The sequence below is a fragment of the Rhinopithecus roxellana genome, chromosome 19, assembly GCF_007565055.1.
Source record: "Rhinopithecus roxellana isolate Shanxi Qingling chromosome 19, ASM756505v1, whole genome shotgun sequence".
Lineage (NCBI taxonomy): Eukaryota > Metazoa > Chordata > Mammalia > Primates > Cercopithecidae > Rhinopithecus > Rhinopithecus roxellana.
The window spans coordinates 68,310,432-68,380,906 of NC_044567.1; the positions used below are offsets into that span (position 1 = coordinate 68,310,432).

Below are 70,475 nucleotides of genomic sequence, written 5' to 3' on the forward strand. Positions count from 1 at the left end.
CCCTCTTCTGTATCACCTGCAATAACAATCGCCTCTCCCGCTTCCTCCCTTCCTCCATCTGCTGGCACCATCCCAGTTCGTTTCTACTGTTTCCATCAGAGAACCATGGCTGAGGCTGACCCAGCAACTGGCATCAGGAGGATGTCATAGGCCACGTGCCTCAGGAAATAAGGGCCTTGGAAACAAGTGATCAGCTGAGAAGGGAAAGGGTCCAGCATTGCAGGGACTTGCTTGCATATTCTAGGGGATTGGCAGCCCTGTTCCCAAGAGTGAGCTGCTGATCCGTTTCTTGTGTGCAGTATCTGGGACCACAGAAGGTGCGGGACTGAAGGGTGGCGTGTTGCTCCTGACAGCATTGGAAGCTCTGGAGAGGGCAGAGGCCGAAGTCTCGGAGATCCGCCCTCCCAGCCACAGGATGGCGCACAGGGGCCATCTGCAGCTCCGCTCAAAGTATCTCAGGTTCCAGGGCGGAATCCCGGAAAACCCAACTCTGCAGGGCGGTGCTGCTGAGTCTGCAGTTACCACCACAAAAGGCGGGCCTGAAGGCATTGCCGGGAGACTATGGAGGGCTCATGGAGCTCTGACACTCCACACCTGGAGGAGGTGGCTCCCCCCACCCCACACTCTGCCTGCACCCCCTTTGCCTGGGGCGGCCAACACATGGCAGTGGAGTCAGTAATCGCCCTTGCTCCTCCCCGGGGTCAAACCCACTGGGGCCTGGGGATTGAAATTCCGAGAGGAGGTGGGAGGGGACTGTCTCCCCAAAGAATGTGGGAATGCATTGGCTCCTATCACAACAATCCTGGGAATGTTCCTGAGAAGGGATTTTGGAGATGCTCGGCCTAGGACTGGCCTCAGGAAGATGTCCTGTGCAGCTGAGTGCTGAACGCCAGTCACCTCTGGGTACAGCCTGATGTCGCCAAGCTGATGGCGGGGCGTCTGCACTGAACACCTTCCAGCTTGGTGGGGGCAGCGGAGCCAGCTGTCCTCATTAAAAGTGACCTGGCGTGAGATGGACTCTTCTGCCTACACCTCCATGTATGGGCTCCTGATCACATCCATCACGATGGGCTCCCAGGAAGTATCGTTTCTGGCCGCAGGGCTCGCTGCAATGCTGCCACAGGAGGTGACAGGCCAAGGCCAGCAAGTGACTGCTCTCCCCAGAGGCCCTGTCAGCTGGAAGCAGCTGGTTTCACATAACAGGGACCCCAGGCCCAGGTCCCCTGGATACAGGAGGATTTATGGCCGCCCTTTTGGAAGAGGTAGGCTGACCATGAGAACTGGCCAAAAGTGAGAAGGATGTGGAGAAGGTGTTGGAGGAGGGAAGTCAGACATACTAACTATAGCCTGGCCTGCCGGGCTGTAGCTTTCACCTGTACTTCCTCCCATTTGGTGTCATCATCACAATCACGACGGTGATCAAATGTCTTCTTTCCTCTGGGCAGGTGGTAAAGGTACTATCTGGTGCACAGGTTGGAGAGTGCCGTGATAGGAGCCATCAGAACAAGGGCAGGAACGTGACCTCCGAGGTGATCCTGATGCAGGTGCTTCCAGTGGAGCGTTCCAGAATTCTGTGTCAAAAAAGAAGGGTGCGTGTTGACTGGGGTGGGGCTGTGCCTATGTTCGGGGTGGCCCATGGGTGTAGTGCACCCCTTTTTTTTGTATTTGTCTTGCCTCCTCTCCTTCAGGGTCTGCTCCTTCCTCCTTGTGGCTCTGGGGGCTGCATCTCAGAATCCCACCGGCCACTCCTCCGCTGCAAGGATGGACATGGGAACCAAGTGGGGCCTTTGGGGTATCTTCAGCCCTCCCACAGCCACTGGCCTGCCTGCTGTCTTCCTGCCCCTCTTGCCCCTTCGCTCACTTCTCCTGGGCTGAAGTGATCCAAAAGCCTGATCCAGGACTGGGCTAGGTAACCGGTGCAATCCTTAGAGCCTCTCTTGGTTCCCACTGCCCTGTGGTCTTGGGGCAGGTTGAGGAGGGAGTCACAGGCCATCCCTGCAAGGAAAAGCAGAGAGGGCTGTTTGGGAGGGTGACGGAGGACCCTGGTGGACGCCGAGTCACAGCCTTGCTGGGCACAATGACTGGCGTGCATAGTGAGCTGCTTTCCCAAGCAATGCCACCCCCAGCTCTCAGATATGCTGCTGAAAGGGGTGACGGGCAGTGGGGGTCTTGGGACTCTGCTGAGGTGTCCTAGCTCCCATCCCCATCCCCAGGCACAGGCCCAGGACCCTCCAGCAGGAAAGGCTAGGGACCACACTGGCACGGGGTTTGCCAGGCCCTTGTCTCTTGGGAAGCCGCCCTCTCCCAGGGAAAGGCAGGGCTGGGGGCTGTTCAGGCTCTGCCACTACCTGCTCTGTGACTTCGGGCAGGCCACCAACTCCTCTGAAAAATGGGAGTCATTGTGGGCACCATCACACCTGGGTACAGGACGCCCAGTGGCTCAGCTGCCCCAGCCAGGCTGCCCTGTCCTGGCCTCAGCACACCTCCCACAGCCACTGCAGGCAGCCCTGGACCTTCTCCTGCTGAGGCCTTACTGCCAATCCCTCTGGGAGACCAGACACAACAGGCAGCCGTCTGGGTGACTCCCAGGAACCCAGGCCTCTATCCTGTCCTCCCCAGTGGCTGGGACAGTGGGCTGGGCAGCAGGGCCTCAGTGCCCTGGGAGGCAGGGCTCATCCCACAAGTTGCCATGGTGGCCCCTCCTCCTGCCCCTTACTCATTAGCCAGGCTGTACTGACACAGGTTGCCCAGGCAGGGGACGGCTCGCTGGACAAAGCTGGCCGTACGGGCGCTCAGGCGTGCAGGGTGGCCAGCGCCCCAGCCAGGAATGGACAGCCTCCAGGACACAGTGCTCCCAGACCACGGGGGCTGCTGTCCTGCCCTCAGCAGGCTGGTTCCCAGAGGCTTTGGGGCTGAGATATGGACTCTCTTTGCCCTTTCTGGACCCCTGGTAAGGAGGAGGAGCTGGGGGGCAGGCAGGGAGTGGAGGAAACTGAGAGGCTGAGGGTGTCTGCCTTGCAGGCAGGATCCAGAAATGTGCTCACATTTTCTCCAGAAACTGCTGATGCTGACTGCCAGGTCCAGAGTCTGGGGACAGCAGGACGGCTCCTGGAGGCTGTTCCTGGACAGTCCCCAGTGGCTGTGGGGCCTGGCATTGCTCAGCAGCAGGCAGCCCCCACACAGAAGGGGTGGGTGTGCCTCAGGTGGAAACCCACAAAAGCCTGAGTTGGAATATGGCTCCAGGACAAATGCGGCCCGGAGATGCATGAAGCCTGCAGCACCTTCGCAGGGGGAAGAAGGGGCCGGCTACCCATTCATTTCCAAAGGGGAAATTGTTTTATATACATTTGTTTTTTTCTGACCATGAAGAGTAATGGACTGGGGGCGGTGCCTCACGCCTGTTATCTAAGCACTTTGGGAAGCCGAGGAGGGAGCATCACCTGAGGTCAGGAGTTGGAGACCAGCCTGCCCAACATGGAGAAACCCCTGACTCCACTAAACATACAAAAATTAACCAGGCATGGTGGCGGGCACCTGTAATTCCAGCTACTCGGGAGAGAGAGGCAGGAGAATCGCTTGAACCTGGGACGGGTAGGTTGCAGTGAGCCGAGATCGTGCCACTGCACTCCAGCCTGGGCAACAAGGGTGAAACTCTGTCTCAAAAAAAAAAAAAAAAAAAAGAAAGGAGTAATGGATTTGCACTTCCTGTAAAACTTTCAGAAAAAAATGAAAGTTATAAAGAAGAAAGAAGTTTAACTCAAATCCTAGTGCTTGGAAATAGCCATTACTAAGATTTTGGTGTATTTAATTTAATTCCTCCTTTTTTGGGGGTGTGCAGCCTGACCAAATTATTGTTATAATAGGAACCGCAATATCAGTATCAGACACTTGGGTCAAGCTCAGGGCGCCAGGCACTGCGCTGGGTGTCTCTCGTGCACTGACCCTTCTGGGAAGGGATGTGGAGGCCAGGGGTGACTGCAGCTGCAGAAGACAGAATGGGAGCTGGGCTCAAGCCACCCGACCTCCAGCCCTGGCTTCCCCAGGTGTAGGTGACCTCTCGGGGCACTGGTGCGGGGCCCTCAAAGCTGGAGAGGCCTGTCTTGCAGGGCGGGGCTGTGTGGGCACCTGTGGCCCCAGGTCTGACCCGGCCGCTGTCCTCCAGTTCCTGTTCCAGATGCTGACTTTTATGATATACATCGTGAGCACTGTGTTCTGTGGGCACCTGGGCAAGGTGGAGCTGGCATCGGTGACCCTTGCGGTGGCCGTGAGTACCCAGCTTGGCCCAGAGCAGGGACATTCTCTCCCCAGGCTTTTCCACCGGGTTCCCGGGTGGGCCCGTCTTGGGTGGCTGGTCAGGGATGGGAAGACACAGCCCACATGGCTGGACAGCTGCCTTCACAGGTGAAAACTGAGGGCTGGAGATGGAGGCAGTCTGGCCCTGGGGCACACAGCACGTGAGGCTCCGGAGCAGAGCCACCTCTGCCACTGCTGCCTGATGGACAGCATTTCCCCACCCCGGCCCATCCCAGATGCAGGGGCCTCTCTTCAGGCCTCGCCTGACAAGCTCTTGTTTCCTCCTGTGTGTGGCACCAGTTTGTCAATGTCTGCGGAGTTTCTGTAGGAGTTGGTTTGTCTTCGGCATGTGACACCTTGATGTCTCAGGTGGGTGACCTCCCGGAGCTGGGCAGGAAGCCAGGCAAGGGCAGAGCCAATCCCACAGGTGCCATGGAGATGGCAGGTGGAAGGGATGTATCCAGGTGATCTGGGAGTGATGGGCCCTGGGGTCAGCTGCCCCTGCCCCACCTCCAAGGACCACAGGCTGTCAGGGAAACAGACCCTCCCCTTTGAAAGAGTCTGGGCCGGGAGAAAGGGGTGGAGATGGTGGAGACAGTTCTCTGACCTCTTGTCCCCAGAGGAGGTCACCAAGTAGAGAAAGACAATCAGTTCCCCAGCCTCACTCCTAAGTTCGGCTGCCTACATGCAGGCATGTGTCAAAGGCCAAGGGGACACAGAAGGAACCTCCCTGTTTGCAGGGGCCTGCAGTCCAGCAGGGGCTGCCCAAGTGGCCGTGGGGTCACAAAGCGGCAAGGCCTCACTTCTCCCTGGGGGTTCTAGCCTCACAGTGGACCTGGGCTTGGTCCTGGCTCCACTTACCCGCCTGGCGACATGTGATGAAGCCCCACGTGACTTCATCCTCCTCAGAGCTTTGGAAGAACAGTGGAGACAGTGGGGGTCCCAGGCTCAGGAAGGCCCTTGTGCCCTTCCAGGCTGCGGGCGCCGGGTTGCGGTCACCAGAGGCCGCAGGCTCCGCCACACACCGCTGGCGCTGCTGACAGCCCGCTCCCCGCGCGGGGTTTAGGAATGGCCGGGGCAGTGGAAAGGGCTGACGCGGGGCGGGTTGTTTTGCAGAGCTTCGGCAGCCGCAACAAAAAGCACGTGGGCGTGATCCTGCAGCGGGGCGCGCTGGTCCTGCTCCTCTGCTGCCTCCCTTGCTGGGCGCTCTTCCTCAACACCCAGCACATCCTGCTGCTCTTCAGGCAGGACCCGGACGTGTCCAGGTGCGCTGGGCTCCGGCTGGGGAGATGGGGCTTGCCAGAGACCCAGAGGCTCCTGGAAAACCCGGGCCGCCGAGGGAAACCCTGAAGCAGCCCAGCCCTCAGACCCCATGCTTCTCTAGGCCACCAGTGCTCACAGTGCACTGGGCCTGTGGGTACCTTCCAGGCTTTGGTTTGGGGATTCTCCCCACGGCTGCGGCTCTAGCAGTGACCAGCAGGGGACAGAGGCGGACAAACGCCCAGTTTTAATTGAGGCAAGGTTAGAAACAATTTGGGATTTGCATTTTATTTGCATTTGTGTGCCCGGACACAGTTGGAGCTTTACAGATGCTTTTGAAGAAATGAAGTGTGTGCGTTTTCCCATATTCCAAAAAGGAGAAAGATGACAACCACTTTTTGATGAATTATAGATGATGATGATGATGATGATTTGAGACAGTCTTGCTCTGTCGCCCAGGCTGGAGTGCAGTGGTGCGATCTTGACTCACTGCAACCTCCGCCTCTCGGGTTCAAGTGATTCTCCCGCCTCCGCCTCCTGAGTAGCTGGGACTACAGGCACGTGCCACCACACCCGGCTAATTTTTTTATTTTTAGTAGAAACGGGGTTTCACCATGTTGGCCAGGATGGTTTTGATCTCCTGACCTCGTGATCCATCTGCCTCGGCCTCCCAAAGTGCTGGGATTACAGGCGTGAGCTACCGCACCCGGCCTATAGTTTATTATTAAATTTAGAGATGCCCTCTCGTAGGGATGCCTTGTTCATTTATATAATGTACATTTCATTTGATTATTCCTTTTTAAGATACAACCGTTTTTTCTTACAAACCACGTTATTCTGAATTGAAGTTCCCTAGTCCTGATGCCTGGGTGTCTGGGTGCTTCAGCCGCCCCTCCTGGCACCTGCTTAGTGTCTGGAAGCAGCAGTCCCTGATGCTGAGGTTTCACCGTCCTGGCTGAGACCCTGGGATGGCGGCTGAGCACCCTGTCCTGGAAGACACAGGGGAGAGGGCCCTGTCTCCCCAGGCCACAGCCTGGTCAGCTCCGGAGCTTCTCCCTCTCTTGCAGGTTGACCGAGGACTATGTCATGATTTTCATTCCAGGACTTCCGGTAGGTGCCCCTGTTTGCTGAGCATGGAATCACATTCTCCTAAATTCTGGCTTTTTGCTTTCCCACCCTATCTGCTGCGGAAGATCCCTATCCTGCTGTGACTTCCTGCTGGGCCATGAGGATGATTGACAGAAGAGAAGTGTGGCCTAACTATGGGTACCAGATAACATTTGGAATTGATATTGTGGAAGGTTATTCAGTCCTATAAAGAGACTAATGACATATTTTAAAGGGAGAAAGCATATTATAACCCAATATACACATATTGATCCCATTTCAACCTCCAGGAGGCGGAGGTTGCAGTGAGCCGAGATCATGTCACTGCCCTCTAGCCCGGGTGACAAGAGTGAAACTCTGTCTCAAAAAAAAAAAAAAAGACTTAACCCACTGCAATATTATATACACATTTGCTTATACTTTTTTGAACCCTTCCAGGGTTTCTATTTTTACATTTAAGATATTAATCCAATTAAAAATTTTTTGAACACCATTTATTGCATATTCTCTCCTTTCTGCATTGATTTGTTACATACTAAATTAATCAACAGTGCATCTATCTGGGTCAGTGTCTGTATGTCCAGTGACCCGGGGATCTCTATGTCTCTTCTGCAGCCCAATGCTTCACTGTTTGACTTGCAGGTTAGTGATGCCTGTTACGACTGGCAGTTCTGTGTGCTGGACGTTCCTACCAATCTGAGCTCACTTTCTGACAGTGTAGCCTCCATGGCACCAGGCGGAGAGTTGTGGGCAAGGGAGCTAGGCAGGGAAGAGGTCAGGGTGAAGGTGGGATGCCCGAACAGCATGCAGTCCCAGCAGACCCAGCCACACCCACCTCTCTGCCAGGCCAGTGCCATGACCTTTTTGGGGCCTAGTTGGTTACAGATTTCTTCCGGTTTATGGAAACCCCCTTATAAGACTGCTCTTCTCTGAGTCTTCCATATAATCCATACTTTGGCTTTTCAGACAAAGGTGATGGCATGTTGTCAACCAGGACTACTGGGGCTGGGTCACGGGGAAATGCCCTATAAAGATGTCACTGTGGTGTCTTCTTTGTCAGCAAGCCAAGGTCCTTCCATAAAATGCAGCTGCAAAAGTTAACTGCCAATAATAGTGACTAATAAGACTAACACAGGGCGTGGCTAACACTTGGATGCTTAAAATGTCCCATGTATCATTTTGTAAGCACTCTGCAATATTAACTTTGCAATATTAATGTATGTAAAATATTAAGTGTATATTAAGTACACACACGCACTATTATTATCCCCATTACAGATGAGGAGACAAACTCAGGGAGGTTAAGTAACTTGCCCAAGATCACACATCTCTGAAGAGGCAGAGCCTGGAATCGAACCCGGTCTATTCCAGCTCTGTACTCGTATCAGTACACTATGCTGAAAAGAAGTGGAGAGCTACAGGAAGGAATGGGACAGGGCCCTGGGCTAGGTTTCAGTTGATGCCCATTCTATTCCCCTTAAGAAAGGAGAGAAAGGGTAGATAAAGAGCCCCCAACACACACACTGCCACGCACACTCCCCTGCGGTTCTCCCTGGCCAGGGAAGGGCCTGCCACCCCCGTAGGGTCTCGAACCTGCTTAGCATAGGCTGCTCGCAGCCAGCATGTCTCAGTACCTGCCATTCCCTCGTCCGAGGTCACGCCTTCAAATCCTGTCTCTAAGGCCCGAGCCAAAGTAGGCCCTTCTGTGAACAGGCCCTTGGGTCACTTCTCACCTTCCTAAGCTGATGGAGGCCTGGCTTAGCAGCCAGAAGGCCTACCAGGCGCTGTGCACCATGAGCATGTGTGCAAAGGGTACTCTCTCAGAGCCAAAGCACGCCTGCTCGTCTCCCCAGTAGCAGAAGGGAGCCCTGAGGGGGCCTCTCCCATAGGCCGGGCCCAAGCACGAGTCCAGGTGGCTGGGTAGGCTTTGGCCGCATCTGAGAGGCCCCAGACATACTTTGATGAAGTAATAGCCCCAATCTAGGGTACTATGTCCTGGAAAGGAACGTCTGTTAATGCTCATTTGGGGGGTTTTGGTCATTGTTGTTGATTTGTTTGGGCTTGCTCTTCATACAGGTGATTTTTCTTTACAATCTGCTGGCAAAATATTTGCAAAATCAGGTACAGGTCTTTGGTGTGCGGGGAGGCCCTTCTCCCAGCATACTGCCCTATTCCAGTGGGAGGGGGGCCTGGGGCTTTCCCCTTCTCTCCACCCTCTGTGAACCAGCTTCTGAAAGGGGTTGCTTCCAACCCACCTGCCACGTCCTGACCTCCCGCACAAAGGCAGGTGAGAGGCTGTGCGTCCCAGCCTCTTACAACTCCCGAACAGGGATGGCTGAAGGGGCAGGAGGAGGAGTTCCCATTCCAAACCTGGGTTTGTCCATCCTCCATCCATCCCACTCACACCTTAGCAGGGTCAGTTTTCATTTATTTCAGAAGATCACCTGGCCCCAAGTCCTCAGTGGTGTGGTGGGCAACTGTGTCAATGGTGTGGCCAACTATGTCCTGGTTTCTGTGCTGAACCTGGGGATCAGGTGAGCCCGGGGGTTGGTGGGGCCTAGTCAGGGGACACTGCCCACCGAGTTCCCCACCCCCGGTGGAGACAGGTCAGTCACCATCCTGGCCCTGCCTGTGCCATCCTGAAGTGGAGGGTTATGGGGAGTTGGAGGGGCCTGATGGTCCCTTGGGGATCTCAGTTTGAGGCCTGATTGGGTGAGAGGACAGCCACTCCTCACTCCTGCCCAAGCCCACCAGCAGAGGCGAAGTGGGCACTGGCAGGGTGGCTCCCAGGACACTGTAGTCACGGCTGCCTGGGTAGAGCCACCATGGCCAGGGGTGCCTGTGGGCCCTGGTTGAGTCTGATCCCAGGATGGGGGTAGAGCAGAGCCATGCCTGCCCCACACGGGTTGGCTGCCAGAGCAACCTCTCTCTCAGGCAGGGCAGTGGCAGAGTTGGCATCAGTCCCAGCGCTGTTCTCTCTCCTTTCCCAGGGGCTCTGCCTATGCCAATATCATCTCCCAGTTCGCACAGACCGTCTTCCTCCTTCTCTACATTGTGCTGAAGAAGCTGCACCTGGAGACGTGGGCAGGTGGGAGGCCTGGCCTGCTCTGGGAGGCTGAGCAGGCCAGCGGCAGAGCTGCCCAGGCCTTGGGGCAGGGCGGTCGGCAGGCAGACGGTGCAGTGGAGCCTGTTGGAGGAGGTGCAGGACCCTGCACGGCCCCCTCCTCCCCCTTTGCTTCCCCAGCCCCAAGGGCCCGGAGTCCCTCCATCCAAGGTGTCACGATGCAGAGCCCTGCTGCATCACAGAAGCCTGGCCCAGGGAGCTTTCTTGCCCAGCCCCTGCTCTCAGGATGGCGGTGAGAGCAGTGACACCCATGGAATACCAGGCGTCAGCAGTGCGTGGGGTGCCCGACATTCCTGAATTCATTTAAACCTCACCCCACCTCATCTCCTCTTACAAAGAGGAGATTATGACAGACGGAGGGTAATTTGCTGAAAACCAGGCGTGTAGGGGCCTGCCTGTGCTTTTCTGCCTCTTGAGAGCCAATCCCATACAACGAGGACCTCCTCTTGCCAGGCATTTCGGGAACAGCTCTGCAGGCCCCTGGGGCCTCACGTGGGGCAGGGCCCTGGCTGAGCCCTTTCCAAGCTTGCCCGGCGCACCTGCGGTGTGTTTCCCTTCAGCATCCTTGATCTCATGCCACCTCTGAAAACTCCCCAGGGAGGCAGAGCAGATATAAGGCCTGGGGTTTTCAGATGGAAAGGGAGCCTGCAGAGTGGTGGGTAGTTGCTCAAGATCCCACACTGTTGAGGGTGGAGTGGGGACCAACAGCCATGCCCTGGGCCCTGGGGCCACCCCGTGGACCGGCCAGGTGAGCCTGGTGCCCTGTTCCTGCATCCTCCTCCTCCACAGGCCCCAACGCCAGCTCTAGACGAGCCGCATTCCCTCTGCAAAATGCCCAGTGCCCAGGCCTGCTAAGCCCCAGAGCAGGAAGAGCCAAAGCTGTTTAGGGGCCTCCTGGCTGTGGGGAGCAGGAATGGGGTGGGCAAGCAGGGCAGGATGTCAGCTCACGGGGCCTCTGTTTCCAGGTTGGTCCAGCCAGTGCCTGCAGGACTGGGGGCCCTTCTTCTCCCTGGCTGTCCCCAGCATGCTCATGATCTGCGTTGAGTGGTGGGCCTATGAGATCGGGAGCTTCCTCATGGGTACGTGGGAGAGCATGGGGGTGCGCAATGGCGTGTGGGTGGCTCACCCAGCCCAGAAGCCCCCTCCCCAGGATGGCAGCTCACCAGCCCCCTTCCGACTTCACTGGCCAGGCCCTCAGGCATGGACCCAGAGAGCACCACTGCCCAGCGGGGCTGATCCATCTGTTGTGGTCTGCCTCTCCATTAGGCTGTGAGCATCCAGGAGGCAGGCCTGGGCCTTTCGTGCTTGAATCCCAGCACGGACCAGGTGGAGCAGGTGCCCGTGGGAGGTGTCTGAGGCACAGAGGAGTGAGAGATTGAGCTGGTTTGCGGGTGTGAGCAGAGGCCCGGGCTTGCCAGTGTGAGGCTCCCACCTGCTGCCTTGTGTGTGCTCATTAGAGCACTCAGTGAAGGCAGGACTCCAGGCAGCCTGAATATGAGAACCCCTGCCCTGCCCTGCGTTTGCAAATGAGAAAATGGGGCGGAAGAACAGAGCAACTCCACAAATAGAAAATCAGCGGGAGGGCCAAGAACCGAACTCGAGTTGCCAGACCCTGGTCCCATGCTCTGTCTCCTCCCTCACACTGCCACCTTAAGTTCATCTGAAAAGACAGACCACACAGGGAAGCCTGCAGGGGCCTCCGGGGCACTGGGCAGAATTTTCCTAACAGGCTGAAGGCCAGGCAGGAATGTCTTTTTGTTGTCATTGTTACCAATCTACCCTTCAAAATCAGCCGGGCTCAGTGACTCACGCCGGTAATCCCAGCACTTTGAAAGGCTGAGGTGGGTGGATCACTTGAGGCCAGGAGTTTGAGACCAGCCTAGCCAACATGGTGGAACTCTGTTTCTACAAAAAATACAAAAATTAGCTGGGTGTGATGGCACCACCTGTAGTCTCAGCTACCTGGGGGCCTGAGGTGGGAGGATCACCTAAGCCAGGAGGTGGAGGCTGCAGTGAGCTATAATTGCACCATTGCACTCCAGCTTGGGCTACAGAGTGAGACCCCGTCTCAAGAAAAAAAAATAAAAATTGCACGAGTCGCCAAAGCGGAGCAGCGTCCTGTTGGCGCAGGGTCTGGGTGTCTGGGGCTGTGGGCTGCGCTCACAGCAGGCCTCTCCTCCAGGGCTGCTCAGCGTGGTGGATCTCTCCGCCCAGGCTGTCATCTACGAGGTGGCCACTGTGACCTACATGGTAAGGCTCCTGAAGGGGTGCCTTCCCCAGATCCCCCACCTGACGGCTGGAGGTGTCATAGGAGGGGGGCAGGCTGTCACCTGAGGCTGTCTCTGTCTCCCAAGGGACCGCCCTGGGCCTCTCGTGCCCACCAGGTCCAGGCCCTGCTCAGCATACGCCAGGGCCCACACACTGGTGCCCACAACCTGTCCACCAAGGGTGATGTTTCACCCATAGATGCTGGAATTTTAAAAAGTAATTAGCATTATTTTAAAATTGGGAGATTTCACATCAGAATCTTATTTTTGAATTTTCTTAAAAAAATGCACATTCCAGGCCGGGTGCGGTGGCTCATGCCTGTAATCCCAGTACTTTGGGAGGCTGAGGTGGGCGAATCACAAGGCCAGGAATTCAAGACCAGCCTGGCCAATATGGTGAAACCCCATGTCTACTAAAAATATAAAAAGTTAGCCGGGTGTGATGGCGCAGGCCTGTAGTCCCAGCCACTTGGGAGGCTGAGGCAGGAGATTCGCTTTAACCCAGGAGGTGGAGGTTGCAGTGAGCCGAGATCGTGCCCCTGCACTCAAGCCTGGGCAACAGAGTGAGACCCTCTCAAAAAATAAAAATAAAAAAAGCACATTCCCTTGAGCAGTGGCCCACATTCCTGCACCCTGCAGTCGGCCAGAGGTGGGTGACAGCATCCCCACCAGGGCCATGGGCTCTCCTCCACCACAGCCCCCACCTCCCCTCTACTCCCCACAGAGACACAGCCATCATCTTGCTTACGCAGCCTATGTCACTCTGGTACGCATCTGCATGTTGTCCTTGACCCCAGCTTTAAGCAAAGGAGTCACAAAAATCTACATTACAAAACCAATTTAGAGATTCTTATTTTTACAAATGGTTTCTGCTGAAATCTCTTTTTTCTTACAGGGAGCTTTTCTGGGACTAAGACCACAGTCGCCTCTTTAAAATCTGTTTACTCATTTGCTTTTGACAACACAGTGATTTCAGTTGCAAGGCCCGCCTGCCTGTGCTGCCTCTGATGGCGCAGGTGGTGGTGGGACTGGTTGGCTCCTGCAGGGGTACCCCCACCCTTCTCCCAGCCCCAGCTCTCCCTGCCTCATTGTCAGCAGCAAGAATGTGACTTACCTCTTATGCTGCATGCCTGAGATCTGCCCTGCCTTCCTGCTCCCGTCCCTCTTGGCCCAGGCTGGCTCAGGACTCCAGGGATTAGAGGTTGGGCCCACTGACAGTGCTTTCTTATCTTTGATCCCAGATTCCCTTGGGGCTCAGCATCGGGGTCTGTGTCCGAGTGGGGATGGCTCTGGGGGCTGCGGACACTGTGCAGGCCAAGTGCTCGGCCGTCTCGGGCGTGCTCTGCATAGGTAGGTGGAATCCTCTCCTGGTAGGCCTTTGAACATCGGCCTGAGTCACCAGCCTGGGCCAGAGGAAGGCTGGCATGGTAGAGGCAGGGCTGGCCTTGGGAGCTGCCAGGTTTATCTTCCAAGCCTGCTGGACCTGCCATCTGACCCAGGCCAGCCTCTGCTGCTAAGCTGACAGCTGCCTCCCTCTGAGCAGCAAGCGATCCTCCCACCACCTTCTCCCCATCCCCACTCACTCCTTCCCTGCTGCTGTGATTCTGGGACTCTTCTGGAGACAGCTGGCTTAGAGAAAAGCCTGACTCTTTGAAGGCCCTTCCTGCCCAGCACTCTCCTTCCAGCTGTCCAGAGTCCTTCTGCAAGCCTGGCCCTCCCAGCACCCCCATAAGCCCAGCAGCTGCCAACCCACTCTTGAGAAGGAGCCACTCGTGTCTTCTGACATTGTGGCTGTGCTTTCTGAGACTGGAAGGCTCAGACGGGCTTCCCTGTAATGGTTCTCAGGCTGTAGCCTGTGCCGGAATCCCCGAGAGGGCTGGTCACAGATTGCTGGGCCTCACCAGCAGGCTTTGATTCAGTAGGTCAGAGGCAGGGTCTCAGAATCTTTCTAGCAAGTTCCCAGGTGACGGTGCTGCTGGATCAGTGTGCCGCCCACTCTGAGAACCACTGGAGGCGAAGCATTTTCCACTCTGCCCTTCCTACAAGACTGTCTAGCCCAAATGAACGCCTCGGATGCAGGGGACATCAGGGCCAGTGACAAAAGGCACCTGCTTGCAGAGGGCTGGGCTGACTTGCACTGACGGAGGGGCCAGCCCTTTGCTGATCTGAGCAGGGGTGCTCCCTGGCTCGGGGTCTGTCATTGCTGCACCTTTTGTCTCTTCCAGTTGGCATTTCCGTGGTCCTGGGCACCGTCATAAGCATCCTGAAAAATCAGCTGGGGCGTATTTTTACCAGTGATGAGTAGGTAATCAGTTTTCTATGCTGACTTTTGGAAAATGTCAAAGTGGTTTCCAGCCTGTCCTCAGATTTTTCACAGGACTGGCTCAGTGCTCGGCCCAAAGAAAGCAGGAAGAGCCCAGGCTTGGCTCTCACTGAGAGGAAGCCAACTTCTGTCTGTCCACCCTAGGCCTTTAGTGCCTGTCCATAGATAAGAGGCTAATCGAAGGGCAGTCCAAAATTGTGGGAGCTCTTCTGAAGGTTTGGGTGTGACCCAGAGACACAGAAAACTCTGGGCTGGCAGTGCCAGTTACATTTGTGTGGGGGATCTACCTCTATTTCAAAGCTTTTTCTTGTGGGGGTGGGGTGTGAAATAGAAGGGATATAAACGGGTCTCAAAGGATACATCTGTGTCTTAATGCTTTCCCATTTCTTCTGCAGAGATGTCATTGCCCTGGTGAGCCAGGTCTTGCCGGTTTATAGCGTCTTTCACGTGTTTGAGGCCGTCTGTGTAAGTACCACTTTGATCCAAAGCCTGACTCCCCACCACATGATTTATGTACTTGTGCCCTCCCCAAGACCTTGCAGGGCTGTGAGGATGAACTTGTTAATACACGTGAAGGGCTAACTGTATATAGTACGTGCCCAAAGTATTTGCTGATAATATTTGCATTCTTATTTCAAACAATGACTTCCCTCTTCTTCTGCAATTTACACAGCTCAAAAGTGAATGCAGATTAGCAAAGAACTGAAAAATTGCAGCAGTGTAAAGCCACAAATCTTTTTCTTCCCGATTCCTCATGAGCAGGGACCATGACATTGACCTATGCCCCAGGCTGGCCAGGAGCTGAATGGCAACCATATCCTGTTGCCAGCACAGAGGGACATTTCTACAAGAGAACGAGCCCACCCAGAACACAGACGGACCTGGACTTTCTGCTTCTTCGATCACTAAAGGACAGGTGTCATTTAACACAGATTTGTATTATGTGATTTTTCTTTTTTTTTTTTTTTTTGAGACAAGGTCTCACTTTGTCGCCCAGGCTGGAGTGCAGTGGTGCGATCATGGCTCACTGCAGCCTCAACCACCTGGGCTCAAGTGATCCTCTCGCCTCAGCCTCCTGAGTAGCTGGGACTACAGGTACATGCCACCACATCCAGCTAATTTTTTAATTTTTGTATTTTTTGTAGAGACAGGGTCACACTATGGTAGATGGAGTCCTCTCCTGGTGGGCCTTCCAACGTTGGCCTGAATCACCAGACTGGGCCAGAGGAAGACTGGCACAGTGGAGGCAGGGCTGGCCTCGGGAGCTGCCAGGTTTATCTTCCAAGCCCTGGCTGGTCTCTAACTCCTGGGCTCAAGTCATCCTCCCGTATCAGCCTCCCAAAGTGCTGGGATTATAGGCATGAACTACGGTACCCAGCTATGATTTTTTAAAAACAAGAGAAAACAACAAAACCCAAAACACCAAACTCTTGCTTAATAAGCAGAATTTGAACTCACAGCTCTCCGACTTTGCATCTGGAGTTCTGTGAATTCTTCAGGAACACACCCCTTGCATACATTCCCATAGCTCTGCAGAAGGATATGCCCTTAATTAGCAACACGGAACACTGGCACACTCCAGCTCTTTCCCCACCTGGGGAAAAACACTCGCATAATAATTACCAACTCATTGCAAATCTACTGAAATAAATCATACTTATGGAGGATTTTTCCAAAGGCCTCTGTGCACTCCATCCAGTTCACTAACTATTGTAGGATTTATTTTCGAATATAGCTGCGCATTCAGAAAGCGACAAGCTTGGGTCACATGTACTTAGCCTCAGCAGAAATGCCTTCTCTGGGCTGTGTTCTGGCATCATATTTGTGGCCTTTATCAAGGAACATTAAACGAAACTACTTTATGGAGCCCGTTATTGCTTTTGTCATAGGATACTTTTTTTTTTTTTTTTTTGAGATAGAGTCTCATTCTGTCTCCCAGGCTGGAGTGCAGTGGTGTGATCTTGGTTCACTGCAACCTCCACCTCCTGGGTTCAAGTTATTCTCATGCCTCAGCCTCCCAAGTAGGTGGGATTACAGGCATGCACCCCCACGCCCGGCTAATTTTTGTATTTTAGTAGAGACGGGGTTTCACCATGTTGGTCAGGCTGGTCTCAAACTCCCAACCTCCAGTGATCTGCCCACCTCGGCCTCCCAAAGTGGTGGGATTACAGGCATGTCATCCACTGTGCCCAACTCTCCAGTACAATGTTGAATCGAAGTGTAAAGAGCATACATCTGTGCCTTGATTCCACTATTAAGGGGAAAGTATTCAAAGTATTCAGTCTTTCTGTGTTAAATGTTATCTGTAGGATTTTCCTAAATGCCCTTTTTCAGGTTGAGAAAGATCCCTTCTATTCCTAGCTTGTTGAGACATCTCATGATTGGGTGCTAGATTTTGTGGAATGCTTTTTCTGCTTCTATTGAAATAATCATGCAGTTTTGTTCTTTATTAATATGGTGTTTTGCATTAATTGTTCTTTATTACTATGGTGTTTTGCATTAATTGATTTTCAGGTGTTATACATTGCATTTCTGGGATAAACCTCCCTCTTTTTTTTTTGAGATGGAGTCTCACTCTGTCGCCAGACTGAAGTGCAGTGGCGCAATCTCGGCTCACTGCAATCTCCGCCTCCCGGGTTCAAGCAATTCTCCTGACTCATCCTCCTGAGTAGCTGGGATTACAGGCGCGCACCACCATGCCCGGCTAATTTTTGTATTTTTAGTAGAGGCGGGGTTTCACCATGTTGGCCAGGATGGTCTCAATTTCCTGACCTCGTGATCCGCCTGCCTCAGCCTTCCAAATTGCTGGGATTATTAGAGGCGTGAGCCGCCGCGCCCGGCCCAGATAAACCTCTCTTGATCATGGTGTATATATTTTCTGTATATTACTAAATTTGGTTTGCTAATATTTTGTTAAAAATTCTGAGTCTGTGTTCATGAGGAATACTCGTAATTTTTATTTTTTCCTTGTTATCTTGATCTGGCTTTTGTATAAGGGTAACATTGACTTTACAGAATGAGTTTGGAAGTATTCTCTTCTCTGGTACTTTCTAAAAGAGTTTGTGAAGAATTGGCATTATTTCTTATTTAAATACCAAATACAGTTCATCAGTAAAGTCATGTGGGCTTGGGCTTTTGTCAGAAGAGTTTAAATTATAAATTCAATCTATTTACTTGGTATAGGTCTATTTAGATTTTCCATTTCTTGTTAAGTTAGTTTTAGTAATTTGTGCCTTTCTAGGAATTTATTCACTTGACCTTAATTGTCTAATTCTTTTGCATGAAATTGCTCTTCATATTTCCTTTAATTTTCTTCTTTATGGTCAGCAGTGATGCTCTCATTTTCATTTCTGATTTTGGTAATCTATGTCTAACGCTCTTTATTTTTTGGTTTTATTTTACCAAGCTCAGATCCTTGGTAACCGTGGGATCAATTTTACGGATCTTTTCTTTTTCTTTTTTCTTTTTTTTTTTTTTTTTGAGATGGAGTCTCGCTCTGTTGCCCGGGCTAGAGTGCAGTGGCACAATCTCAGTTCACTGCAACCTCTGCCTCCCGGGTTCAAGTGATTCTCCTGCGTCAGCCCCGAGTAGCTGGGACTACAGGCGCCCGCCACCACGCCCAGCTAATTTTTATATTTGTGGTAGAGACGGTGTTTCACCATGTTGGCCAGGCTGGTCCTGAACTCCTGACCTTATGATCTGCCCGCCTGGGCCTCTCAAAGTGCTGGGATTACAGGCGTAAGCCACCATGCCCGGCCAATTTTATGGATCTTAAGAAAGAACTAACTTTTGTTTTTATTAATTTTCTCTGGTTATTTCTTTATCTTAATAGTACATATTAGATGTATATATTTATGGGATACATGAGATATTTTGATAAGGCATGCAATGCCTAATAATCAGGATAAACGGGGTTTTCATTACCTCAAGCACTAATCATTTCTTTGTGTTACAATCAATCCAATTATACTTTTATTTTAAAATGTATAATAAATTATTGTTGCCTATAATTACCCTGTTGTGCTGTCAAATACTAGATCTTTTTTTTTTTTTTTTTTTTTTTTTTTTTTTTTTTTTTTTTTTGAGGCAGAGTCTCACTCTGTCGCCGGGGCTGGAGTGCAGTGGCCGGATCTCAGCTCACTGCAAGCTCCGCCTCCCGGGTTTACGCCATTCTCCTGCCTCAGCCTCCTGAGTAGCTGGGACTACAGGCGCCCGCCACTTCGCCCGGCTAGTTTTTTTTGTATTTTTAGTAGAGACGGGGTTTCACCGTGTTAGCCAGGATGGTCTCGATCTCCTGACCTCGTGATCCGCCCTTCTCGGCCTCCCAAAGTGCTGGGATTACAGGCTTGAGCCACCGCGCCCGGCCAATACTAGATCTTATTCATTCTATCTAACTATATATTTGTACCCATTAGCCATCCCCATTCCCTCTCCCACTATCCATCCCAGCCTCCAGTAACCATCATTCTATTCACTATCTCCATGAGTTCAATTGTTTTAATTTATGTCTCCTACAAATGAGTGAGAACGTACAAAGTCTGGCTTTCTGTGCCTGGCTTATTTCACCTAACATAATGACCTCCAGGTCCATGGATGTTATTGCAAATGACAGTATCCCATTCCTTTCTATGGCTGAATAGTGCTCCATTGTATATACGTGCCACATTTTCTTCATTCATCTGTTCATGGATACTTAGGTTGCTTCCAAATCTTGGCTATTGTGAATAGCGCAATAAACATAGGGGTGCAGATATCTCTTCGCTACACTAATTTTCTTTCTTTTGAGTATCTACCTAGCAGTAGGATTGCTGGATCACGTGGTAGTTCTTAGTTTTGTGAGCAACTTCCACACTGTTCTCCACAGTGGCTGTACTAATTTACATTCCCACAAACAATGTACAAGGGTTCCCTTTTTTTTTTTGAGATGGAGTTTCGTTCTTGTCACCCAGGCTGGAGTACAATGGCACGATCTCGGCTCACTGCAACCTCCGCCTCCCAGGTTCAAGTGATTCTCCTGCCTCAGCCTTCCCAAGTAGCTGGGATTATAGGCATATGCCACCACGCCCGGCTAATTTTGTATTTTTTTTAGTAGAGATGGGGTTTCTCCATGTTGGTCAGGCTCGTCTCCAACTCCTGACCTCAGGTGATCTGCCCACCTGGGACTCCCAAAGTGCTGGGATCACAGGCGTGAGCCACCGCGCCCGACCAACGGGTTCCCATTTCTTCATGTCCTCCCTAGCATCCATTATTGCCTGCCTTTTGAATAGAAGCCATTTTAACCGGGGTGAGATGATATCTCATTGTAGTTTTGATGTGCATTTCTCTAATGATCAGTGATGTTGGGCACATTTTCATATATCTGTTTGCCATTTGCATGTCTTATACATTTTGGGATTATTTTTTCTATTTCTGTCCATTTTTAAATTGGATTAGATTTTTTTCTATAGAGTTGTTTGAGCTCCTTATATATTCTGGCTATTAATCTCTCATCAGATTGATAGTATGAAAAAATATCTTTCCCATTCTGTGGGTTGTCTCTTCACTTTGTTGTTTCCTTTGCTGTACAGAAGCTTTCTAACTTGATGTGATCTCATTTGTCCATTTTTGCCTTGGCTGCCTGTGCTTTGAGGGTATTATTCAAGAAATCTTTGCCCAGATCAATTTCCTGGAGAGTTTTCCCAAAGTTGTTCTTCTAGTAGTTTCATGGTTTGAGGTCTTCAAGTCTTTAGTCCATTTTGAATTGATTTTTGTATATGGTGAGAGATAGGGGTCTAGCTTCATTCTTCTACATATGAATATCCAGTTTTCCTGGTACTATTTATTGAAGAGACTGTCCTTTCCCCCATGTATGCTCTTGGCACTTTTGTCAAAAATGAGTTCACTGTAGATGCATGGATTTACTTCTGGGTTCTCTATTTCATTCCATTTGTCTGTTTTTATGCTAGTACTATGCTGTTTTGCTTACTACAGCTCTGTAGTATAAATTGAAGTTAGGTAATGTGATTCCTCCAGTTTTTTTTGTTTTTGTTTTTGTTTTTTGTGATATGGAGTCTTGCTCTGTCACCCAGGCTGGAGTGCAGTGGTGTGATCTCGGCTCACTGCAAGCTCTGCCTCCCAGGCTCACACCATTCTCCTGCCTCAGCCTCCTGAGTATCTGGCACTACAGGCGCCTGGCACCACAGGCCGCCAGGCACCTGGCTATTTTTATTTTTTATTTTTTTAGTAGAGACAGGGTTTCACCCTGTTAGCCAGGATGGTCTCGATCTCCTGACTTCGTGATCCGCCCGCCTTGGCCTCCCAAAGTGCTGGGATTACAGGTGTGACAGTTTTGTTCTTTTTGCTCAGGATGGCTTTAACTATTCGGGGTCTTTTGTGGTTCCATGTACATTTTAGGATTATTTTTTCTATTTCTGTGAGGAATGTCACTGGTATCTTTATGGACTACATTGAATCTGTAGAATGCTTTGGGTAGTATGAACATTTTAACAATATTAATTATTCCAATCCATGAACATAGAATATCCATTTTTTGTGTGTTCTCTTCAATTTATTGCATCAATGTTTCATAGTTTTCATTGCAGGGATTATTCATTTTTCTTTCTTTCTTTCTTTTTTTGAGACAAGGTCTCACTCTGTCACTCAGGCTGGAGTGCAGTGCCATGATCATGGCTTACTGCACCCTTGACCTCTGGGCTCAGGTGATCCTCTCACTTCAGCCTCCCAAGTAGCTGGGACTACGGATGCACGCCACCACACCCAGCTAATTTTTGTATATTTTGTAGCGACAGGGTTTTGCCATATTGCCTAGGCTGGTCTTGAACTCCTAACCTCAAAAGATCCACTCACCTTAGACTCCCAAAGTGCTAGGATTACAGGCATAAGCCACCACTGTGCCTGGCCATCTTTCATTTCTTTGGTTAAGTTTGTTCCTCAGTGTTTTACTTGTAGCTATTGTAAATGAGAATACTTTCTTGATTTTTCAGATCGTTCACTGTTGGCATATAGAAATGCCACTTATTTTTGTATGTTGATTTGGTATACTGTAACTATTGGACTTACCAGTTCTAATAGTTGTTTGGTGGAGGTCTTTAGGTTTTTCCAAATATAAGATCCTATCATCTGGGCCAGACATGGTAGCTCACAACTGTAATCCCAGCATTTTGGGAGACTGAGGCAAGAGGACTGCTTGAGGCCAGGAGTTTGAGACCAGCCTGGGCAAAAAAGTGAGACCTTGTCTCTCCATAAAGTTAGCCAGGAATGGTAGTACATCTCTACTAAAATAAAAAAGTAACCGGGTGTGGTGGTACATGCCTGTAGTCCTAACTACTTGAGAGGCTGAGGTGGGAGGATTGCTTGAGCTCAAGAGGTTAAGGCTGCTGCAGTGAGCTGTGAATGCACCACTGCACTCCAGCCTGGATGACACAGCGAGACCCTGTCTCTTAAATAAATAAATAAAAAGATGATATCACCAGCTGGGCACAGTGACTTATGCCTGTAAACCCAACATTTTGGGAGGCCGAGGTGGGCAGATCATTTGAAGTCAGGAGTTCAAGACTATCCTGGCCAACATGGTGAAACCCCGTTTCTACTAAAAAGATACAAAAATTAGCTGGGCTTTGTGGTGCAGGCCTGCGATCCCAGCTACTTGGGAGGCTGAGACAGAGAAGTGCCTGAATCCTCCAGGATGGGCAACAGAGTAAGACTCTGTCTCTTAAAAAAAAAAAAAAAAAAAAAATGGTATCACCTGCAAACAAGGATAATTGGATTTCCTTTTCAATCTGGATGCACTTTATTTCTCTTGTCTGCTCTAGCTAGGACTTTCAGTACTATTTTGAATAATAGTGGTGAAAGTGAGTATCCTTGTTCTGTTCCAGATCTTAGGAGGAAAGGTTTCCAATTTTCCCGTTTGGCATGATACTAGCTGTGGGTCTGTTGTATAAGGCGTTTATTGTGTTAATGTTCCTCCTATACCCAGTTTTTTTGAGGGTTTTTTTTTTTTTATCATGAAGGGATACTGAATTTCATCAAATGCTTTTCAGCATCAATTGAAATGATCATATGGTGTTTGTCCTTCATTGTCTTGTTATGATGTATCATATTGATTGGTTTGCATATGATGAACCATCCTTACATCCAAGAGATAAATCCCAGTTGGTCATGATGAATTTGGTACGCTAGTATTTTTGTTGAGGATTTTTATATCAATGTTTATCAGGGATACTGGTCTGTAGTTTTCTTTTTTTGATGTGTTTTTGTCTAGTTTTGGTATGAATACTGTCCTCATTATAGAATGAGTTTGGAAATAGTCCTCCCTCCTGTATTTGAATAGGACTGGTATTGGTCCTATGTTTAGTAAAATTCGGCAGTGATGTCATTGGGTCCTGGGCTTTTTTTTTTGCTAGGAGACTTACTATTACACTTGATCTTAGCCAAAAGGCCGAGAAACGATAGGAGACTTATTATTGCAGCTTTAATCTCATTATTTGTTACTGGTCTGTTCAGGTTTCAGATTTGTTCATGGTAGCATTTTGGTAGGTTGTATGTGTTTAGGAATTTATCCATTTCTTCCAGGTTTTCCAATTTATTGGTATATAGTTGCTCATAGTAGTCTTTAATGATCCTTTGCATTTCTTGACATTAGTTATGTCTCCTTTTTCCCTTCTATTTATTTTTTATCTTTTCTCTTTTTTTCCTTTGGCTAAAGGTTTGCCTATTTTATTTTTTCAAAAACAACTTTTCATTTCATTGATCTTTTGTATTTTTTTTTATCTGTTTGTTTCAATTTAACTTATTTCTGCTCTGACCTTTATTCTTTCTTTTCTTCTACTAATTTTGGGTTTGCTTTGCTCTTGCTTTTCTAGTTCTTTAAGATGTATCATTAGGTTATTTATTGGATGTTTTTCCACTTTTTGATGTGGGTGCTTATTCCTATGAACTCTCTTAGTACTGCTTTCATCGTATCACATAGATTTTGATATGTTGTTTCCATTATGATTTGTTTCAAGAAATTTAAAAAATTTCCTTAATTTCTTTACTGACCCACTGATCATTCAGGAACATATTAATTTCCATGTGTTTGTATAGTTTCCAAAGTTCCTCGTTACTGATTTCTAGTTTTATTTCACTGTGGTCAGAGAAAATACCTGATATGATTTCAATTTTTTCTGAAATTTTTGACTTGTTTTGTGACTCAAATATGGTCTGTCCTTGAGAATGATCCATATGCTGAGAAGAATGTGTATCTGCAGCAGCTGAATGAAATCTTTTGTAAATATCTATTAGGTCTATTTGGTCTATAGGGCAGATTAGGTCCAATGTTTGTTGACTTTCTGTCTGGATGATTTGTCCAGTGCTGCAAGTGGGATGCTGAAATCTCTAGCTATTATTGTATTGAAATATATATTTCTCTTTAGTTCCAATAACATCTGCTTTATATATCTGGGTGCTCCAGTGTTGGGTACATATATATTTATAAATGCTATATTCTCTTGCTGAATTGACCCCTTCATCATTATACAATGACCTTGTCCCTTTTTATAGTTTTTGTCTTGAAATCTATTTTGTCTAAGTATAAGCTACTCCTGATCACTTCTGGTTTCAATTTGTATGTAATATCTTTTTCCATCTCTTTATTTTCAGTCCATGTGTGTCTTTGGAGGTGAAGTATGCTTCTTGTAGGCAACAGATCATTGGGTTTTGTTTTTTATCCATTGAGCCACTCTATGTCTTTTAACTAGAGAGTTTAGTTCATTTACATTCAGTGTTATTATTGGTAAGTTAGGACTTAGTCCTGCCATTTTATTTATTTTCTGGTTTGGTGGTCTTCTCTTCCTTCCTTCCTGTCTTCCTTTCTGTGAAGGTGATTTTCTCTGGTGGTATACTTTTTATTTTTTGTGTATCTTTTGTAGGTTTTTGAGGTTACCATGAGGCTTGCAATATTGTTTATTTGAGACAGGGTCTCGCTCTTGTAGCCCAGGCTGGAGTGCAATGGTGTGATCTCGGCTCACTGCAACCTCTGCCTCCCGGGTTCAAGTGATTCTCCTGCCTCAGCCTCCCGAGTAGCTGGGATTACAGGTGCTCACCCCCACGCCTGGCTAATTTTTGTATTATTAGTAGAGACGGGGTTTCACCATGTTGGCCAAGCTGGTCTTGAACTCCTGACCTCAGCTGAGCCACCAGCTTTGGCCTCCCAAAGTGCTGTGATTATAGACTTGAGCCACTGTGCCTGGCTAATAATCCATTATTTTTAAACTAATGACAACTAAATACTGATTGCAAAAACAAGCAGATAAAATTAATTAAAACTTTAACTTCATCCCCCGCTGTTTCTTAACTTTGTTTCTATTTATATCTTACACTGTCTTGAAAAGCAGTTTTTTAAATTGATGCATCTTTTAGTCTTCTGCTGCTTATTTCAATGATTTCACACTAACCTTTTATCTATTTATTTTTTAACTTTTAATTTTTTTTTTTTTTTAAAGAGACAGAGTATTGTTATATTTCCCAAGCTGGTCTCTTAACTCCTGGCTTCAAGCAATCCTCCTGCCTTGGCCTCCCAAAGTTCTGGGATTACAGGTGTGAGCCACCATGCCTGGCCCACACTTATCTTTTATATTCTTATCCTTTGACTTTATTTAGGTATAGCTTGTTCTTCTTTACTAGCTTCTTAGGGTAGAATATTAGCTCATTGATTTGAGACCTTTCTCCTTTTCTGATACAGGCATTTGAAGCTGTACACTTCCCTCTAAGCATTGCCTTAGTTGCATCTAATACATTTTGATGTTCATCAAAATTTTCAAGTTCAAAATATTTTTAAATTTCTCTTGTGATTTATTCTTTGACTTATGGTTTAGAAGTGCATTTAATTTCCAAATATTTGGGGTTTTATTTCTGGCCAGCATCTCCAATTTAATTCCGTTGTGGCCAGAGAACATACTTTGTATGAATTCAGTCTTTCAAAATTTGCTAGGCACGACAGCATGTGCCTGTAGTCCCAGGTACTCAGGAGCCTGAGATGAGAGCATTGCTTGAGCCTAGGAGTTCAAGACCAGCCAGGGTAACATAGCCAAGACTACATCTCTTAAAAAAATTTGTTTTAATTTATTGAGACTTGTTTTGTGGCCTACCACAGGTCTATCCTGGAGAATGCTGCATGTGGGATTTAGACCCAAGGAATGTCATTGTGTTGGTTAAGTAACTTGCACAGACTAATTCTGTGACTCCCGTCTCCTCTACAATGTGCAGCTGCTGATCTTTCTTGCTCAGTTTTTTTCCCCTTATTCTTATTTTTAAGTCTAGCTCTCTAGTTTAAAAAGTTCTATCTTTCTAGGCTTAAAAACGTCTGCAGAGGTTAGTGTTCAAGCCAATTACTGGTCAGAGACTGTGCTCAACACCTTTGATAGCTAGCAAGGCTTCCTTTCTCTGCTGACAGATCCATGTGTGGGCTAGAAACACATTCAGAGTTCCAGCTGTTTTCAAGTGAGTCCTGGCTTTTACTGTCTTCTGGGTACTCTTGGTCTCTTCACCCATGTGGACAGGCTCCACTGTCCAGGAACATGTGGGAGGCTTGGTCTCTGCTATGCTGTATGCACAGTCTCTGGTCGGCTTGGGATATGTAGAGACCTTTTCAGTACCTCCCCACTCCCTTGGCTGTTTTATCTCATCAAACTCCCTCTTAAATCCCTGCCTAGTCCACTGGTTGATGGTTTCTCCCAAACAGGCCCACAACCTCAGGCTAGCAAAGCCACTGGCCCTTCCTGCCACTGAAATTGCCACTTTAATTCCCAGTGCTGTAAATCAGAGTTTCTCAACCTCAGCACTACTGGCACTTTAGACCAGATAATTCTTTGTTTGGGGGGGGGTGGGGGACGGTCCCCTGAGCATTGCAGGAGGTTTAGCAGCATCCCTGGTCTCTACCCACTAGATATGGTAACACTTTCCCCCCACCACACCCCCACAGTTGTTATAACAAAAACATCCCAGAAATTGCCATCTCCATTTGAGAAACACTGGTCCAGGGTACATCAGTCATAATTTGGGAGAAGTCTTTTTTTAGCCAAAAAAGATCACGCCATGACATATAATAACCAGAAATATACATACCATATTTCAAAGTTTAAGAGGCATACATATTCTAATGCCAGTGCATTACCTCTTTGTTCAAATATGTATAAACCACAAAATGCTCTGCACCTCTCATGGGAACAAAATAAAAATAACCAAGTATCTATGGGCCAATAATCCTGACTGAGGATGAGCTGTGCCTGTAGTTCAGAAGATCTGGAATCATGTTGGGAAAATGAGACTAATGAAATAAACAGTACCTTTTCCAGAGCAATTCTCATCTTCCAGATAAGACATAATCACCGACTCTAGTTTGTGAGGGCTGCTTGTCTCATATGGAATAAGCTAACAACCACTGTCTGCTATGCGTGGTAGGCAAAATAATGGCCCCCAAGTTTCAAAGTTCACATCACAATCCCCAGAACCTGTGAGTGTTTCATGGCAAATGGGACTTTGCAGGTGTGATTAAGAATCTGGAGATGGGGGATTATCTGGGGTCATCCAAGTGGGCCCAATGTAAATACAAGGGTCCTTAGAAGAGGGAGGCAGGAGGGTCAGAGATGTGAGGCTGGAAGCAGAGGTTGGAGTGATGTGAGGCCACCAGCCAATGAATACAGAAGGAATTCTAGAAGCTAGAAAAAGCAGAGAAACATTCCCAGCTAGGGCCTTCGGAAGGAACCAGCTCGTGATTTTGGCACAGTGAGACCCAATTCAAACTTCTAACCTCCAGAACTGTAAAAGAATAAATTTGCGTGTGTGTGTGTGTGTGTGACCAAGTCTCGCTCTGTCCCCCAGGCTAGAGTGCAGTGGCACATCCTAGGTTCAAGCAATTCTCGTGCCTCAGCCTCCCAAGTAGCTGAGATTACAGCGCCACCTTGCCTGGCTAATTTTTGTATTTTTAGAGATGGGGTTTCACCATGTCGGCGAGGCTGGTCTTGAACTCCTGACCTCAAGTGATCTGCCCTCCTTGGCCTCCTAAAGTGCTGGGATTACAGGCATGAGCCACCGTGCCCGGCCCAAATTTATGTTACTTTAAGCCACTACGTTTGCAGTAATTTGCTACATAGCCACAGGAAACCAACACACCACCCCTATACCATGTATAGTCCAGTCTCCCAGACCAACTGGTTGCTGGCCACCAATTCTACCTTTACTTCCTAGGGAGGCCATATGGTATGGTGGTGAAGCCTGGGTGCTGGGGAGTTGTGTTCAAAACACAGCTACTTCTGTGTAACACGGACAATTGATCTGACCCGTCTTGGATAGCCACCCTCAGCGAAGAAAGGGAGATAAGGGCGCCCATCCAGCGCTGTGAGAACTCAGTGAAGCAATGCCATGCGAATGGCTTAGCAAAGTGCCTGCTGCATGACACCTGCTCTTAGTCTCATCATCACGACCCTCTTGCCCATTTCTGTCTCCCCTCCTAGTGTGTCTATGGCGGAGTCCTAAGAGGAACTGGGAAGCAGGCCTTCGGTGCCACTGTGAATGCCATCACATACTACATCATCGGCCTACCACTGGGCATCCTTCTGACCTTTCTGGTCAGAATGAGAATCATGGGTATGTGGTGTGAGGAAGTCGGGAGGGGCCTGGGTGGTCGGTCGGACATTGTTCCCATCATCACTTGTCTCCTCCAGGCCTCTGGCTAGGCATGCTGGCCTGTGTCTTCCTGGCAACTGCTGCCTTTGTTGCCTATACTGCCCGGCTGGACTGGAAGCTTGCCGCAGAGGAGGTAAGTGGGTCGGGTGCCCCTGGCCACAGGACACATCCTGCGCCTGACCCCAGCAGGTAGAGTGACTACTCAGCCAGAAATGCCCAGAACACATGAGAACTTGGCAGCAGTGTGGTATAAGCTGCAGGTGTTTTGTGGGGGATTACAGAGGGGCCACCTGAGCCTGAACAGTGGCTCCTGTCACTGTAGTTGGCCAGTATAAGAAGCACGCCCTGCGGTTATACACAGAAACAAAACCAAAAACCTTCCTTAGACAGCCCCACCTGTGGAAAACCAAACACACACAAAGAACTCAAACTAGTCTGAACCCAGATGAACCCCCGAGCGTGTGCCTTGACTTTGGAAGGGGTAATAAAATCACCCTGCCCACCATCCTCTTTGATGTCCTTTTTAAACAGGGCAGGGCAGTCTTTGCATCTCAGGCACAGCAAAGGCACAACTCAGTCTGCAAGCAGAGCACAGAAGCAGTGTTCTCTCAAAGACCCTGAATACTATCAGAGTGTGGTTTTGCCTTTGTGCACAGAAAAAGTCATCCTGACACTTAAGATGCGGGATAAACAGATATTTAAAATGATACATGCATTTATTTGAGAGGGAGTATTGCTCTGTTGTCCAGGATGGAGTGCAGTGGCGCGATCTCGGCTCAATGCAACCTCTGCCTCTCAGGGTCGAGATTCTCCTGCCTCAGCCTCCTGAGTAGCTAGGACTACCTACAGACATGCGCCACCACACACAGCTACTTTTTTAGTATCTTCACTATAGATTTCACTATATTGAAAGAGACAGATTTCACTATATTGAAAGAGACAGATTTCACTATATTGCCCAGGCTGGCCTTGAACTCCTGAGCTCAAGCAATCCACCGCCTCGGCCTCCCAAAGTGCTGTGATTACAGGTGTAAGCCACCACGCCCAGCCTTAAAATGATACTTTCTAAAAGCCCCACCAACTATGAATACATGCACATGTGCTGCTTCAGCTTGCAATGCTTTAAAAACAGTGAATGCGAGGCCAGCGGTGAAGGCGTGAACTGCTGAGCTGGCAGGTTGACCCAAGCGAGTTCTCTCTCCTTTAGGCTAAGAAACACTCAGGCCAGCAGCAGCAGCAGAGAGCAGAGAGCACTGCACCCAGACCTGGGCCTGAGAAAGCAGTCCTATCTTCAGGTAATGCTGTCACGGCTGCTTCTACTTTGGTACACATAGAAATGTCAGTGGCATGTTGCTCCTGTCTGCCCTCTGTGCCTCATGCAATTGGAAACTGTATAAGCCAAAGCTGTTTTTCTTCCATTATGAAAATGATGTCCTAAGCACCAGGAAGACAACATTATCATTTATTGTCTAGCAGGCATGCAAAGACTTGACTAGGCCCTACGTCAAGTCTTTGGCCTTGAGAGACAACTAGATATATGCCCATTTTCAGATGAGGAAGTGAGGCTGAAAGAACTCAGGTATTTCTTCCCTCATCCCACAACTTGTAAAGGCCAGACATAAGATCTGAGCATCAACCCGTCGGACTCTAAAGCTCATGATCTCCCCCACTGATGGAAAGCCAACTTTTAACCTCCGGGGAGCCTGGCTGACTCACCGGCTTTGGGGGGCACCTGCTATCTACCTCTCTCCACCCCCTCAGGCAGACAAGCATCTCTCTAGTTTATGTCCAATGTCCATGTCATGAAGTGATGGCCCCAGCTCTGCCCCAGGGCTGGTCCCGAGTGCCAGGTGTGTGTGCAAATGGCCCAAAGCTCAGGAAGATGTCTCCATGACCTCATCCATCCTGGGCTAATCCTTGATCAGGGCAGTAGTGAGGCAGCTAAAACTCTGGGAGTGTCAGGTGTCATGAGAGAATACAGTAAGACACGATTAATTGTGTTTCCCATGTGCTTCTGAAGCCACAGATCATCACAGGGCCAAGCACCGACAAGAACACTCCTCATCAGATCTCAGTAGTAAGCGTTATCTGCATGTGAAATTCAGTTTAAGACGCTTTCCTGCATATCCTCTCCTCTGATCTTGCTTGTAAAGCAGATAAAGCAGGTATTTTTCTATTGTATAGGCATCGTCCCTTGTGAGGTGTAACAAACACAGCCAGGTGGTTAATCTAGGTTTCCCGATTCCAAGGCCAAAGCTCTCCCTCTGACCCCTGACCTGCTGAGTTTGCTCCTGTTTGCTTCCACAGTGGCTACAGGGAGTTCCCCTGGCATTACCTTGACAACGTATTCAAGGTCTGACTGCCAGGTGGACCTCTTCAGGACTCCAGAGGAGGCCCACACCCTTTCAGCTCCTGCCAGCAGACTGTCAGTGAAACAGCTGGTCATCCGCCGTGGGGCTGCCCTGGGGGCGGCGTCAGCCACACTGCTGTTGGGGCTCGCGGTCAGGATTCTAGCCACCAGGCACTAGCAAAGAAGCTTGGAAACAGAAAGCCAGGAGTGGCTGTCCCCGGTACCCAAACACACCACGGTCTGCCCTGCAAAAGCGCCAATGGGGTCCAGTGCAGGAGGACACTTTGAACGACTCCTCAAAAAAACAACTTTGGCTGATTCCTTGTGCTGACACTCAGAGGGGTCTGAACAGAGCAGACTTCACAATTCTGTTCTGGTCAAGCTGGAGTTTTCTTCTCTGGCCTGGATTGCTCTACAGAAGACATCAGCCAACTGCACGAGTCAGAGTCCAGGGACTGCCACTACTATTAATAATGTAAATGGCTTCCAATGGGAGACTGCAGATACAATCACCAAAACCACTGTTACATTAAACATTACACATTTCCTAGGCACAGCCTGCTGCTCAAGTCTGTCATAAAGCCTCTGTGAAGCTGAGAAGGGGGCCAGTGGGTTCTGTCCAGGCAACTCCTGTGTGCCCCCAGCAAATACAGGTGCTGTGAGACCCTGACCAGGGCGGTGGCTGTCTATATACCCTTCTTCCCCTTTTCTCCAGTTCTTTCATTCCATCAGCATTTTCATTTATCACAGACATTAAGAAACACTTGTTCTTACTGTACTTTTTCTTCTAGTAGTGACGTGATATAAATAAGGGCAGAAAACAAGTAGGAACAGAGCACAGCAAAGTCATCACGGAAGCAATTCCAGACTCTAAGGCACTGTTTGCCCACGTGTGGTCCACGGTTAACAGGTATTAAGGTAAACGGCTCCGCGGTCAAGGAAGTCTGGGAACTGCACACACTAGCACTTCAGAGGTTCCGAAGGACCTGTGTCCTTTAGTTTGCTGACATGCTTTACAAGCCAGTGGTATACAGGACCTGCGGCAGGACCATTTTTGTGTGTAAAATCTTGTGGGATTAGTGTTCTATGAATATGCTTACAGAAACACTTGTTCTAGATCAGCAACTGGGGGTAAGAGGATGCCATTGGAAAAACCTATTTACTACAGCTACTAACCACCACCCCCAACACACACAGCAGAACCGTGAAATTTGAGAAAATCTTCTCGGCTAAGAATTTTAAAATGAGAAAGCATGACAAAAAAAAGTTGACAAATACCATCTATGATAAAGACATAAAAGGATTTATAGTTGGGGAGAATTTATAACCAAAGGATTATCTCCAATAGGGAATATCTGAGGTTCCACACCAGGAACGTCATTAAAATTGATGCCAATTTTATGAAAGGTGTTCATTTTGAAGCAGATAGGTATCAGTAGACAAGCCAGTAATTTAAACACACTCAATGAAAATTCTATAATGCAATTTTATCTAAGGTATTTTATGATTACTCTCTTAGGGCCAGTTTTAAGCAGCTTTTTCCTAAACTGGGCTAGTTATTAATTCTCAACACTTCATACTATGATGAAGACATCACATACTTTAGACAGACTTAATAGAACAAATTATTCAACAAGTTGATTATACATTCTATAAAGTAAATTACATTCTCTTATTGAGTGAGCTGAGTCTTTCTGAGTGTGGAGACGGAGTCTCTGCAGTCAGGAGCTCCAAGGCATAGCACTGCCTGCTCTGCCCTGTCCAGCAGGTAACGCTGCGTTCCACAGGCCTCTTCTTCAGCCTTGCCCACTCAGCTGAGTACCTCAGGTTGTGGCCATGGACGACTGATGAGAGTAACTTCTGACTTGCTCAGGGGATCCTTTTGCCATCCATCCCCTTCAGTATGACCAAGTGCAGTGGCTTACTCGCTTCTTGTCCAGACCATCCACCAACTGTCTGCCCCATGAAGCTCTCAAACCCCAAAGTCCTAATATCCAAGGCCTCTTTGTGAGAAGAAGTGGTTCCCTCACTTTCACTTCTGTAGGCTATTCAGAAAGGGATCTCTCTACAGTTTAAAAAAGTGAAATTTTACTTGCACTGTGCTACAGAAATAAGAAACTTACAGATTTGTCCTTGAAGACCTACTAACCTGCAACCTTAGGGTCCTGAGAGAGGATTCATATACGTACTTTTATTACAGTATTTTTTGTTTGTTTGGGTGACAGGGTCTTGCTCTGTTGCCCAAGCTGAAGTGCAGTGGTGCAATCACAGCCCACCGCAGCCTTGGCCTCGCAGGCTCAATCGATCCTCATGCTTCAGCCTCCTGAGCACAGGCTCATGCCACCACATCTAGCTTATTTTTACTTTTTGGTAGAGATGAGGTCTCACTATGTTGTCCAGGCAGGTCTCAAATTCCTGGACTCAAGCAATCCTCCCGCCTCGGCCTCCCAAAGTGCTGGGATTACAGGCATGAGCCACCACGTCCGGCTACAGTATTTTTTAAATGCCAGTTAGGTTTTATAAGATGTAGAATTCTATAACTCCAACACAAGAATGACAGATGATGTTTGCATGACTTTGGCAACTAACTTCCAGGAAGCCCTAGGATTTACAAGATGCTTTGAGTGATATTAGTCACAAGAGATTGTTGCAACTAAACAGAACACAGGATGATGGAGCATGAATAAGGGAGAATGAAGACCACTGGTGAGATGGCACTTCTGACCAGGGGCCTGACTCCTGGAGGTCAAGTCCTCGAGTCCCATTGGAGGAAGAGTAACCCCTTCCTCCCCCACACAGGGTTTTAGTGCCTGAAATCTCACAGGGAACGGAGACCATCTGACCTCACCTCTCTGACTACAGAGGACTGCTGGTAGCCCTGGGAAGCACCAGGCTCTTGAAAGCTTCACACAGTGATGGTGGTAGCAGGGGCAGGAGGTGGGCAGTGCCATTAACTGGAGGGAAGAATTCACTGAGTAGGTTCTGAGACTCCCTTAAAGTTTGTATTTAGTCTAATACATTCTCCTCCCCTAGCTCAAAGCTCCAAGATTTAGATAAGCACAATTTAAGACAGGTTCCCTGAATACCCTATTAGGGAATGCTGGGATTTGGTTGAAATGGCAAGTTTTATTAATGATGAATGGCAATGACTTTTGAGTTTGGTCACAGTGTGTTTGCATATTTTCTTACTATTTTTGGTAGGATTTAAAAATTATTGGTTCATTAACCATTTAAAAGAGGAATAATTCAGTAGAGGCACTGGGAGGTTGAACGGGATCATTCTTCAGTAATATCCAGCCTGGAGAGAGGAAAAAGGGATCCAGTTTACTCAGCTGCTTTAAAAACCTACCCACAACCAGCCTTGCAACACAAGCTCAGCACTGGGACTCAGATACCTCCTGTCTGAAGAGACTCTACAGGCGTTGTACAAAAAAGGACTACATATCCCTAGGAAGCCTAGGAAGCGTGATTTGGGATAAAGGATTATGCCCTTCCTCAAAAAGCAACAATAACAATAATAGCGAGACAAGGTGATAATGGAGGCTATATTCTGTCCACTGTCAATTAGCTAACGTTAGAGTAGAGACAGAAGATGAGAGGACTAACTTATTATCCTGGCATTTTCAGTAGGAAGCTAAAGTCTCTACATGGAATTCAAAAACTGGTAAACAATTTGTTTCTAAAATGCAGAAGTGGTACTGAATCTAATCCTTCCTATTGAACACTGAGGAAGGGCTGCTGCAATCTCAAGGTTCAAATGTCATATTTAGTTGTCAAAGGCCTAATGAAATTTATCAACATTAACCTCCTATGTTTCTCAACCTTTTAAAACCCACATCTCCCACAATGCCTTCTGTAGCTTATAAGCTTCATTGGAACTTCACTTTGTGTACAGTACTTACACTCTAAATCCCTTCTAATTCTAGTAAGGTAGTTAATAAAATAAAATCCAAGGGTGAAACAAAATAAGGAAACTATTAAGTACATAAAAGCCATTTCAGAAAAATGTTAATTACAATAAATAGACTCTTCAGGTAAATATACAGTACAGATTCAAAGGCATTTATTTAAAATAAAAGGCAATTTGATAAAAAGAGGATTAAAAGCTCAGAGAGGGGAGGCCGAGACGGGCGGATCACGAGGTCAGGAGATCGAGACCATCCTGGCTAACACGGTGAAACCCCGTCTCTACTAAAAAATACAAAAACTAGCCGGGCGAGGTGGCGGGCGCCTGTAGTCCCAGCTACTCGGGAGGCTGAGGCAGGAGAATGGCGTAAACCCGGGAGGCGGAGCTTGCAGTGAGCTGAGATCTGGCCACTGCACTCCAGTCCGGGTGACAGAGCGAGACTCCGCCTCAAAAAAAAAAAAAAAAAAAAAAGCTCAGAGAGGAGCAGAAAAGCAGCAAAGCGGAAAAGAAAACCAAATCTCTACCTAGTTCCAGACTGAATCCGAAGAAATATTAACAACTAATAGTAATGAGAATTGAGAGGGAGGGTTGAAAGTGGCCTGGAGAATCACTGACACCTACTCCCTCATCCTGTAGATGAGCAAGCTGAGGCCAAAGGAAGAGTTCAGAAAAGGTCTTGCCCAAGGTCATTAAGCCAAGAATCAAATCACATTTTCTTGTTCCTGCTAAAGATTTTATATATTGCTGCTGCTTTTATATATTGCTGCTTCTCTAGACCCTCACAGAGAAACCCTTTGGGAACTCAAACCTGCCTGGCAGAGTGCACTGCACCTGAGGGAGGCTTCTTGGGGGTTTGGTAAGCTTGGAGAATGCAGACTCAGCCTGGGCCTCCATATTTTCCATGAGGCTAAAATATTCTATCACAACCAAGTCGCATTATCAGGCTGAGGAACCAAGGTCTTGGGAAAAGAACAAAAGAGGCAGATATTGACCAGAGACCCAAGTAAGCTTCCGACCACACCTCCAGCCTCAGGAAGGCAGAGAAGAAGTAGCCCCTAAATTGTATACTACACCTTGATTTCACGACATTTGCTGCTATGAATTCCAAAGTCAAACCTTTTTTAAAAATGAAAACAAATCACAACTACACAGTGATTTAAAAAATATTCTTAAATTATGACACAAAGAGTTCAGTGCCTAGATGGTGACAAGTCTGAATTAGTCAGCTGGCACTTCCCCCAGGAGAGCTGAGTAGAAGGGGAAGAGAAATGAGGCTCACACTCGGCTGCCCTTTTCCTAGAAATGATGCACGCTTCACCTGGACGCAGCTAAGCCATTGCCTCTGCACATTTCTCTTAGATTCCTAACAAGTCGCCTCACCCTTTTAAAACTGTGGATAAGTGGAGTTTTAACACCCTGACACTCTGAGCCCAGGTCCAAAATGTCTAGAGATAAGTAAGTTAAACATTCTTTTTCTCTCTCTCTCTTTTTGTTTGGAGACGGAGTCTCGCTCTGTCACCCAGGGTGGAGTGCAGTGGCACAATCTCGGCTCACTGCAATCTCCGCCTCTTGGGTTTGAGCAATTCTCCTGCCTCAGCCTCCCGAGTAGCTGGGACTACAGGCGCACGCCGCCATGCCCAACTAATTTTTTTAAGTAGAGACGGGGTTTCACTGTATTGCCAGACTGTTCTCAAACTCCTAAACTCAGGCCTCGGCCTCCCAAAGTGCTAGGATTACAGGCGTGAGCCACAGCATCCAGCCCATTCTTTTTTCAATAACCCCTAAGCCTCCAATTGCAGCAAAACAAAACAAAACAAAAAACCCTAGAAAACATACCCCAACTTGGCCCACCTTACATATAGAAAGAAAACAAAAAGTTCCTACCTCACTCTTAACAGACAGGGCTGGGTTTTGAAATCTGGTGTTCATCTCTGCTTACTGGACCAACGCAGTCTGTGAACTACCAGAAAAATCAACAGGGCCTTTCTCCTCAGCACAGCTTGGTGTTTCTGAGAAAACCCAAACGATTTCAAATGCAACTGGTATCTCCAATTCCACTAAAGCTAGGATACTGTAAGACGAGCCAATTCCCTTTCAAATATTTTTTTTTTTTTGAGATAGAGTCTCGCTCTGTCGCCCAGGCTGGAGTGCAATGGCGCCATCTCGGCTCACTGCAACCTCCGCCTCCCGGGTTCAAGTGATTCTCCTGCGTTAGCCTCCCGAGTAGCTGCGACTACAGTTGTGCGCCACCATGCCTGGCTAACTTTTTGTATTTTTAGTAGAGACGGTGTTTCACCGTATTGGTCAGGCTGGTCTTGAACTGCTGACCTCATGATTCGCCCGCCTCAGCCTCCTGAAGTGTTGGGATTACGGGCGTGAGCCACTACACCCAGCCCCCTTTCAAATTCTAAACAAAATATAAACACAATTACCATTGCCTTTTCCAAGCCCATTCTTCACTGATATGGTCAATATTTTCAATGTTACATCCTCAGCTGAACAGCTGAGGGCGCCACAGACACAACTGCGTTCGTCATTCCATCTTAACTTTAATTATGGATTTCCTCTTTCACTTCAAAATACACAAACTGCTTTGAGAAGGCAGCTATCATGAGGGCCTCTTTGCAAGCCCATCTCTATAATGACTAATCACCAAAGATAAACTTTATCAGGTAGTCAACTTTGGAGGAAAAACACTCAAGCCTAATAAAATTTCCCTCACCAAAGCTGTTGCACCAGAGTTCTTGCCTCCATCTCCGTGGCAAGCTGATTTCATGCACATTCAAGAACAAAGCTGGCCGGGTGTGGTGGCTCATGCCTGTAATCCCAGCACTTTGGGAGGCCCAGGTGGATCACCTGAGGTCAGGAGTTCGAGACCAGCCTGGCCAGTGTAGTGAAACCCCCGTCTTTACTAAAAATTCAAAAATTAATTGGGCATGGTGGCTGGCGCCTGTACTCCCAGCTACTAGGGAAGCTGAGGCTGGCAGGCGCCTGTAATCCCTGCTACTCAGGAAGCTGAGGCAGGAGAATTGCTTGAACCTGGGGGGCGGAGGTTGCAGTGAGCCAAGATTGCACTATTGCACTCCAGCCTGGGCAAAAGAGTGAGACTCCTCAAAGAAAAAAAAAAAAAAAGAACAAAGCTGCAAGTGACAAGGAAAGTCCAATACCAGAAAGATCAAAGGACTAACCCTTTGATCAGATAGCTCAGAATTCTGCAATCAAGTTCTACACTGTTTTAACCTCTTAGACCAGAGATTAGCAAACTTTTCTGTAATAATTTAGACTTTAAGGGCCTTTCAACCTCTGTTGCAACTACTCAGCTCTGTCACCATCCCATGAAAGCAGCTGTGGATGATTAGTAAACAACTGGGTGTGGCTGTGTTCCAATAACTTTAGTGACAAAAAGAGGCAGCTGGCCAGCAGGCTGTGGTTCACTGACCCTGTCTTAGACTCTACAAGTTAATGTAGAGTCCTGCTAGAATATGCATCTGGCAGCCATTGGGCCAAGACCAGACAGAATGGCACTCATGGGTAACAGGGACTCACCTTGACCAGCACAGCGGCTACAATGCCCAGGAAAGTGAGCAACAGGAGACCGAATTTTTCTTTGTTGAACCGTTTCAAGAGAAAAAATTTTCCCCAATCCACCTTTGACTGGCTGTTGGGAGGATATCTGAGTTTGTTAGCACCTTCTCTCTTCAAACTTTTTAATAAACAGGGACGCTGATGAGAAAAAGTATCGAAACTATGTTTTCCGTGATAAGCTCCCATCCCACTGGAACCTGAAATAAAGGGAACAGACAAAACAAGCTTCACTGTAGATGATGCAAGCTACTTCTGTCTAACAACAGCCAGGAAAGCTCACATGCACTCCCTGCTGCCTGGGAGCCCCCACTGAACTCTGCCAGCCGAAGTATCTCTTTTCAGGAAGTCCTTACCAACTCCCCTGGAAAAGTCAATGTCCTTGTCAAACAGGATGCTTTCCACGAGCACTTGCACCTCTTCTAGAGCTGTGGCTCTCACTTATGCCAGGGACTGTGCTAAGAGTTTAAATCATTCTTTTGAGATAATTCTCACCACAATCCCACCTGGTGAATTATCAGCAGCCTCATTTCCAGAGAGGGAAAGGGAGCTTACGGAGTCAGTTAACCTGCCCAGGGTCACATGGCTGGTAAGTGGCAAAGCCAGAACCTGAACCTGGATCAGACTCTAAATGCTAATGTGCTCTCTTCCCACCATCCCTTCATTCCCACCATCCCTTCCCATGGCTTCAGTCATCCATGGCCCCACTCACCCACTTGCTTTCTCTAAGGCTGTAGAAAGTAAGACAGGGCGGCAGGGTTGCACACTGGGTGATAATAAGCAAGTGTAAATCTCTGCCCTCCACGAAGCCATGCTCTGTGACAGTTTTCATTTCTCTAACTCTGTGTGTACAACAGACTGACAGGCACAAAGGAGCAGTGTGAGCTCGGCAGAGGGAATTGCATGTGTGATGTAAGACACAGGTGACCAGAGGCCAGGGAGCAGTTTACCAAGGTCAGGATGCAGGAAGGAATCATTCATGAAGTAAGCCTGGTGTGAGAAGAGACCCAAGGACAAGACCCTGAGAAAACCTGACACTGAGGGAGGGTAAAGAATGAGGGAGGGGACTGGGTGCGGGGGCTCACGCCTGTAATCCCAGCACTTTGGGAGGCTAAGACGGGCGGATCACAAGGTCAAGAGATCCAGACCATCCTGGCCAACATGGTGAAATCCTGTCTCTACAAAAAGTACAAAAATTAGTTGGACATGGTGGTGCACGCCTGTAGTCCCAGCTACTTTGGAAGCTAAGGCAGGAGAATTGCTTGAACCCAGGAGGTGGAGGTTGCAGTGAGCTGAGGTTGTGCCACTGCACTCCAGCCTGGGCAAGAGCGAGACTCCGCCTCAAAAAAAAAAAAAAAAAAAAGAATGAGGGAGGGGCGAGCCAAAGACATAACCAAGGTAGTTTTATCCAAAGATATAAAAGGGTTATATAAATGAAGAGATGATATAACATATTCCCATTAAGACTCCACATTTTAAAGATATAAATTCTTCCCGCCGGGCGCGGTGGCTCAAGCCTGTAATCCCAGCACTTTGGGAGGCTGAGACGGGCGGATCACGAGGTCAGGAGATCAAGACCATCCTGGCTAACATGGTGAAACCCCGTCTCTACTAAAAATACAAAACACTAGCCGGGTGACCTGGTGGGCGCCTGTAGTCCCAGCTACTCGGGAGGCTGAGGCAGGAGAATGGCGTGAACCCGGGAGGCGGAGCTTGCAGTGAGCTGAGATCCGGCCACTGCACTCCAGCCCGGGCGACAGAGCAAGACTCCGTCTCAAAAAAAAAAAATAAATAAATAAATAAAAAATAAAAAAAAATAAATAAATTCTTCCCAAAATAATTTAAGTTTAAATCAATTTTAATCAAAATCCCAGGGGATTTCAGAAGGTTTTTGTTTGTTTGTTTGTTTGTTTTTTAAAGTAGGAGGAGGTAGTGATTTCAAAGATCACCTGGAAAAATAAATTTAGATAAGAACAAGCAAGAAAATACTGAAAAGCAATAAAAAGGAGGAGCTTTTACTTTTAGATTTTGAAATAGTGCTGTGTCCTAAAGAGCAAGCTACTGGATTGAATATGTGGGTTTTGGAGCCAGACAACTTTGGCTCATTTCTTGGCTTACTACTTATTAGTTGTCTGTCTCTAAAATGCGTGCATTTGGCCAGTCGCAGTGGCTCACACCCATAATCCCAGCACATTGGGAGGCTGAGGTGGGACGATTGCTTGAGCCCAGGAATTCAAGACCAGCCTAGGCAACATAGTGAGACCCAGTCTCTATACAAAAAAATGTTTTTAATTAGCCAGGCATGGTGGTTGACCCCTGTAGTCCCAGCTACTCAGTGGGCTAGGGCAGGAAGACTGTTTGAGCCCAAGAGGTTGAGGCTGCAGTGAGCCGTGATTGTACCACTGTACTAGCCTGGGTGACAGAGTAAGACCCCATCTCAAAAAAGAAAAGAAAAGGCATAGATTCAACCGCAGTACCTGGCATATAATAAGCACTTACTAAATGTCACTTATAAAGCTAACTGTACAACTGCTGTAATGGAAACTGTGGTACTGGCCCAGGGAAAAAACAAGCCAGAAAGATAATGCAACCAATGAAAAAACCCTAAGAATGACCCAAACGTGTTTTTATTGAGTACTGACGGTATGAGGATGATAATTTCAAAAAATGGTGCCAGCATAACTAGTTTACTCTTTGAAAAAAAAAAAAAAAGGCACATTATTACATCATGCGGCATACGGCATTCTAAAGTGAACTCCATGGAGTTTTTTTGTTTTTGTTTTTGTTTTGAGACAGTGTCTCGCTCTGTTGCCCAGGCTGGAGTGCAGTGGCATGATCTTGGCTCACTGAAGCCACTGCCTCCCAGGTTCAAACGATTCTACTGCCTCAGCCTCCCAAGTAGCTGTGACTACACGTGCATGCCACAATGCCCAGCTAATTTTTTTTTGTATTTTTAGTGGAGACGGGTTTTCACCACGTTGGCCAGGCTGGTCTCATGATTCTGACCTCAAGTGATCCCCCCTGCCTTGGCCTCCCAAAGTGCTGGGATTATAGGTGTTAGCCACCACGACTGGCCAACTCCATGGTTAAAAGGAAGGAAGGACGGAAGGGAGGGAGGGAGGGAGGGAAACTACAAATATTTGTTATTTATTTATTTATTTTATTCTTATTTTTTTGAGACAGAGTCTTGCTCTGTTGCCCAAGCTGGAGTACAGTGGTGCAATCTCTGCTCACTGCAACCTCTGCCTCCAGGGTTCAAGTGATTTTCCTGCCTCAGTCTCCTGAGGAGCTGGGATTACAGATGGTGCCGCCACACCCAGCTAATTTTTTGTATTTTTAGTAGAGACAGGGTTTCACCATGTTAGCCAAATGCCTTGGCCTCCCAAAGTGCTGGGATTACAGGTGTGTGCCACTGCACCCAGCCTGCAGATGATACTTAGTAATACTGAAATAGGGAAAGCTTTTCTAAGCCTACTTTCCAAATCAGAAACCAAAAAACAAAAAGCCACACAGGCTTAGGTGAGGCGCGGGGGCTCACGCCTGTCATCCCAGCACTCTGGGAAGCTGAGGCAGGTGGATCACCTGAGACCAGGAGTTGGGGACCAGCCTGGCCAACATGGTGAGACCCTATCTCTACTAAAAATACAAAAATTAGGCAGGAGTGGTGTTGGGTGCCTGTAATCCCAGCTACTTGGGAGGCTGGGGCAGAAGAATTGCTTGAAGCGAGGAGGCAGAGGTTGCAGTGAACCAAGATCGCGCCACTGCACTCCAGCCTGGGTGACAGAGTGAGACTCTGTCTCTAAATAAATAAATGCTTCAAATCATAGATAAAAGAAAAATTAAAATCTGGAAAGGGATATGTGTTACAGATAGGACCGAGGATTTTCTTACTTATAAAAAAGGCTATTTAAAGGCTAATAAGGAAGATGTGAACACAGCAAAAATATCAAAGCACATAAATAGAAAATTAATGGGAGTGCTAAAAAAAAAAAATTCAAACTCACTAATAACCAAAGGAGTACAAATTGAAATGAGACCCTTTTCTTTCTGTCTAGAAATGTAATCCAGAACTGGGGATATAAGGAAGTAAACACTCATATAATGTTCATGGGAATATAAAGTGGCAGAAATCTGCAAAGACACTTGAAATATGTATCAAAAGCCTTAAAGGTAAGCATTTCTAAAGAAAAACCTAAGCTGGGTGCAATGGCTCATGCCTGTAATCCCAGGCCCACTTGGGAGGCCAAGGCAAGTGGATCTCTTGAGCCCGTAAGTTTGAGACCAGGCCCTAATATGGCCTACTAAAAATACAAAAATTAGCTGGGCATGGTGGCACACACCTGTTGTTCCAGCTACTTGGGAGGCTGAGTCAGGAGAATTACTTGCACCCAGCAGGTGGAGGTTGCAATGAGCTGAGATCACACCACCGCACTCCAGCTTAGGTGACAGAGGGAGACTCAGTCTCAAAAAAAAAAAAAGAAAGAAAGAAAAAGAAAAATCTAAACTATATGCCAAAATATTAATAGTGTTTATGCCTGGGAGATTATTACATTTTTCCTTAAAGTTTAATTGTTCAGACTTTTTGCCGCTGTGTCTATATTACTTTGAGAATTAGAAGAAAAAAGCATTGTTTTCAATTTGGAAAACTGTATAATTTTAACAGAGTAATTACACTTGTAGACATTTTTCCTAAAGAAATAATCAGAGTGCCTAAAGATACATTATATAAGAATCATAATCCCAAAAAAATTGAAATCACAAAAATCTAATACTGGGAACTGGTTACATAAATATGCCACATTCATATGATGGAAAAGTATGCAGTTACTAAAATTATCACATGCAAGAATACTGACATAGGAAAACTGTCACACTATCCTGTCACATACAGGGTAGAGAACAATATATAATATGATACTTTTTTGAATAGAATATTCAGGTGTCTGTGTATATATGTGTGCATATATGTGCAAGACATATACCAGTTATCTTTACATAGTGGGATTATGGGTAATGCAAATGTTTATTCTTTGGGCTCTATCTTTTCCAACTTTTCTTAAAAAGCCTGTATTCCTTTTACATTTGGGGGTCAAGGCTTGTCTTATTTTTATTTTTTTACAGCATAGCCACTATAATAATGTATTATATACCTGAAATTTGCTAAGACAGTAAACCTGTTTTTTTTGCTTTTGCATCTTCTTTTTGTATTTTTAACTTTTGTGGGTATATAATAGGTTGCTTATTTTATTTTGTTATTTATTTTATTTTATTTTATTTTATTTTATTTTATTTTATTTTATTTTTTGAGATAGAGTCTTGCTCTGTCGCCAGGCTGGAATGCAGTGGTGCAATCTCAGCTCACTGCAACCTCCGCCTCCCCGGTTCAAGCGATTCTCCTGCCTCAGCCTCCTGAGTAGCTGGGACTACAGGTGCGTGCCAGCACACCCAGCTAATTTTTGTATTTTTAGTAGAGACAGGGTTTCACCATGTTGGCCGGGATGGTCTTGATCTCTTGACCTTGTGATTCTCCCACCTCGGCCTCCCAAAGTGTTGGGATTACAGGCGTGAGCCACCATGCCCACCCTTTTTTTTTTTTTAGATGAACTCTTGCTCTGTCACCCAGGCTGGAGTGCGGTGGCGCAATTGTGGCTCACTGCAACCACCGTCTCCCGGGTTCAAGCGATTCTCCTGCTTCAGCCTCCCTAGTAGCGGAGACTACAGGCACACACCACCACACCCAGCTAACATTTGTATTTTTAGTAGAGACAGGGTTTCACCATGTTGGCCAGGCTGGTCTGGAACTCCTGACCTCAAGTGATCTGCCCACCTCGGCCTCCCAAAGTGCTGGGATTACAGGCATGAGCCACTGCGCCCGGTCGTGTTTTGTTTTAAATAAGATGGTATAGTCAATGATGTCACAGGCTACCTGGTCAAGTAGGGACAGAGACTGAACCCAAGTCACTTAGATTTGCAATTAGAGGACACTGGAGACACCATATGGAACAATTACTGAGTAGATTACTGCACTAGCACAGTGGATGCCAGGATCCTATGCAGTGAGCTGAGGAACTAGAGACAACGGAGTCCAATCTTTTAAGCATCTGGGCTACAAAAGTATTGGTTACTCCAGCCAAAATCCCAGGAGTCATCCTCTTTCATTCACCCCCTCCTCCAACATTCACTCCATCAGCAAATCCTGCTGCTTGATCCCAAAAATAACCCCTTCCCTTTCTACTATCCCCCCCTGCCACCACCCTCTACAAGCCACCACCATTTCCAATTTGGATCTGGCAATACCTACCGATTTGGTCTCTTCCCACCTGTCCCTCACCCATGTCAGTCACTGTGCTGGGTGCTGGCAATATGTTTACCTCCTAGACAAGGACCTGTGGCTGTAGGTCAAGGCTCCTTGGTCATAGGATAAGGTTTCCTTAACCAGAGACAGACGGTCCTGCCTAGCTGGGCTATCGCATCCCATGGAGCAACTGACTTCCGGTATCACAAAGGGAGAGGATAGAACAGGGCTTTAAGACAGCGGCTTTTATGGTTGGGTTTTTGTTTTGAGAATGTTTACATATTGGCTATTTTGTAATATCTCTATTAGATAGTAGAAAACCCCACCTAGCCTAGGTCCCAAAGGAGAAATAAAACGCTGAGTCAGTCATCTCACGTGTGGGAGAGGGAGGCAGGTCACGTTCTAAAGGGAACAGCAAGGATCAGGCTATGTCCACAAAGCTTCACTTGGAATGAATTTCTTTCTGCCCATCCTCTCTAGAACAAGGGGAGTCTCATTTTACTCAAATCACACAACAATTCCAGGAGAGACTGCTCCTCCAAACAAAGGGTCGGGGAACAAATACAGGTAAGAACTGAGCAGAAAACAAAGGCGTGTTAGAAAACCCCTCTACCTTCTGTCTGTTTCTGGTATTCCGAACCTTTCATTAGTTATCTCATTAAAAACAAAAACAAAAACAAAAAAAAACACAAAGAGAGACCTTCTTAATTTGAGACCTGACTCTTGGTTCCCAAATCTCCTAAATGTGGCAGGACAATAAACAAAATCAATGAAGTGAACAAAGTAAATGATTACAGCTGTGGTCAGTCAGTGCTGCTGACAGAAAGAGTGACAGGACATTCACCCTGCGCTGCAGGGGTGGGTGGGGAAGCAGGAAAACCAGTCAACTGGGTGACCAGGAAAGGCCTCCCTCAGGACAGGACACTCAGGGTACGCAACAGCTGGCTAATTCAACAGCCCGCACAATCCACTCATGAAATGGTGGTCCTTTTGAAATATCTACTATGAGCAGGAGAAAAGAAGACTCACCCACTCCTCCAAAGGGCAAAGAGTTGAGCATGAAGTGCATAATGACATCATTGCCTGTGACACCTCCGCTGGATGTCTCATCAATCATCCGTTTGATGAGCTGAGAACAGACCAAAGGCATCCAGGTCAGTGAAGTTGCCCCTTAGGGAATACTCATGGCCCCACCACACAGAGGGCTGTGTGCTCAGAGTTACGAGCTCAAAGCATGCACATTCTGGCTTCCACACAGAGGGCTGTGTGCTCAGAGTTACGTGCTTAAAGTATGCACATTCTGGCTTTGTGTCAGTGAAAATTCTTGAGTTTGGAGACACCGTGCCAGATAGACAAACAATCTCAACTGTGGTTAATTTAGCAAAGTGACTGATACCCAACCTCTCAGACACACATCCAGTGCACAAAGGGAGGCAGCTCCAAACCTCTGGGCCTACTCAGCCACAATCTAGAGGTGTACTCCCCAACACAGCAGCAAAAGGCTCTTTGTAAGGGGACAGCTTAGACTATATTCCAGCTTTAAACACTGTTATTATTTCTTTCTTATCTCTGTTCTAAATTATAACACGATTAATAGGTATTATTTAGTCTTTATGAAATGTAAAAATATTTAAGACTTTAGATTTAGCATCCTATTTTTTAAGAGATAAATGGTTGTTTGGCCTAAGGCCCAGAAAAGCACAAGAACACTTGACTAGTAAATGTCATTTCCCTTGGGTGCCAGCAAGCCCTTGACAGTTCTTCATGTCTGGACTGTAGTGATCTCAGGTGACCCACTGCTGGGAAGTGCTCCGCACCTGACTTGTACCCTGGCCAGCCGACTTTCGGCTTCAGGGTTCCTTCCTGCCCACGTTATCCATGGTTTTAAATGTCAAACCATTGTTTTGTTAATAACCCAGCCTTTACTGAGCCCCACACATTTGGTCTCACTTCAAATACCTGTAGCTATTTGTATCTCAATAGCCTTACAAGCTCCAAAAGCTGTCACATGACTATCTATATGTTACCATCAGAAGTTCTCCCGAAAACATTTGGGCCACTGTCTCTTAGTAGCAGCTGGTCCCCTAGTGACATGAATGAGTGAGCCATGCAGAAAGTGGCAGAACTGCTCAACCAGGTGATGCGGTTCCACCACTCTAACAAGAAGCTAGCGCCATGTGAGAAACTAAAATCCATCATATCACAACCATTTATGTGACAGTGTTGGGGTCTTCATCCCACACAGTGGGTGTGAATGTCATTTTGTGCAGGCTCTTATTCGACAATGCCCTGTGGATTAACATCAGAAAAGCATTTAATGCTGGCACATATAAGTCTTCCAATTATACAGGAGGTGTTTGTGAATCAAAAACCTTGCAACACGCAACCTTGCAGACTCAGATCTAACCCGAGGGAGGAGGGGAATGGATGCTGTGATAACCTCAGAGCCTCATTAACCAAGACAGCAACCTAGGAACACAGCCTCACTTAGTGGACTCTGATATGACAGAAGAAACCATCATTGTTTCACACTATTTTCTGCATTGTTTTACAGCAAAGAAGGAACATGACTCTTGATAGTCGCTTATGCTAGTGAGCTGTTCTCGCTAAAGCTTACCTTATGGTTATGCGAAAATACATAGAGAGCCAGAGGTTTTTCACGTTCATTTATGAAATCTATGGCCTCATCTACATTTTTCACAGGCACTATTGGAAGAATTGGTCCAAAAATTTCTTCTTGCATCACCTTGGTTTTAGGATCAACATCAGTAAGTACTGTTGGGGCTAAAAAGAAAATAAACAAAATGAAAACGAAAATACTTATTAGACAAAAATGTACAACCCTCATCTTATATCTCTTTCATTGCGTCATCCATCCCTTTCCCTCTCCCCGCCAAGTCATATCTATTGAAAAATCCTGAGCAGGTGGATGAGCTGTGCAAATACTCCATGTCTCCAAAGCCTGTGAATACTTGTGCAAATCTATCTTTTTCACATTGAACTCTGTTCACAGCCATGCATATGTTTAACTGTAGATTATACTTAACATTTTTCTGTGCACAGTTTTAGTTTTTTTTTTTTTTTTTTTTTTTTTTTTGAGACGGAGTTTTGCCCTTGTTGCCCAGGCTGGAGTGCAACGGTGCCATCTTGGCTCACCGCAACCTCCACCTCCCGAGAGTTCAAGTGATTCTCCTGTCTCAGCCTCCCAAGGAGCTGGGATTATAGGCATGCACCACCATGCCCAGCTAATTTTGTATTTTTAGTAGAGATGGGGTTTCTCCATGTTGGTCAGGCTGGTCTTGAACGGACAGGTCTTTCTAGGAGCAAAGACAGCTCAACCGTGAATCAAATCAATACTATTTTTCCTTAACTCGAGCGCTCTCATTAACCTTTATTACAACTCTATTAGACAGATTAAGAAAACAGAGTTAAATGGACAAAATTCCCTAAGCCTTAGTTCAGTGTTCCATCTACCATAGGGAAGAGGCACAAAAAAGGAGGCTGAAACAGATGCTGGGGAGGCTATGCAAAGTGTCCCAGCATCTGCTGCCAATGTAAGTCACCAACTAGCAGTAGACTCCAGAAGACTCTGTAAATAAGAAACTGGATCATCATCCAAAAGAGAAGTCATCTGACAATAACAAGTTGGCACTTTTCCTTTACCCCTAGTTTCTAATAGATTATCTTGGCAATGTGGCTGTGGACAGCTTCTTGCAGCACCACTTCCAGGGGTATATAAACTGCCACCCCTAATCCATTGCCCGCATCTTCCTCAGGTCAGAGAACCAATTTGGGCTGAGTGTCTACTTCCTCTGCATAGCCGTGCTCAGGTAAAATGATCCCAGCTCGAAGTCAAGGGAAAGTCCTAATTAGTCTATAAGCTAATCAGGATAGCCCCTTCCTTTTGCCATTCATTAACCTAGAAATGGGCAATGTGGACAGGCCGAGGATGGGAGAACAGAGAGGTGAAAGAAGTAGAGTCCGTTTTCTCTTTTTTTCTACAGATGTATTCCCCAATTCGATCTGGGCTGCCACCAAGAGAGACAGAAGGCACAAGGACTGTTTTCTTTTGCATCCTAGTACAAAGAATCAGGGTTTTTTGATGGTACCATGAAGCCACTGAATTATACAGCTCAGCAGAACCTTGGGACTGCTAATTACAAGAGAATCAATTTCTGCTTATTATTTCATTTTTAAATTTTGTTTTTTTAAAGTTTTTTTTTTTTTTTTGGTAATTTGTAGCATCTTATCTGATAAAGGGGATAAGTAAAGCTATGTGGTGCAGCTTCTTTGCCAGCCAAGTCCAAATGTGTCTAATTTTTCTGTCACCTTATATGTTACTTTAGAAAAATGTGCTTAACATTCAAAGTAATATATATTCAAGGCAAAGAAGAAACAGCACAAAGAAGGTACACAAATAGTAAGGTCAAGCATGATGAACCAAAACATTATTTCTGGAGTGGCACCGTCGCTGCTTAATGGTGGAACAGTGACCAAGTTATTTCCTTCTTTGTGCTGTTTTCCCATCCACAAACTACAGATAATTACATCAAGTTCTATTCTGCTTCTCAGGATTGTTATGAAGAAAAAAGTAGTTACGTGTAAATATGAACTGGAGCAATGCTGGTGGCATCATTCAATACACAGAAACACAGACATTTTAAATAGTTTATAACAAAAGCTACAGTATACCAGAAAGCAGGATTTAGTACTTCAACAATTAAATGCTATATATTTAATAGTTTATTTAGCGTTAATAAGTAGTGTCAGCAAAAACTGTCAAACTGCCATCTTCCCATAGGAAAGGAGAATTTCCATTACCTATGTAGCGTGTGGCCTCATCAGTCTCCCCACCAAAAGCTATCTTCTGTCCTTCAAGCAAACTTAGTATCCTCTTAAAATGACGAAGATTGATGATCCTTTCATAATCAGGAGACTCTTTTATATTTTCTCCATAAAATTCCTATTTAAAAGAACAGGAGTACATAAATGTCACAAAGACCCACAATTCAATTTCAGTGAGTACAAAATCCAGCCATGCCCCCAAATCAATCTGGTTTTATACCCTCACAGAATCTAACACCCCACCCCTCAAGTAATTTAACAGTACTAAATTTCAGCTTTTCGGCAGGTCGAGGACTAGAAAATAAAGAGCACACACACACAGAAGACATCTATCACTGTCCATAGTTCCAAAGGTTCTTATGGATCTTACAGTCCACCCACGGGCCTTCACCTCCTGCGGCTGACAGTGGGAGCAGGCTGGGGTAAGTCTTGTTCTGCATCAAGGTTGCCTATGTGTTCACACATTGGCTGCGCCTGCTCTCCCCCTACAGTCAGTTCGGTAGTTACAGCAGAGACCCAAAGGTCTGCAAAGCCTGAAATATTTGCCACCTAGCCCTTTACAGAAAACAGTTGCCAATCTTTGCTCCATTTTGTTGTTTTGGTCTTCTTTGAACTGGTATTTCCACCACTTACACATGATGGTGAAACTACTCGAAGGATCAAAACACAGCTTTGGGAAATTACCAAGGTAAAAGAACCTCAATAATCATACAATCAATATTTACTTTGTAAAACAAAATTACTGAATTGCTGCATCACTTCAAAGCCTTGGTTGGGAGAGTTCTCAATTGAATCTCAAATCAAAATGAACATTGTTCATCCAACCTCTACCAAGAGCAATTCTCAAGTCTGGGTGGTCGGAATCCCTGGTGCAGCTTGCTAAAATGCATGTGCCTGAGCTCTGACTCCAGAGTCACCAACAGTAGTTTTCAGTGCTGAGTGTATCACAGAATTACCTGGAGGCCTCAGACAAGCTGAATCTTTGGAGGGTAAGGCTTGCAAACTTGTTTTTAAATGGTTCCCTAATGATTCTAACATGTAGCTTGAGAACCACTGTGTTAAGAGTATAAATGCCTCAAAGGCAGGCAGAGGCCCGTATTCCTTTGAAATTGAATTCATCACCACACTCAACTAAGCATTTCTCCAATTCCCAAATATTTTCAGTCTCACAAGTATCTTTTAACTACTCTCTCTTCCCACGTACCCTGAATCTGGGCAACTTTTCCTTCATGTGCTCATCTGGATCCATATTTAGTCCTATCACTAAAAATAATAGTCCAATACCCATATCAAGGCCCTAGCACCTCATCCCCAAAGTTACTCTGCCCGGAACACATGGTAAACTATTGCCCTGAACTTCCTGGTACACAATTTTCTTTTCTTTTTTTTTTTTTTGAGACAGGGTCTCACTCTGTCACCTAGGCTGGAGTACAGTGGCACACTCTTGGCTCACTGCAGCCTCTGCCTCCCAGGATCAAGCAATCCTCCTCCCTCACCCTGCCAAGTAGCTGGGACCACAGGTACAAGCCACTACACCCGGATAATTTTTGTATTTCTTGTAGAGACAAGATTTTGCTACGTTGCCCAGCTGGTCTTGAATTCCTGGCCTCAAGCAATCTGTCTGCCTCGGCCTTCCAAAGTGCTGGGATTACAGGAGTGAGCCACCGTGCCCAGCCAATTTTCTCTCCTTTTTTTTTTTTTGAGACAGAATCGTACGCTGTCACTCAGGCTGGAGCACAGTAGTGCTATAATGGCTCATCGCAGCCTTGAACTCCTGGGCTCAAGTGATCCTTTTGGCTTCAGCCTACTGAGCAGCTGGGACTACAGGCATGTGCTACCACGCGCAGCTAACCTTTTTCTCTTTTGTAGAGACAGGGTCTCGTTATGTTGATCAGGCTGGTTTTGAACTCCTAGGCTCAAGCGATCTTCCTGCCTTAGCCTCCCAAAGTGCTCGGATTACAGGAGTGAGCCACTGCAACCGGCAACAATTTTCATTTTCTTTTTTTAAAATTTTTTGAGACAAAATCTCATTCCATTACCCAGGCTGGAGTGCGGTAGCATGAACTTGGCTCACTGCAACCCCCACCTCTTGGGTTCAAGCAATTCTTGTGCCTCAGCCTCCCAAGTAGCTAGAATTATAGGTGCATGCCACCATGCCCGGCTAATTTTTGTATTTTTAGTAGAAATGGGTTTTGCCATGTTGGCCAAGCTGGTCTGCAACTCCTCACCTCAAGTGATCAACCTGCCTCGGCCTCCCAAAGTGCTGGGATTACAAGCGTGAGCCACCATGTCCGGCCAACAATTTTCATTTTCAGATCACATGCATTACTCTTTGGTGTTTCTGATCCTTCCTTTTAGTGCCAATTAACATCTGTCGAGTAAACAGTGACTACTCCAATAATTTCTTTCATCTGAGGGGTTAATGACACTCACCCACTGCTGAACTCAGTCACACTGGTCGTCCCATTCTTATTATTTATTTATTTCTTTATTTAAGACAGAATCTTGCTCTGTCACTCAGGAGTGTAGTGGCATGATCCTGACTCACTGCAACCTTTGCTTCCCGGGTTCAAGCAATTCTCGTCAGGGTTCAAGCGAATCTCGTGCCTTAGCCTCCTGAGTAGCTGGAATTACAGACATGCACCAGCACCCCTGGCTAATTTTTTTTGTACTTTTAGTAGAGACGGGGTTTCATCACATTGGCCAGGCTGGTCTTGAACTTCTGACCTCAAGTGATCTGCCCGCCTCGGCCCCCCAAAGTGCTGGGATTACAGGCATGAGCTACCGTGCCCAGCCCCCATTCCTTTCTACCAACCTAAATTCTACATTTCCTTCAAGTCTTGGCTTGGGACTCTACCATGCAGTCTTCCTTGGTTCCTTCACTGCAGATATTTACTTTAAATACCCTGAAAGATTGCTAACTATACAAAGGGTACACTGTAAGTAGTTATTTAATTAAGTCACACCTCCAAACTACTGGCCACCCTAGGCCCTCTACATACACAAAAACTGATAACCTTCATCAGCAATGGCCAATATGCCACAGGGTCTCTCTGATTATACCTAAAGGGTTGGCAACATTCCCTCAAAACCATGGACACACAATTATTTAACTTTTTTTAAAAAAGTATATGACACAACTAAATCAACTAGACAGCTTAAGTAGATTTAACACCAAGGCAACCTTGCTCCCAGCAGATATTCTATGAAAGGTACACAGAGCATTTTCATATTAGTCAGTAAGTTCATTGAGTCACATATGCTTTTAAAATTTTCCTGAAGGGAGAAACAAATGGGGATGCTGCCTGCAAACAGTTCATTTGACTCCTTATCTTATTAAAATCAGTGGAATCAGATGTTTTAAATACAAACCTTCACCGTTTCCTTAATCTTCCACACAATTTGACTTTGGAGGGATGCCTCACAGAGAATATAATCAGGTGCAATGCAGGTTTGGCCACAATTCATGTATTTTCCCCAGGTTATGCGTCTGAGGGGAAAAAATCCAGAACAGCTATACAATTCAGTCCAATTTTCAATTGTTACATTGTGTTGTTTGAATGTTTTGCCACTAAAACAGATTCATATATTTATCTGGCAATTTTTATTAAAAAGTTAAAAACTCATTTCTAAATCAGTTGGTTGGAACTTAGAATGTATTTTCCAAATGAGGTAGAGTATTTTACACAGCAGGGAATTCTCACACCAGCTCATGGAAAACAGTACTTGGTAAACAGTGATGCCATTGCCTGCAGCAGGAAAAGAGGAGAAACAGCCTCCCAATGTCCTTTCCCCTCTCCCAGTCCAGCCAAAGGAAAGTCCTGGATGACAGGAGTTTGGTATAGACTCTCCTGGTTGTGGCTTTTGGCTCTGCCGGCAAGATGTTCAGGTATAAAGCAGGATGGCAGCCAGACTTCAAGGCCACGCTCCTCTTTGTGGAGCCCCTGCCCCACTTGGGAAGACCTTTCCCATGCATGGGCAGAAACCCACGCCCTGAACATTCACTAACTGAGGGTGTCTGGTTTTGGCAACAAGATTTCTACTTAGGAAGCCAACCTGGAACCCTGACCTGGCATCTCTGAAGGGGACAGAAAGCCACGCCACCCAGGGCACAGAGTCATGAAGGGGAGAGAAAGTCACGCCACCCAGAGCAGAGTCAGTTCTATGATTTGGCACTTCTTAGTAGCTAAACCGGATTTAGCAGAGAGAACCTGAAACCTCTTATTTTCTGATTTTCAGATGCAAGATGTTATTCACAGTTAAAAAATGAGTAACACTCGCTTTTGTCCACAAAGGATCTCAGTTAAGAGATCAGCCTAATACCCCCTCTCAAATGGGAATTTAAAGATTTTATTTGGCGCACACAATACTTTGGATTATGTACTTCACAGATCACTGGCCAGAAGAACATTACATTTCTTGCTAGATCTAGCTGTAATCTTGAGGACAGAAATAACTTTTTCAAAATTCCTAAGGACAACCACACGATGTCAGGACTTACAGCTCACCATTTTTAATGGTGGCACCAGGAGAGAGTGAAAGACTCCTGTTACTCTTGATGACATTGACCACCAAAGTTTAACGACGTTTATCTTGGAGCCATAAGGTATGGGGTTCAAATGCAAAGAGTAACATTGTCAGGAAAAGTCTCCACTGTGCTGGGAAAACCGCAGAAAGTCAGAGAGCCAGACTCACCTGCAAACAATGTCCAGGTCACAATCTTTATCAACATAACATGGACTTTTCCCTCCCAGTTCAAGAGTCACAGGGGTCAGATGCTTGGCAGCAGCTTCCATGACAATTTTGCCAACCGCAGTATTTCCCGTATAGAAAACGTGGTCAAATCGCTGCTTCAGGAGCTCCGTAGTTTCCTCAACACCACCATTAATAACAATATAGAGGTCCTCAAAGAAAGAAACACAAACTCTTGCACTGCCAAATTTATCCTAACATCTTAACATCAGCAATCTCTTCAACATAAACATGTAACATTCAGTAAAACCCAGAGAGTGTCAAGACCAGTCCCTGTGAGGGATGGGAGGGGGAGCTGACCAAGGACAAGAGGAGAACACACAGTCCGCTGGCATCTGGGAAGCATGAACCCACATAGAACCAACCTGGAGACTCGGTTTTTTACATGAGCTTAGCAACAAAGACTAAGGAGAACAAATGGTTGCATTTGACCAGGGAAAATGCATGAGATGTGGATATATGCAGAAGTGACTCTGGTGAAGAATGGCTCCCACAGGACAGGTCCCAGCTGCATATCTTAGTCTGAATGTTCTCTGTCTCACAACAGAGTAGGCTCAGCCCATGCTATTCTGAATGGTATACCCGGCACAGTAGCTGAGAGCGCTTGCTTTTGAAGTGTATCTGGTTTGAATCTGGGCTCTGCCACTCACTAGCTTATTTGACTTTAGGCAAGCTACTGAACATCTCTGAGCCTCAATTTCCTCATCTGGTACTGGGAGAATTCACGTAGCTTCTGTGGACTGAGCCCATCTACGCATTGTACTATCATTACCAGCTGTTCTAAGAGATAACACCTTAGACAATAACAGCATGAAAAGTAAGAGAACAGATGGCAACCAAGGAAGACAGAGAGGTATTCAAGACTCCAAGGTGGAAGTGTAAAGTAAAAGCTGGCTTGTGGATCTCATGTTTCCACTTGATCTCCTGTTCTGAAGGCGAATTAGTTTCATTCACTTCATAGTTCAGCTGCCCAACAAATGTTTCAAGCTTTAACTTTTCTATGACTTAACCTATACAGCATATATTATTAATCCCCTAACACGGTAACTGAAGCTGGTAGGGCATTATTATCCTCCTCATCCGGACAGTCAGTTATTGAATAATTTACCCCTGGTCAGGGGCAAAGCAGTACCTTCAACCTCTATCTTCTGGTTCTAAGTCCTATTCAATCCTTGACATCTCACTGTCTTCCATTTCATTTTTCTTGATTGGATCATTACAGCTATTAGAACAAAATGGTTCTAACAAAGAGAACAATATCATTCCAAGAACCAGAACTGGCCTCAAGCTATTACAAGTTGATGTACTGAATACAGGTTAAGATATTTTTAAGCTGTCTTTCGATGAAAGCTAAATGAAGACTCCTCTCTGCAGCAACTCATGTAGAACTCAGCAGTGCCAATTTCTTCGTGGCATCATTAACTTCCTCCCCTGGAGGGCATAAGAACCTCTGACTCAGACAGATGAACTACCCCACAGTTGAGCAGATCATTTTCTTTATTCAGTTCTTGATATTCTTAAATGCCAGCATGTTAAGTCAGTGTGAGGATACGTCCTCTAGTTCAGGAGGGCACTTTTTTTTGTGTGTGGCATGTTTTCATGCCACAGACATGTCTTTTTTGAAAGAAGAAGTACTCTTATAGGCTGGGTGCAGTGGCTCACACTTATAATCCCAGCACTTTGGGAGGCCAAGGTGGACGGATCACCTGAGGTCAGGAGCTCAAGACCAGCCTGGCCAACATGGTGAAACCCCATCTCTACCAAAAATACAAAAACTAGCTGGGCGTGGTGGCACATGTCTGTAATCCCAGCTACTTGGGAGGCTGAGGCAGGAGAATCACTTGGACCCACGAGGCGGAGGTTGCAGTGAGCTGAGATCCCACCACAGCACTACAGCCTGGGTAAGAGAGCAAGATTCCATCTCAAAAAACAACAAAAAAAGAGAACTCTTATATAATCATATAAAAGTACATTTTGTTAGAACAAAAAAAATTATTAGTAACAGAAATATGTTAGCACCCAGCACAGTACCAGTCCCTCACTAAATAATCCATTAAATGAAAACACCTAAAATCACATTAGCTCAAATAAAGATTATTCCAAAATGCCAAACAGACAGAATCTGTGAACAGCAGGAGTACATACCCATGAAGTCATGGGCCTACATATATTGTGTAACCTCCACAGCCGGGTGACTCCACAATGTACTTTGGAACTGAACTCCTTTTACTAAGCCAATTGCTGAAGGCTTAAAGAAACTGCAATCGGGTCCCTGGCCAGCAATAACATGCAATAGCAAGAAAATCAAATGTGTGTTTTCCACAGTAAACACGTATGTTGAAGATGGGTTAAGAAATTCTTACCTGGTCTAAATACTGAGGGAGAAGCTTAGCCACGATCTTGGCTGTATTTTCACTCAGTTCAGAAGGCTTGATAATCACAGCATTTCCTAAACAAAGTAAAAAGTAGAACAGTATCATCTAATACTTAACTGTAATAGCTACCAAAATGGCGTTCAGTGGGAAGTACAGGCTAGGTACTCCCAATTATTTCTGCAGCTCTCAATGCTGCACATCCTCAAAATGAGCATAAGAGCTCACCTCACTTTCTCTTCAAAGGCTAACTCCGTAGCTGTCATCATCTTCAGGTCACTGTCAATGGGTTCCATCAGCCTTTCCCACTCCTCCAACTTTCTATCACTTTTCTCCCACTTCTGCCCCTAGATTGTCCTCTCTGCCTGGGAATTATTGGGCAAATGAGCGATTTCAACATACAGCTCTCTATCTGGATCCTGCAAAGTGAGAAATTAATCTCCTGGCATTTGCTATATACCCAAGCTAGCGTTACTCTCATAGTCTTTATTTGAATGAAGAAACTAGTCAGACAGAATCAAATGGTTCATCCAAAGCCAGAGCCAGCAACTGAAACCATATTAGAATATGGATGCCTGACTCCAAATTCCTGGGCCTATTGACTCAGACACCTTTACACTCCCACAGGTTCATCCTCCACGTGCTTCAAAACATAGCCACACAAATCTCCTCAGCAGCCCATTTAAAAATATGTATGATATATATGAATTCTCAGTACATTGGTGGTGTAAACAAAGGCAAACCACCAAAGTAAATGCATTTAATTAGCCACTACCCTTTATTTACAATGAATATGAGAAAATAAGCCTCCCTAAAAAGGTATATAGACATAAGCTGGCACCAGACCTGCAGCGATGGCTCCTATCAGTGGCTGAATGGTGAGAACAAAGGGGTAGTTCCAAGCTCCGATTATCAGCACCACTCCCAGAGGCTGTGGCTGAATATAGGCCTCATCCAGCATGGTGAGCAGGTTCTTCTTAACTGGTTTAGCAGTAACCCATTCAGGAAGATTCTCAAGCATAAAATCAATTTCCCCAAGGACAGTAATGACTTCCTGACTGTACGCATTGAATTCACTCTGTTATAAGAGAATCACAGTTAATCCTGCAGAGTTAAGTATGATACACTTGGCTCTGAATGTCAAAACACTCAAGCCAGGTACAACTGCAGTGACAACAACTGGCATTATCAGACTAGCTGGTTTGCCATCCAGACTCCTTTTGCACCCTTCACGCCCTTGATAAGCGCTTGCTAATTCTCTAATAAATTAAAAAAAAAAATCAAAGATTATTTCAGGGAGTAGTAACACTAGTAGTAGTAGTAGTACCACTAGTAAATCCTTCTTTACTAATCCACACCCTTTAAAAGCCAGGCTTAGGCCAGGCGCAGTGGCTCAAGCCTGTAATCCTAGCACTTTGGGAGGCCGAGACGGGCGGATCACGAGGTCAGGAGATCGAGACCATCCTGGCTAACACGGTGAAACCCTGTCTCTACTAAAAAAATACAAAAAACTAGCTGGGTGTGGTGGCGGGCAACTGTAGTCCCAGCTACTCAGGAGGCTGAGGCAGGAGAATGGCGTAAACCTGGGAGGCGGAGCTTCCAGTGAGCTGAGATCCGGCCACTGCACTCCAGCCTGGGCGACAGAGCGAGACTCCATCTCAAAAAAATAAATAAATAAATAAATAAATAAAAGCCAGGCTTAAATATTACCTCTTACAGGAAGATTTCCTTGAGGAACAAAGGTCTGCTCTGATCATACTTTCTGTATCACAATAATTATGCTGTTGATCTGCATCTTAATATTTCACCCTTAACGCACTGGTTTATAACTATTACTCACATTTTATCCGTGTATGCTCTGTTTCCCAACCAAGTTTAAAACTCTTGGGGACAGGAAACTTACTGTATTTCTTTTTTTTTTTTTTTTTTTTTTTTTGTTTTTGTTTTTGTTTTTTTTGAGCCGGAGTCTCGCTCTGTCGCCCAGGCTGGAGTGCAGTGGCCGGATCTCAGCTCACCGCAAGCTCCGCCTCCCGGGTTTACGCCATTCTCCTGCCTCAGCCTCCCGAGTAGCTGGGACTACAGGCGGCCGCCACCTCGCCCGGCTAGTTTTTTGTATTTTTTAGTGGAGACGGGGTTTCACCGTGTTAGCCAGGATGGTCTCGATCTCCTGACCTCGTGATCCGCCCGTCTCGGCCTCCCAAAGTGCTGGGATTACAGGCTTGAGCCACCGCGCCCGGCCACTTACTGTATTTCTTGAGTCATCCTATATATACACATACTCACACAAACATTTAGTTCTTCAAGAATGATTAAATGACACAGTTTTTTTGGAATCTTAATTATCCCATCTTGTTTATTTAATATCACAGCCCCTTTCCACCAAAAGTACTCTAAATTTTATAGTTGCTACTAGTATTACTACTGTTATGACTTATTAAAATAATCTTTAATTGAGGGGATTGTGGGGAAGGGAAAAATCACAAACCCAGAGTAAAGCTTTGCTACACATGTAATGCAGATAAAAAGTAAAAACAAGATGACGGCCTCCTGCCTGTAGTCCTAGTATCTGGGAGGTTGGGGCAGGAGGACTGCTTGAGCCTAGGAGCTGGAGGCTGCAGTGAGTTATGATTGAGTCACTGCACTTCAGCCTGGGTAATAAAGGGAGACCTCGTCTCTTTAAAAAAAAAAAAAAAAAGTAACTATTATCAGAAAACATAGAGGAATATACTTACACCCTAAAACATTACTTAAAACTTTGCTACCACAGGCCAGGGGTGGTGGCTCACACCTGTAATCCCAGCACTTTGGCAGGCCCAGGCAGGTGGATCACTTGAGGCCAAGAGTTCAGGACCAGCTTGGTCAACACGGTGAAATTCCATCTCTACTAAAAATACAAAAATTAGCCGGGCATGGTAGCACACGCCTGTAATCCCAGCTACTGAGGAGGCTGAGGCAAGAGAATCGCTTGAACCTGAGAGGTGGAGGTTGCAGTGAGCCGAGACCGCACTACTGCACTTCCGCCTGGGAGACACAGTGAGACTCTGTCTTAAAAGCAAAACAAAACAACAAGCAAACATACAAACACACACACACACACAAATCAAAACAATAAAAACTTTGCTACACAAAGCATGTATCCAAAAGAGGCATATGATATCACTGGGGACCTTGTTAGAAACTTGGAATCTCAGATCCCACCCCCGATGTACTGAATAATAATTTGCATTTTAACAAGATCCCCAGGTGTCTGTTAGTGCATTAAAATTTGAGTAGAACTGACCTAATAACACACAAAGTTATGAAGAAAAATTTGAGTGCAACTATAACTTAAAAACAAAACTCTGTCTACAAAAGAAACCATAAACAAAGCTAAAAGACAAGAAATAGACCCAGAGAATGGTCTGAGGGTAATGGATTATTCAGAACTTATTAATATTACTGTCACTAAAGTTGGTATACAACTCTCCCACTGCTAAATTTTACTGGCTTTAAAAGAAAGAAAGAAACCCAAAGAAAGCATCTACAATACGGTAAACTGACAAATTACTGAAGTCCAGAATATACAAAGAGTTCCTACACATCATAAGGAAAAGAATCACAAATGTAACAGAAAAGTGGACAACAATAGAAAAGGCAGAAAAGGAACCACAGAGGCCAGGTAACAACATATGCCCTTCTGAGTGCTAGAGGACAGGGAAAGTCAGAGAGAACTTTGGCTTTATCTGTATTGCTGGAGATTATACTCCCAGCGCTGGAGTAATCCGAAATGTAAAAGCAAAAACAAAACCCAGCAGAAGCTCCGGCCCGCAAGTGCGCGGCTGGGGCCAGCTTCCCCGCGCCCCGCCGCACGCGTGCGTACCTTGCACAGGTCGGAGGCGATGGCCGCCAGGATGTCCTTCTCGCGCTCCTGCACCATCCTCCGCAGGGCCTCCAGCTGCTGCAGCCGAAACCGCAGGGATCGCGACCGTCCGGACAGGAATGCCTGGCGGACCCGCTGTACTTCGCGCTCCATGGCCTGGTCCTGCAGAGAACTGCACGGTCGGAGGGCGCTGGGGCGTGTGAGGCGGGATGCAGGTAGCTGCGGGCCTTGCCTCCCCTCCCTCCGCCTCCCTCCGCCTCCCTCCGGGGGTTGTCCCCACCGCCGACCCGCGGCCACAACTCACGCGCCCAGGGGTCGCTCGCTCAGCCGCGGCCTCCGGGCCCGCCTAGTCCTACTGCCAGACCCAGTTGCCGCCCGGCTGACTGAGCTTGACCCAAAGCCTCGCGCCTATTGGCCCGGGAGGCCCACGTGACAGACGCCGGCCGGACGCCGGCCTTGCCCACGCGACCCTCCCCCTCCCGGATTGTGGCGGCCGGCTAGGATGTTGGGGGTGGAGTGCGCAGTGCGGGAGCGGAGCGCGGCCACGGGCCCGGGAGTGGGGCGGGTGTAGGGATGGAGGGAGGGTGTTGGCCATCCTGTTGAGAGCGCCCCGGGGCGGCCCCAGAAAGGGCGAAGAGGAATCCTGGAGGAGCAGGTAGAGGGCGCGCCGGTGGCAGTGGGCGCCCGGCCGGAAGCGTCCGGGCTGCAACCGAGAGCCGTCTCCGCTCCGGCACGCTCAGAGGGGTTCCCTCCTCCATTTCGTGGCTCTTCAAACGTGGCTAGATGGACAGAGTTGGAGGCCTAGCGCTCCCTTTTTTGCTTCCCTGTCCCGTGCTCCTTCATTCTACGAGGAGCTGCCTCGACTTGACCGGCACTGACCGTCCGGGTTCCCTGGAGAGCTAGTCCCTGAGGGCGGGAAGCCCGGGTTCATCTCCCGCGGAGCCGGGACAGCGGTGATTTCCTTCGTGCACAAGCATCATCCTCGCACGTCCGTTACTCAGAGCTCCCCAGGCTGCATTTGTCCCGCTGCACACCCTTCCATGTTCCCGCTCCCAAGAGAGAACCCGCTGCCCTCAGGTTTCCCCCTCCCGCCTTACTGCCTTTCGGGCGAGAGACTTCAGCTCTCATCACTACTCAGCAGCAGTTGCCTCAGCTGATCGGTCCTGTCTTGTGGAAAGCTTTCTTTTCTTTACCATTTCCCTGCACTCTTCTGCACTTTTCTTTTTAGCTCACTGGCCGGGTCCTCTGGGTTTTCCTTTGCTGGATTTTTCTCCCCTTCCTCACCTCTTAGGTGTTCAGGTGCCCAGGGCTTAGTACGAGGTCTTCTTACCTTTTCACAGCCACTTCCTCGTGTAATCCCATGGATGGTGCTCACAGAAGGCTGTAATCCCAGCCTTTCCTCTGAACTCCAGAGGGTATATTTGTGAAAAGAAAATAACTCCGGGCCCTGGCCCAAATGAACCCCCCACTTACACACAAAACAACAAAAACCCTGGGAGCCCAATTCATTCTGCCAGAAGGAAAAAATTAAGCAGAAAGCTGAGTCATGCAAGAAACTGCCTTTCTGTATGTTCCAAAGCAGATAGCTACAGATAAAAGGTTAAATGTCCCCACAGGTAGCTGCTCTGTCCTCACCTTATCTTAGTGAAGTGCTGATTTACAGAGTGGGAGGCAAATACATAATTGACTATTCCCCTGCCTGTTCCTTTTTCTATTTGTGCAATGTGTGGATTCAGTAATGACCATGTTCTCCCCCTTTCCCCTCCAGCCCGCTCCTCCCTTTTAAATATTGAAGGCCTCAAAATCATATTTAGATAAGGGCGTAGACCTCCCTCCCAAGCATGTCCTTTATCTTGGCAAAATAAACTTCCAAAATGATTGAGAGCTGGTTTTGGTTTACAAACTGGCAGCCAAAGGAAGTGACTGAGTGGAGGTAACCCTGACCTTTGACAAATCTATCAGTGCTTGGTACCAGCTTGGGCTATTTTTATTACTCAAACAGGACAATTTGCTGAGATCTGGGAGCTCTGCACTCCAGAGAATCCCTGATCTCCCAAAATTTGGTTGAGATATAAGGTTTATTTTGCTGTACACCTCTTTTCTGCAGTTTTACTTAACTCCCAAGGAAGGCGAGTTTTCCTGCTTCCAGGACGATGGAGAGCAGGCAACTCCTTTCTGGAATTTCATCTGGCTTCCAGCAGGGAAAGTGAGTCTGAGTTTTTTTCCTCCTTCTAAAATGGTAAAGAGCAGTCTTGGGCCCTATTCCTAGGTAAGCACCTGAATTGGAGTTTTGTATTCGAAACTCACCTTAGTGACTAAAGTTAACATTAACAACCAACTGGTCTTAATTTCCCCTTACCATTAGAGCGCTCAATAATACAAATTGTGTGATCGTTTATTTTGCTTAACAGTTTCTTTGTTTCTGTTGTTGTTTTGGTCTTTTTCCCATTGGGGTTGACCAGCTCTACCTGACTTGGTCAAATCTGAAGGAAAGTTGAAATTATGGAGAATAAGGCCTTTGAATTGGCTAAATTACCACAGATGAGGGGAAAAAAATGAAAATGAAAAAACAGGCCGGGCATCCTGATGGTTTCCCTGCTTCTACCCTTTTGGTTTTTTTTTTGAGACAAAGTGTCACTCTTGTCACCCAGGCTGGAGTGCAGTGGCCATGATCATGGCTCACTGCAGCCTCCAACTCCCAGGCTCAAGTGATCCTCCCACCTCAGCCTCCCAAGTAGTCGGGACTACAGGTATGTGCCACCACCCCTGGCTAAATTTTTTTGTATTTTTTGTAGAGATGGGGACTTGCTATGTTGCCCAGGCTGGTCTCTGACTCCTGGGCTCAAGCGATCCGCCTCCCTCAGTCTCCCAAAGTGCTGGAATTACAGATGTGAGCCACCTTGCTGGCCCCTGCTTCTACTCTTGACTCTAGAGGTTGTTATTTTTCAGTTCTACACTTGCCCTTTTATACTCTACTGTGGGGGCCTAGAGTGTGTGAACCCCATTTCCCAGGCTCTCATGCCAGCTGGCTTCTGCCAGTAGGGGGTACTACAAGGAAATCAGAAGGCAGGAGATAAAGAGTAACTTACTGCTTCTGGATTCAATCGTGTGGTAGTTGCTGCCCATTTCTATAGTGAAAGTGGAGGAGGGATTATTCTTTAGGAATTCCTTCCATGGTCAAGGTGGCACCTCTCTAGTAGACAGAGGATGAAAGTGATAGTGTCTCCAAATGGCACAGTAGCTGGTGCAGTTCCATGGGTTCCAGCTAAGGGTATTTTTAGCTGCTTTTTTTTTTTTTTTTTTAATCTATAATGTCACCCCATTATTCTTTTTGATATCTATTACTCTTAAAATTCCCTCTGCGTAAATTAACTAGTTTCTCTTTCATGACTGGACTCTGATAACACTTTGCTGTAGGCTGTTTTCCACCTAGCCGTTGGTGTCCGAAGGTACCCTGATCATGTTAATTCACTGCTTAAAACTTTCCAACAGCCTCCCCTCATGTTTAGAATGAAATTCAGAACGTGAATTTTCTATGCATTTTCTACAAGCCCTAAATGCCCTGGCCCCTGACTACATCTTCAACCTCTTTTTGTAGGATTCTCCCACTTAGTTCCAGCCAGAGTGGCTCCCTTGCTGTACACTACTGAGCACTCTAAACGCGTTCCCAGCCCAGGGCTTTTGCATTGTTTCCTTTGCCTGTAGTGTCCAGCTATTATTCTCACGTAATTCAATTTCTGCTTCAATGTTACCTCCCTAAAGAAACCTTCCCTGACGACCATGTCTAAAATATCAGTCTCTGCTACTTTCTGTCCCTGACCCTGTTTTATTTTTCTTAATATAAATGTATCTGTTTGTTTGTTGTTTTTAATGTGTCTTCCTCACTGGAATGTCTTGTAAAGTCAGGGTCTTTGTTGTTCATGTTCATTGTAATGTTAGTACCTTGAATAGAATCTGGCCCACAGTAGGTGCTCAGTAAGTGTTTACTGAATGAATGAATGAATGCTACACTCTCACATACTCTAGTCTTAGTGTCTTGGCACTGTCTAGTTTTGCGGCTTTCTCAACACCCTGTAACTTGAAGCTTAAGGAGATTCATGATAAAGCAAGGAAATTAGCAAGACCATCAAACTCTTCACCTCTACTTCTCACTTGCCTGCTTTGGACAAATACAAAAAAATCCAGCCCATCTGGAAATACCATGGTTAAAGTTGGGAGACAGTAGATGAGAAGGCAAGCAGGCTTACATAACAAAGAAAAACAGTAGCCTCCAACATATACAAAGTGTTTAATTCAATTATGTAACTGAGGAGTGCTTGTGCATAGGAAGCCAGCCAACCAATATCAGTATCTAGAACCGTGTAGCAGCAATGTTTAAATCAGCTCAAAGTCTGGCACAGAGTGTACCCAATAATCTTTGTTTATCTGATCTGAAAGAGTAACCAGTTCTAAATGCTGAGATAATAAATATTGTGTAAGGAACTAGGTAAATTGAGATATGAATCATGCTTCCATTTTTTAAAAAATGTAAATAATGGCCGGGCGCGGTGGCTCAAGCCTGTAATCCCAGCACTTTGGGAGGCCGAGGCGGGCAGATCACAAGGTCAGGAGATCAAGACCATCCTGGCTAACACGGTGAAACCCCGTCTCTACTAAAAAATATATAAAAAACTAGCCGGGCGAGGTGGCGGGCGCCTGTAGTCCCAGCTACTCTGGAGGCTGAGGCGGGAGAATGGCGTGAACCCGGGAGGCGGAGCTTGCAGTGAGCTGAGATCTGGCCACTGCACTCCAGCTTGGGCGACAGAGTGAGACTCCGTCTCAAAAAAAAAAAAAAAAAAAAAAATGTAAATAATGGGCTGGGCGTGGTGGCTCACGCCTGTAATCCCAGGACTTTGGGAGGCCGAGGCAGGTGGATCACCTGAGGTCGGGAGTTCAAGACCAGCCTGACCAATATGGAGAAACCCCGTCTCTACTAAAAATACAAAATTAGCCGGGGTGATGGCTCATACCTATAGTCCCAGCTACTCGGGAGGCTGAGGCAGGAGAATCGCTTGAAGCTGGGAGGCGGAGGTTGCGGTGAGCCTAGATCGCACCATTGCACTCCAGCCTGGGCAAAAATAGTGACATTCCATCTAAAAAAAAAAAAAAAAAAATGTAAATAATGAACAGAATTCCAGTGTAGCATTAGAACAGGAATCGGCTTTACCTAGGGCAAATTAATCACTGAGTAGCGAAGAACTGCTGCTTTTGCTGAGGATAAGATATGAGGGTTTAGGCCGGGCGCGGTGGCTCAAGCCTGTAATCCCAGCACTTTGGGAGGCCGAGACGGGCGGATCACAAGGTCAGGAGATCGAGACCACCCTGGCTAATACGGTGAAACCCCGTCTCTACTAAAGAATACAAAAAACTAGCCGGGCGACGAGGCGGGCGCCTGTAGTCCCAGCTACTTGGGAGGCGGAGGCAGGAGAATGGAGTAAACCTGGGAGGCGGAGCTTGCAGTGAGCTGAGATCCGGCCACCGCACTCCAGCCTGGGCGACAGAGCCAGACTCCGTCTCAAAAAAAAAAAAAAAAAAAAAAAAAAAAAAAAAAAAAAAAAGATATGAGGGTTTATTCCCTTCTCTTCTCTTATCTTCTCTCCTCTCCTCTCCTCTCCCCTCCCCTCCACTCCTCTCCCCTCCCCTCCACTCCTCTCCCCTCCCTTCCTCTCCCATCCCTTCCCCTCCCCTCCCTTCCCCTCCCCTCTTCTCTTTGTCTCACTCTGTCACCCAGGCTGGAGTGCAGTGGCGCAATCTCAGCTCACTGCAACCTCCGCCTCCCGGGTTCAAGCGATTCTCCTGCCTCAAGCTCCTGAGTAGCTGGATTACAGGCGCCTGCCACCATGCCCAGCTAACTTTTGTATTTTTAGTAGAGACGAGGTTTCACCATGTTGGCCAGACTGGTCTCAAACTCCTGATCTTATGATCCACCACCTCAGCCTCCCAAAGTGCTGGGATTGCAGGAATGAGCCACTATGCCCGGCCGAGGATTTCTTACAAACGAGGTACTCTGATTTTAATGGCGTAATCACCAAGAGTTTCTACCAACTCTTGAACATTTTATTAGTTAGAAAAATCAACTGATGGCATTTTGTTGGGCATATTTAAAAATCACATCCAAGTGCTTTAACAGAACAAGGTGATACATTTATGGAACCAAAGAGAGGACTGGGAATTCTTTTACTACACTCCCAAGCTGAAACATTCTCCCTTCAGCTTTTGAATATAATACACTCATTGATTTAAGTAGCTATGGGTAATGAAATCACCACAGCGGGATATAGGGGTAAGGGGTGAGTCCTCACAGGCCACTCCTTTCAGGAATGCAGTAGACTGTAGTGATTTTAGTATGCCTGCCCACTATACTTTTCCATCCTCCTTTTTCAGCTAAAAAAAACAAGTTTTTGTTTTTGTTTTTATTGTGGGTTATCTACTCCATGATCCTTCTCCACCACAACCTTTAGATCTTTGATCTCCTCAATTGTCAGCAGAGAGAGTTTTCTTAAAGGCAAGGATGAAACAGACACTTTTAATTATTTAAACCTCAGGAGGACTAAGGTAATGAGTGTGTACCCAGGGGTTCTTTCTGCCTTCTGGCCCAAATTTCATTACATTTTCATTGGATGCTACATAAATACAAAACAGTGCCTACAGTAAATTATTACAGAGTTTACCTACCTGTGTCTACAACCCAGAACATTACCAGCCTTCCTCTTAGGCCCCTACCCAGTCACCACTACAGAATTTCTGGGTGAAAGTAAATACATGTGTAACTTCAGAGGCCAAATACTTTTTCAGTATGTTTTACCAATTTATATTCCCCACCAGTGATGTGTGACACAGTCTAGCAGCTCCTTTCTAAAACTTGATTTTAAAAAAATTACCCATTCTGGTGGATGCGTAGTGATTTTTTTTTTTTTTTTTTTTTTTTTTTTTTTGACAGAGTCTCAAAAAAAAAGGAGTGCAGTGGTGTAATCTCAGCTTACAGCAACCTCTGCTTCCTGGGCTCAAGGGATCCTCTCACTTTAACCTCCCTAGTTGTTTGCATTACAGGTGCATGCCACCATGCCTGGCTAATTTTTATAATTTTAGTATAGACAGGGTTTTGCCATGTTGCCCAGGCTGATCTCGAACTCCTGAGCTCAAGAGATCCACCCGCCTCGGCCTCCCAAAGTGCTAGGGTTACAGGTGTGAGCCACTGCACCCAGCTTGTAGTGATAACTCCTGGTGATGTTGACTTGTATTTCCCTAGTGACTAATCATGGTGGGCACCTTTTCATATGTATTGACTATTTGCACATATTTCCATACCTGGGAATAGCAGATTTTATGAAAGGTGTTTAAGATAGCAGACCTGAATTGAAGCCTCAGACTGCCTTGGATACCTTTCCTAACTTTCAACACACTCTTCTTCAGCAAATGCCAATATAAATGCTTGTATTCACAGATCAGTAATAGAAAAGAACATACACAGGTCCATAGACACTACACACACTCACACGTGCATGTAACTCTAAGGAAAAAGGAGATACCTTTACAAAAGATGAAGCATTCTGATGTATAATTCTCACAATCTATTAAGACACTGAAACATGGTATTTGGGGGCGGGGAGCGGAAGAGTTAGCCCAAAGGAAGGCTGTGGGGAATTAAATAATAGATTATAAGAAAGTAGGAGAGGGCAAACTCAAATTGAAACTCAGGAAGGAAAGAGAAGAGAAAAGCACACCTTGATAGAGATGAAAGTCACATGAGAACAAAAGGTAAGAGATACAAAAAGAGCAGTTTGACAAAATTACAAAAAATGGAAAGGAGACAGATGATTCCACTTACATGGTATACTTGGAGTAGTCAAATTCATAGAAACAAAAAGTAGAACAGTGGTTACTCAGGGCTGGAGCAGGGGGCAAGGGAAGCGGTTACGGTAACAGAGCTACTGCCTGATGGGGACAGAGTTTCCATTTGGAATGATGAAAAAGTTCTGGAGGTAAATACTGGCGATGATTGCACAACATTGTGAATGTACTTAATGCCACTGAATTGTTCACTTAAAAATGATTAAAATGGTAAAATATACATAAAAGATACAAAAAAAATACATAAAACATGTGGATGTAAGTTTTCAACTCATTTGGGTAAATAGCTGGTGTGTGCTTATTGAAGACCTATGCTTAGCTTTGTAAGAAACTGCAAAACTCTTCCAAACTGACTGTACCATTCATCATGCATTCCTACCAATATATGAGAGTTCCTGCTGCGCCACATCCTTGCCAGCATTTGGTGATGTAAGTGCTTTGGATTTTAGCCATTCTCATAGGTGTGTAGTGGTAACTCATTGTTTTATTGCCAATTCCCTGATGACACATAATGTTGAGTATCTTTACACATCTTTATTTGCCATCTGTATAGATTCTTCGGTGACATGTCTGTTTAGACCATTTTTAATTGGGTTGCTTTTTATTGTTGAGTTTAAAGAGTTATTTGTGTATTTTAGATAAATAGCCTTTATATCAGATGTTTTTACAAAGATTTTCTCATAATCCTTGGCTTGTCTTTTCATTCTATTAACAGTGGGATATAGTAAAAAAACAGTGTTTTTTACAGAGCAATTTTTAAATTTTAATGAAGTCTAATTTATGAATTTTTTCTTTCATGAATTGTGCTTTTGGTTTTGTATCTAAAAAGTCATTGCCAAACTCAAGGCCACCTGTATGTTCTCCTATGTTATCCTAGGAGTTTTATAGTGATGCATGTCAGGAAGAAAAGAAAGGTCTAAGATCTTTCTCTAGGTTCTGGTTTTGTTTTGTTTTTTGGCATGTGGATGTCTAGTTGTTTCAGTACCATTTGTCAAACAGGCTCTCCTTTCTCCATTGAATTGCTTTTGTTTCTTTGTCAAACTTCAGTTGACTGTATTAGTGTGAATCCATTTTTCAGTTTTGTATTCTATTCTATTGATTTATTTGTGTATTCAGTCATCGGTGCCACATTATTGTGTTTACTCCACCTTTATGGTAAATCCTGTAGTTGGTAGTGTCAGTCTACCAACTTTGTTCTTCAACATTGTGTTGGCTATTCTGGATTTTTGCTTTTCCATGTCATCTTTAGAATTACGTTTGTCAATATCCACAAAATAACCTGCTAGATTTTGATTGGGAGTGTTGAATCCATGGATCAAGTTGAGAACTGGCATCTTTTCAACTTCAACTCTTCATTTCCATGAGCATGGACTGTCTCTTCATTTATTATTTACATCTCCTTTGGTTTCTTACATCAGAATTTTGTAGTTTTCCTCATATAGATCTTGTATGTATTTAGATTTATATATAAGTATTTCCCCCTCGTTTTGGTGCTAATGTAAGTGATGTTTTTAATTTTAATTTCAAATCCAAAGTGTTCATTGCTATTGTATAGTAAAATAATTGACTTTTATATAGTAACTTTCATCCTGATACCATGCTATAATCACTTACTAGTTCCAGAAACCTTTTTTGTTGATTATTTGGGATGTTCTACCTAGATAATCATGTTATCTGTGAACAAAGTCAGCTTAATTTCTTTCTTCCTAATATGTATACATTTCCTTTATTTGTCTTATTACATTAGCTAAAAACAGTTACAATGTTGAAAATCAGTGGTGAGAGGGGACATCCTTGCTTTGTTCCTAATATTAGCAGGTAAGGCATGCAGCTTCTTTTGACTAATATGTTATCTGTAGAATTTTGTAGATGTTTGTGATCCAAGTGAGGCGTTTTTATTCTTGATATAAAACAGGTAAATAAAACTTACTATTTTAACCATTAAGATGCACGATTCAGTGACATTAAGTACATGCACAATGTTCTGAAACCATCAATATCATTCACTTTTAGAACATTTTCATCATCCCAAACAGAAATTGTACCCATAAATAATAATTCCCGTCTTGTCTTCTTTCAGTCACCTAATAACCTCTATACTGTATGATATTGACTATTCTAGGTACCTCACATAAGTGTAATCATACAATATGCGTCCTTGCATACTTGTACAAGCGTCCTTGTATAATAGGCCTGCATATGGCTTATTTTCCTTAGCACAATGTTTTCTTTTTAGGGGGAAACAGGGTCTTGCTCTGTTGCCCTGGCTGGAGTGCAGTGGCATAAACATGGCTTACTGCAGCCTCAACCTCCCAGGCACAAGTGATCTTCCCACCTCAGCCTCCTGAGTAGCTGGGACCACAAGCATGTGCCACCATACCCAGCTAATTTTAAATTTTTTTGTAGAGACAGGGTCTCACCATTTTGCCCAGGCTGGTCTCAAACTCCTGAGCTCAAGGGATCCTCCTGCCTCCATCTCCCAAAGTGCTGGGATTATAGGCAAGAGCCACACCACCACCAGCCCTAGCACAATGTTTTTAAGGTTCATCCATGTTATAGCATATATCAGAATTTCCTTTCTTTTTAA

General features: G+C 46.2%; 2 protein-coding genes and 1 pseudogene across 4 annotated transcripts; 1 reads left to right on the forward strand and 2 right to left on the reverse strand.

Moving 5' to 3' along the window:
* The first annotated feature begins 2,652 nt into the window (after nucleotides 1-2,652).
* On the forward strand, nucleotides 2,653-30,963 carry SLC47A2 (solute carrier family 47 member 2). The gene is made up of 17 exons (XM_010364397.1): nucleotides 2,653-2,950; nucleotides 4,163-4,264; nucleotides 4,594-4,662; nucleotides 5,410-5,558; nucleotides 6,621-6,663; nucleotides 8,737-8,781; nucleotides 9,097-9,194; nucleotides 9,651-9,748; nucleotides 10,750-10,863; nucleotides 11,967-12,034; nucleotides 13,293-13,401; nucleotides 14,277-14,352; nucleotides 14,770-14,839; nucleotides 27,865-27,997; nucleotides 28,075-28,169; nucleotides 29,244-29,331; nucleotides 30,344-30,963. The coding sequence occupies exons 1-17, from the start codon at nucleotides 2,828-2,830 to the stop codon at nucleotides 30,562-30,564; spliced, it is 1,701 nt and encodes a 566-aa protein (XP_010362699.1). The 5' UTR covers nucleotides 2,653-2,827; the 3' UTR covers nucleotides 30,565-30,963.
* Nucleotides 30,964-31,673: 710 nt separating this feature from the next.
* ALDH3A2 (aldehyde dehydrogenase 3 family member A2) lies at nucleotides 31,674-60,612 on the reverse strand. 3 transcript variants are annotated; one of them, XM_010364399.2, is made up of 12 exons: nucleotides 60,303-60,433; nucleotides 59,999-60,160; nucleotides 56,986-57,217; nucleotides 56,131-56,216; nucleotides 53,711-53,919; nucleotides 52,388-52,505; nucleotides 48,992-49,133; nucleotides 46,788-46,954; nucleotides 45,200-45,299; nucleotides 37,840-38,075; nucleotides 36,178-36,302; nucleotides 33,498-33,684 (listed from the first exon to the last, which is right to left on the reverse strand). In XM_010364399.2, exons 2-11 carry the CDS (start codon nucleotides 60,149-60,151, stop codon nucleotides 36,219-36,221), a joined length of 1,527 nt encoding a protein of 508 aa, XP_010362701.2. In that variant the 5' UTR covers nucleotides 60,152-60,160; nucleotides 60,303-60,433; the 3' UTR covers nucleotides 33,498-33,684; nucleotides 36,178-36,218. The 3 variants fall into 3 exon arrangements, with proteins under 3 accessions (XP_010362702.2, XP_010362701.2, XP_010362700.2); XM_010364398.2 differs by having other exon boundaries at nucleotides 59,999-60,170; nucleotides 60,303-60,407; XM_010364400.2 differs by lacking the exon at nucleotides 36,178-36,302 and having other exon boundaries at nucleotides 31,674-33,684; nucleotides 59,999-60,612.
* Nucleotides 48,173-48,263, reverse strand: LOC115895036 (annotated as a pseudogene).
* Nucleotides 60,613-70,475: the final 9,863 nt, after the last annotated feature.

What these genes read in the sequence shown, in the direction of transcription:
- ALDH3A2 (XM_010364399.2), bottom strand. Translation starts at nt 60,151, where the DNA reads ATGGAGCGCGAAGTACAGCGGGTCCGCCAGGCATTCCTGTCCGGACGG. An exon ending in GATAGGAGCCATCGCTGCAG is followed by an intron (nt 56,217 to 56,985) that starts GTCTGGTGCCAG and finishes TACTTTGTTTAG; the next exon opens with GAAATGCTGTGATTATCAAG. An exon ending in AGATTAAGGAAACGGTGAAG is followed by an intron (nt 49,134 to 52,387) that starts GTTTGTATTTAA and finishes TCTTTTAAATAG; the next exon opens with GAATTTTATGGAGAAAATAT.
- SLC47A2 (XM_010364397.1), top strand. Translation starts at nt 2,828, where the DNA reads ATGGACAGCCTCCAGGACACAGTGCTCCCAGACCACGGGGGCTGCTGT. An exon ending in TTGCCCTTTCTGGACCCCTG is followed by an intron (nt 2,951 to 4,162) that starts GTAAGGAGGAGG and finishes GCTGTCCTCCAG; the next exon opens with TTCCTGTTCCAGATGCTGAC. An exon ending in GTGCTGAACCTGGGGATCAG is followed by an intron (nt 9,195 to 9,650) that starts GTGAGCCCGGGG and finishes CTCCTTTCCCAG; the next exon opens with GGGCTCTGCCTATGCCAATA.